The following is a 72089-nucleotide window of genomic DNA, read 5'->3' as shown; positions in this document are numbered from 1 at the left end:
ATCTACAAATGGGGACCATAACCCCTATAAATAACTGTAGCGGTGTACTCATCACTTTATGATTTATTGACTAAATCAAAAGCAAAACATACAAAGATAGAGTCGTCACCGCACTTTTATTTATCCAAAGGAATGGCTAAAAAGCGAACAAAAGCCTAAGAAGTTTTACACATAGAAAACTAATGAAAGGTCAGAGATCTGGGTAAGGGGGTAATTATGCAAAGGGAAGGTGTTAGGCACCCAATGCATCCTAGGTACTCCTAGGGAACCCTTTTAACACATTGTTGCAAAAGATATTATTTATGAAAATATTTATTGTGCAAACATTGGTTGGGAGGATGAGAAAAGAATATACAAATTTTATTATTTTTGTGTTTGGATGGATAACCATTGCCTACGTACCTTTACAGGATCAAAACCTCGTAGTTCGGCTAAAAGATTTCCAAAATATGAATGGATTGATTTTAAACAAAAGCCCTAAGGTCTTTCATTATCCACGGGAGAAAACTCAACCTATACAACCACAAGTCCACCATGTGAGAAAAGCTTCAACTTGCTAGTGAGGGACCATGCCCTATAATAAGCAAGGAAGTCTTACAATTCAATCACTAAGGACAAAAGGTGAGATTTACATCAACCACTAAGATAATTGAGATCTATGGCTAATGTATGAAAACTTATCAAGAATGGACAAAGCCACAAAACAATTGAATGAGTGAAATTAACCAATTAGGAGTTATTCACAAAAGAGGGTCAAAGTATGATTAGAATTCAATTCAAGAGAAGTATTATGAAAATGAAGTTTGAAAAATCAAAGGCTTAAGGCCTAGGTTTCTAGTTTGAAAAGAAGTGAAAATGTTTGCACAATATTTTTCTGGTCTGAGTTAACATGCAAATGGAGGTTTAAAGAAACAAAAGGTGAGAGGTTAAGGGATGCAAAACTTCTTAGATGTTCACCTCTTGAGATCATATGTAGATGATCCAAGTGATTCCTTTGGAAAAGGCAACAAGCAAATAACAGGTAAACAACATAAATGGATACCGGATGCCAATCAATGGCCTTACACCAATCTCACAAAACAAAGAGAACATGGATACTAGATGTCAATCAATGGACTTACACCAATCTCACAAAACAAAAAACATGGATACCAGATGCCAATCAATGGACTTACACTAGTCTCACAAAACAAAGAAAACAAATGCAATAAGCAAAAGGAAACAAGTTGCCAATAAATGGTCTTACACTCAACTCCAAGGAAATGGGATGCCAATCAATGGTCTTAGTCCCAACTCCTACCAGATCATAGGAAACAACTGCCAATAAATGGACTTACAATTGACTCCTCAATGGACAAAACAAAACAAGGAAACAGGTAACCAATCTATGGACTTACACCTGACTCCACAACAAATGATCATAGGAAACAGATAGCCAATCAACGGTTTTACATCTGACTCCTCACATACACAAACATGCTATGAAAAGCAAAAAGCAAGCACATGGAATGATGCAAGTAGATATGCAAAAGCAAACATGTAAGATGCACAATTAAGCAATCAAGCAATCAGTTAGCACACACTATACACAATCAAGAGGCTCAATCAAGGTTGGGCTTTAAACAAGCCAACTGGAATGGGGTGTTTTGAGCTCTTAACCCTAACATTGAGAGTTAGGGTGAAGCGGATGAAATGGAGATGAGGGGTGTGCCTCATAGCTCTTATCCCTGGCCTAGGAGAGCTTTAATCAATAGAAAGTGTGGGAGTTCAGAATGTAGGAACTCTTCTCCACATATGATTGACTCTATAAGATCTTGGGTTCTTATTCACAATGCATCAACACATGGTGTGAGCAAAGTGAATGACACAACTGAATAGCAGGGGATGGATTACACATCCCTTTTATCTGCCAATTGCCTCTTAAGAGGACTTAACCTGCTTGGCACAAAATTAAACAAACAAAAACATGGCCTCTTAAGGAGGGCTTCAGACAGGTGCCTACCAATAACAGTAGGTCTTCCAGACTACATGAAGATCAAGGGATTATACCTAAGTGGTATGCCAACCACAAGCAAAGCAAAGCAAAGTTCAAATGAACTTAAAGCAACTTAAGTACCTGTGGAAACAGCTAAACCAATCAGTACAATACTCAGACAAACAGACAACAGTCAATAACAAACAGACAATCCCAATGTACAAAGCATAAGCCATGAGGCAAACTCAAATGAGTTAAAATCGACCTACAAAACAGCAAATGTTAGCAATCAAAAGCAAATATCAACAATCAAATGGTGAAGCAACATTAACCATGGAATTTGGATGCTTGAACCTGAAATTCAAGGCTCACATGTAAGTCCAAACCACTAGGTCAAAGCCTAGGGTCAAAGGTGAAGAAAAAATTCAAAACAGGAACTGAAATTCAACACAATGCAACTTCAAACACATATTAACATGTCCTAAAAAGGACCAAATCAAAATCATCAAGCAAGGCCATGTATCAAGCAAGAGAAGTCAAAGACAATTTCAAAGCTCATATTTGATCATCATGAATGAAAATTCCAAAACAAAACAGAAATGATTCAAATAATTCTGGAAAAATTCATGAGCATTCAACATATCCAAAACATCCATCATACAAAAAATCAGAAGCATCCAAGATCATTTGGCATGGAAATTAAATTGCACAAGTTGATCATCAAATTGTGTGACACAAATTGTCACACCATGCAAACACAAGCATAAAACAGAATTGGCACATGAGAAAAATACCAAACCAAGCCTAAAACATCCATCAATATGTCTAGAATCATCATGTAAAATTTCATGTCCATTGGATTAAAATCAAGCATTTCACAATAGAAAGAGAAAGGCAAGGTCATAAATGCACATGTGTTCAATCATCCTAGAGTAAATAAAATTCCAGCCATGCACAACTTATTAAATTATCATCATAAAAAAACTAGACATCTCAAGGATCAATTAGCAAAAAACCAGGCATTTTTGGGATCATTTTTCCATTTGTTATGAATTTTAGAAGTTGGAAAAAAAATAAAAATCACATATGAACATGTAGCATGTAAAATGGAGGGAAAAGGAATAATGCTAAAGCAAATTTGAAAAATGCGCTCGCCATGGATCGAACCATGTTGATTTTTGAATTGTGAGCGCGCGCACCAAAACGGCACCATTTTGCCTGTAACCCTAGCCAAAACCAGAATCCGTCGCTAATCACATGAATCTTCATCTTCTTCATGAGGAAGATGATGAACAGTGCATGAACTTCATGCAATTTTCCAGAAATTTTTCCAGAAATCCACAAAAATTATACTAAACGAATCCTCATGCAATGTACATCAATAATCCATGATCAATTCATGCTAAAACAACATATATTATGCAAATCGATCACAAACATTTTTGCCATGAAAACTTCAATTATGCATAACTCAGTGAATAGTGCATCATTTCACACGATTTTTCTACCAGAATCACCAAGAAAGCAAGATCTACCAGAATATGTACATGAATTTCAAAATTAAGAGATTCGAAACTTGACCTCTTGAAGAGCAGAATCTTTGAATTGTACGATCCACAGCTTTGAAGTATCCAAATCCACTTTACAATGCTTGAAATGATGTTTGATGAAGAAAAGGAAGCTTGAACACGTGTAGATCTAGCTCAAAACAGAAATTCCATCTTCATCCTCATAAGCTTGCTATGCACAATTCTTGCACGAATTCAACAATCTAACACTTGATCTGCACTAAATCAAAGCTAGGGAACAAGAATATGAAGTAAAATTGCAATGCTGTTTGAAGAAAATTTGAATTATGAATGGAAGAAAATTTTGGAGGGAGAGAGAATTTTGGATCTAGAAATGTGAATTGTGATTAACCTCCTTCAATTCTGTTATGATTAGAGTATTTATATCCTTTCCTAATCACCTTGCTAATCCATGTTTAATTCGGTTAATGAAAATAAGGTGTTTTGCAAAATTTTGAAAATGCATGGTGCATGGGATAATTACACGTGAACAGTACCAATCCCTTGATCATTTTCACTTAAAATCATTTTTTAAACTCAATGGCAATGGTAGAAAGTCCATACAATGCACCATTTTTAAATTTTGCAATTTCCCTCCAAAAAAGGCATGGAATAGCAAGTGATTATGTGATGAGATTTTATGTAATGTGATGCATGATTTGGAAATTAGAGGTCAAGAGAAGAATATTGCAAAAAGAACCACTCAATTTGGAGTTATGGTTCAAAAGTTATGCTCATTTGAAGTTCCATGCACACTTGGCAATGATTTGATCATATCTCCTCAACCATTCATCAGATGCTCATGATCTTGGACTTTTTGGAAATGGGAGAGAGAGATCTTCAACTTTCATGTTGGACAAAATTTCATTTGAAGCTTATTTGATGTTGGAAAGTTGAGTTGAAGTTAGATCAAAAACTTGCCATTTTTGGAAAGTTGAAATTATAGGTCACTTTCCATTTTTGGAAACTTTTGACTTGACTTCAAATTTTTCAACCTTGATCTTTGAAATGATGAATAAGCATGATTTGGACATGAATGGGATGAAGAAACTCAATTTCCCAATTCAAAACCCACAGTTAACTTTTCAGTTGACTGCATAGGCCCTTAGATGACCTGAAATTGTTCTGATGAATTTGGGGCCTCAACCACCTGGGAACTTGCTCCAAAATGAACCTATAGCTCAAATAAGCTCAATGAAATGATCACATGATCCATATCTCAATGGAAACTTCATCTCTTGCACACAAGATTCACTTGAATTGCCTTGACTGTTGATTGCTTAAGCTGCAAGTAACAAAGGTTAATGACATATTTTTGTACATTTTGGTTAGTGATTAAAAGAAAAGCAATGATATACAAATGCAAGCAATGCTTGGTGATCAAGAACCACTCTCAAAGAGATCCCCACCCACAGGGAAGGAAGCAAGGTGTCCAATGATCCTTGAGGCAATGCAATGTTATGATATGATGCCATGAGGGATCTTAGGGACAAAATTGGGGTCTTACAATAACCTTAAGATTATTTCTTAGTTTTCAATATTCTAATTTGACTCCTCATCAAATTAGATATTGAATTATGATATATATACACATTAATCTTACCTTTCATGATATTTATGCTTTTAGCCACAAACTTATTATTAATTAGACCAATACAACTTTGACTAATTACATAATGGCCCTAACACATGTAATATTAAATTTGTGATCCAAAAATTCTAACAAGTCTTACATATCATAAACATGATTCTAAAAATTACTTTTAGCCACAAACTTATTATTAATTAGACCAGTAAAACTTTGGCTAATTACGTAATGACCCTAACACATGTAATATTACAATTGTGACAAAATTCTAACAAGTCATACATATCACAAACATGATTCTAAAAATTAAGTTTTTGAAATATTAAATAGTTTTAGTGAAATTGTTTTAAAAATATAACTAAAATACATTTAATAAATATATGTGACATACTATACTTGGTGAGAAGCCCTAACAATAAAATCAATAGGGAAATATTCTTTCCATCTTTAAAGGTGTCTTGTACCTTTAAAAATCCAAAAATATTTTTCGTGTGTCTTGAAAAATATCTCTGAACGCACTTAGATATACAAAGTTCAATAATTCATGAGTGAGCCACCTCATTTTCTCAAATTTAATCCAGATATGAATCTTTGGATATTTTTAGAAATGCGTAACATGGAAAAAAGATAGTAGTGGATGAATAAAATATAAAGTCAAAAGTCTTGCAAATTAACATGAAAAGAGAGAATTCATGGGTGAATAAAATACAAAGCCAAAAATGTTGACTTTACCATTTTGTTAAAACTTGTATTTAAATATGATTGAATGTTTGTTTAGTGATACCAAAGTATGACTCTGAGTACTGATGGTTGTTTAGTGATAATAAAGACATCATAAAATTGTATATTCAAAATATTTTGGAGATATATATATTCGAATTAAATTTGAGCAAAATATAAGTGGAATATAAGTGGTTCATATATTGGATGAGTGTAATTTAGGTGTGTCTAAAATGCATCTTTAAATTGACCAAAATATTGATACGAGATACATTACAAAGTTAAATTTTAACAAAAGGTGATTTATCAATTTGCATTTAAAAGTATATTTAAAAAAAGTTGTAGTTGAAACTTTTTAGGTGATCGAAAACATCTTTGAAAGTCATCACTGTTTAATTGTAATTTATTGGCTCGAAGCAGATTGCTCGACAGAAGTAAGGAAGTGGCGAACCACCTAGTGTGTTGAGTTGTGTTAGTATGTCGAAGTGTCGAAGCCTGTTGTTTCACACAGGATTTCGACTTAGGCCTATTTTGGTAGTGTTAGCTATTTTGGACTTTTATAGTTTTTGGTTTTGCCTTGAGGTCCAAGTTAACCTAAATCTATAAATAGGGGGAGTAACCCTTATTTTTGTAATGAAGTGAATAGAGTATTCATAACATTGTAATTCACAGTATTTTGTAGTTGTAAAGTAAATAAGAAGTTTTTCACAGTTTGTGGATAGAGAAAAACTCTGCAGAATTTTAATTCTTCTTCTCCTTCACCGTTCTTTACTTTATTTATTTCTCAATTTTTCTTTTATTTTATTGTTATTGTAGGGTGATAAAAACCTTGTTCATCAAGATTGATTGAAATTCTCCATAGTTTTTGGTGGATTTCCAACATCTGGTATCAAGAGCTCCGGTTGAAACGATTTGTAGGAAGAAAATCACCATGGCAACGAATCATCCAAACGGGCATTTTTCAGCAAATCTTCTAAGTCTCAAGAACAACAACTATGAGAATTGGTGCAAGCAGATAAAAGTTGTGTTCTGTTATCAAGATCTTTTGGATCCTGTGAAGGAAGGAGTAGCAACGCTTGTAGAAGCCGCGACGGATCAAGAAAAGGCTGCACTTAAAGAATTGAAGAAGAAAGATTATAAAGCTCTCTTTATAATCCATCAATGTGTTGATGTAGATAACTTTGAAAAGGTTAGTGATGTAGAGTCAACGAAATAAGCATGGGAAATTCTGGAGAAATCGTTTGGAGACGCGGAGAAGGTGAAAGGGGTGAGGTTACAAACTCACAAAAGGACGTACGAATTGCTTCAAATGGAGGACAATGAAAGCATAATTGATTTCTTCACCAAGGTTACGAAACTGGTGAATCAAATCAAAGTATATGGAGAAGTGTTAACATCAAGATTTGTTGTTGGAAAGATCTTGAGGTCGTTGACTCCAAAGTTCGACCATGTGGTATTAGCCATAGAAGAGTCGGAAGATTTTTAAAAATTGACAAAGGAAGAGCTTCAAGGGACACTTGAATCTCATGAACAAAGAATGGATGAAAGATCTGCAGGAAAGTCGAATAGTGATATGGCTTTGTAGGCTCAATCAACAAAAGAAAGAAAAGGCAAAGGAAGCTGGAATGGCAACAAAGGCAGAGGAGGTTACAATAATTCGACTGGTCGAAATCAGTAAGAAGGAAACTGGTCGAATCAGAGAAAATCCTGGAACCAAGGCAACCAAAGAGGTGGTGTTGCAGGTAAAGGAAGAGATGGTGGTCAAACTCCAGACAAGAGTCACATTCAATGTTACAATTGTCAGAAGTATGGTTATTTAAAAAAATTAATTAAAATTTTTAATTATATATATATATATATATATATATATATATATATATATATGTATATGTATATATATATATATATATATATATATATATATATATATATATATATATATATATATATATATATATATATTATATATATATTATATATATATTATATATATATATATATATATATATATATATATATATATATATATATATATATATATATATATATATATATATATATATGACTTGGGCCAAGAGAATCCTGATTAGCATTACCCTTATTTAAAAGCAACATGCTCCTTATAATAAGGTTTGTAACGAAGAATAGTATTGTTAGCGGGGTAGAAAAATGTTGTGAAAATTTCTAAATAAATCAGTAGCCCAATCGAATGAAAGATCCCGGCTTAAATCTTTTTATACCAGAGTCATCACCATCGATGTCTTTCTCTTTTCGGAATCAACACCAACAATGTTTTGGCACTCAATGGAATTCGGAGACTGAGACAAACTTTGGTGTTGACTTCTTCCCCTTAAATCTACTCTCATTGTCCATCTTCAATTCAACAAACTTAGTGATTGTCATATTCAAACAAGATCAATTTGTTTCTCATAAGCTTCAACAAATGTAACCAATACATGAACCCTTAATACACAAATCTATAACAACAGGTATAAGATATAAGATATGTAAAAAAAAAAACTATTAAGACACAAATCTAAATACTTATAAGTCATTCAAAACAAAGAAAATAGTGCATCTTTTGTGTCACACCATGCTTGGTGAATTTCATGATTTTATTTGATGTGCTTAGGGACATTGGATTGAGCTAATTTTTTGCATGTTTGAGCATATGGATGTTAAGAACACATGTGAATTTTTCTGGATTTATTGATGGCATTTCCTATTTGATTGGAATTTTCTCCTCTGTTTGGTCATTTGTTGATTTTTTGTGACACTTGTTGGTATTGGCTTTGTGAAATCCTTATGGTTTATTGGATGAATGTGAAATTTGACATGTGTATTCTAGACACATTATAGGTCATTGTGGTTTTGATCCCATTCATTTATCATGTTTTGTCACTGTTTTATGATTGATGGAAGTTGATGTTTGTTTTGATGCCTTGTGTTGGCTTGCTTGAATTTGTCTGGACTTTTTGATTTTCATTGACCTACTTCCCTTAATCCAAATGAGCTGAAATTTGATATGCTATTCATTGAATGTGTTCTGTTTGGACTTGAATTTTTGTGGAATTTATTGAAATTTTTTGATGTTGATTTGATTGAGATCATTTTGTTTGGTCTTTTGAGGTTCCAATTTGCATGTTTGATGCCTTTTCTTTCATGAAATGATAATGATGAATGATATGAGCATGGGACCAATTGGAGTTGTTTCTAAATTGTTTGATTGTGATTTTGGATAATTTTCACTTGCTGTTTTGGATTTTTCATCTCCTTTTGACCCTAGGCTTGTCCTAGTGGTCTTGTTTCTCAAATTTGAGTTTGGCTTTTCAGGTTGAGATGCAAATGCCTTAAGGAGATTGCTTCAAGTTAATTGAGTTTGATTTGGTCAATTGTTGTGGACTAACTTGTTTTGTTTTGTAGGATGCTTGGCTCACTTGAGTTGATTGTGCATTGCACATTGCATTGTTTGATTGTACAGATTAACTATTGACTTGTGTTGTTTAATGTTGGCTTTTGATTGGTATACTAATTGTATTTGATTGATTTCAGGTACATTAGTTGCTAATAGTTCCTTGAGAACTTGCTTGCTGTGCTTGGTTGTATAAACCAATTGAGGTAGACTCTCTTGTCTCCATGTAGTCTGGAAGACCTGGCATGTTACTTGGCCAGGCAACTGTCTGAAGTCCTCCTTAAGAGGCGATGTTTGTGATTGTTTAACTTTGTCCCCAAGCAGGTAAAGACCTTGATTAAGGCAATTGGCAGAACCCAAGGGATGTGCAATCCATCCCCTGCTATTCTTGTTGAGTCGTCCCTCTGCTCACACCACTGTGTTGATGCATTGGGACATTAACCCAAGATCTTGTACAGTTGTACAGTTGAGTCAGAGTCATGAGTGTAGAAGGGTTCCTCCTTTCTGAACCCACACTCCTTTGTCTGAAGCTCTCCCTGGCCAGGGATAAGAGCTGTGAAGTCTAATCTTCACTCTCCTTTCATCAGCTTCACCCTGACTCTCAATGTTAGGGTTAAGAGCTAACACCACCCTTGTACAGATGACTTGCTTTGGCAGTCTGACCCTTTGTTTGAGCCCACTTTGACTGGATATAGTGTGTGCTATTTGAAATGTTTGCTTTGCTTTGTTTATGCTTGCATGCTTTTCTTTTTCCTGGTTAGGATTAGCTTGCTGTTGTGCGAGTAGATAGTGAACCTTAACATAGGGCAATGATGCATGATAACATCTAGGCTCGAGTCCAGCTCCCTAGTAGTGTGTCTCCCTTTGTATCTGGTTAGTCTTTCTTCCCGTTCGGGGGAACTACGTCGCCCTGATCCTCATACCAGATGAGGTACGTAGGCAGGAGACCATGCGAGGTCTCTCCGGGCACTTTGTTTTCTTTTTGTGTGTGTGCTTGACAGTTATAGGCTCGAGTTCCCGACTCCCTATTAACTTGGTTGGTTGTTGTGTGCTTGGAAGCTGATATAAGTCCAGTGATTGGCATTCGGGTTCCAGTGTGGGTTTGTTTGGTTCGGAAGCCGATGTAAGTCCAGCGATTGGCGTTCGGGTTCCATGTTTGCCGGTGTTTGTGTGTGTCTTGTTTGGCGTGCGTGAGCCGAACTACGGCAGCTCTGATTCTCGTTCCAAACGAGATACGTAGGCATAGGACGCGATGTCCTAGCGAGCCCTCTTCCTCTTACCCCACCTGTGTTGTTTTCGGTGTGTGTGTGTGATGTGTTTGTTTTAGCAACCTTTTTCTGTCTTTGAGCGTGGATCCCGTCGAGTACGACGGACGTGAGGGGTGCTAATACCTTCCCCTTGCGTAACCGACTCCCGATCCCATCTCTTTGGTCGCGAGACCATGCTTTTTCCAGGTTTACTTCGAGCGTTTCCTTTCCCTCTTTTGGGATAAATAACGCACGGTGGCGGCTCTGTTTGTTTTTGTTTTAGCCCGCCGGTTGTTTTTCGCGGATGCGACACATCCCCTTCTCTCCTCTTCTGTCCCTGAATGAACGGCTTCTTCACTCCTGATGAGGATCCACCTCCACTCTGGCTTTTATAGGTCTTTAGGTAATTCTCCACCCTTTCTCCAGTAGAGACCACATCAACAAAGTTGGAAGCATTGCACCCCACCAGACACTCCAGATAAGGTCCAGGCAGCGTATTCATAAACATGTTGGCCATTACCTTTTCCAACATAGGAGGCTGAACACGGGAAGCTGTATCCCTCCAGCGTTGAGTGTATTCCCTGAAGCACTCATTGCTTTTAAGAGACAGATTTTGAAGTTGAGTTCTGTCCGGAGCCATGTCTGCATTATACTGATACTGCTTCACGAAAGCTTCTGCCAAATCCCTCCAGCAACGGATGTGGGCTCTGTCCAGCCTCATATACCATTCCAAGGATGCCCCAGCTAGGCTATCCTGGAAGAAGTACATAAGTAGCTTCTCGTCATCAGAGTATGCAACCATTTTACGGAAATAGGCTTGCACGTGAGTTTTGGGGCAAGAACTGCCATTGTATTTGTCAAATATCGGGACCTTGAATTTCGGTGGCACTCTCACACCTGGGACCAGCCCCAAGTCAGCAACATCTACTCCCAAAAGATTCTGTCCTTCCACTACTTTCAACCTCTCTTCCAATCTTCTAAACATGGGGTCCATGCCAAAGTCTTCCTGAAGCAAGGGGAACTGATCATCCTGACCATCCTGAATAGGTTGTTGATCTAGGTTGACATGCGGGATCGGGATAGGCCCCGGTCCATTGGGACCATTAGCCTCTCCAGCTGGAGGATCAGCTAACGTCTCCGGTTGAGTAATAGGAGGATCTCTCTGCACCAACAATCTAAGCTCCTGCTGTCCTTGAGCCACCCCTTGAACCAAATCCATGAACTGATTCATGCGAATCTTCATCTCGGCGAGCTCTGCTTGTAGGCTCTCCATCACTCTTTGTTGATTCCTTCGGGTACCGTATCGGTGAATGCCTGAGTCAGCTATCCTGCTAGTAGGACACCAAACAAACTGAGAACACTGTGGCGGTACCTGTTATGCAAGACATGCGGATGACTATGCAAATGCAATGACATGTTTATCAATTCCAAAAGTATTCTACCCCCTTGATTCCAGTCTCACATTTGATAAACAGTGTAAGAAGAAAACCCCGACTAGAATCAAGAAGAAGATTTAAACCCCCTTGAAAAGGATAAACATGTGTTAAGTGATGTGAATGCAAATAATGTGATGATGTGAATGCAATGCAGTGGCATGTCAATCAGGATTGCTGTATCTGCTTGAACATCTATCAGGTTGCACTGTCTGGAGAGAAATCAAGAGCACACCAAACAAAGGTCATGGGATGGGTCACGTTATCCTTAATATCAACCACCCATTTTGGTGGATTATGGTTTACACCTTATCAACACCCGAGTTTCATTGATATTAAGGATGCCTGATCGGATCAACCATGAATCAAGGGTTTGTCGCAAGTCACGAGCATGGAGTTTAGGTTAAGAACCACCCAAAAGGAGTGTACTAAGGTTTAAACCTGCCAAACATGTTCTACAAAAGGTTCCCATAGTCATAATCCCATCTTTCGGATATTATCAGAGGAACGACTACTCGTATTCCAACAATATTCTCAAGAAGAGACTCTTATGAGTGTAGTATCGCGTAACAATCGTATCAAATCTTACACTTGAACGACTTTTGCACTACGTCCTACAAATAGGCCAATATGGGTTTGGTAAACTAAGGTCCTTGGCTTCTTAGGTCTATATTGGAACAAGTAATGTCTAACCACAACTTACTTATGTGACATTATTGATCTCAACATGACCTCCACCAAGTGAATGGGCTTGCAAGTCAACTCGCTAAGGAATAACTCCACACAAGTTGACAGGACTATGCCATTCTCCTATCTTAAGTGCACTCGAGTTCGGGTATAGAACTCATCTCACAAAGATCACCAAGCAGCCATAGCCAGCCAACAGATACAGCAATGATATGTACACAATGCAATAAGGTGAAGCAGGTAAATAAATAACTGTACAAAAGCATGAACACCCAATAAACAAACAAACTACAAAAGCTAGGAGGGACTCGCTTAGGGAAGGTGGACCAGCAAGAGGTCAACTTCTTAGCGTCCCCAGTAGAGTCGCCAGCTGGCGCAACCTGAAAAATATAGTGCGCGAAAAAACAACCGGCGAAAGAAAAAGACAGAAGAGTCGCCACCGTGCGTTATTCATCCCGAAGGAGGGAAAGGAAACGCTCGAAGTAAACCTGAAAAAGGAAAGGACAAGACGGGGTCTCGCAACCAAATCTTGGGTTCGGGAGTCGGTTATGCGAAGGGAAGGTATTAGCACCCCTACGCATCCATAGTACTCTACGGGATCCACTTTTGTGGTTTTCGTCTAAAGGGTGTGGGTTTACCTAATGTGTTTATTTACTAAAAAGGTTAAGAGAAATGACTCGCGCGGATGTTGCATCCACTGCATACGTATCTCATCTGAATATGAGAATCAGAGTCTTCGTAGCTCGGCTGACCTATGGGTTGGGGGTAATTGTGCTCGCTAAGACATCGCGTCTTATGCCTACGTATCTCATCTGGAATGAGAATCAGAGCAAGCCGTAGTTCGGCTAACTACGGGGTTATGGATTGGGTTTTGGACGAACAACGTCACTACGCAATCTACCGGATGCTCGACCTTTGGAGACTTACTCGCCTGTAGTAGAAGGAGTAAACGTGTGTTATGGGTTTTAGGGTTTGGGATGCTCGAGGGCAAACAGGCAGTCCTTGACGAAGGAACCGCGCTACATGTGGGGATACGAATACAAAACACAAAACATGTATCTCAAAGTAAAATGCCACCAAGGGGCTCAAACATTGCCTCCTATCGAGGTCTTCAAGCTAAGAAAGCGATAAAGTACGAGAAAGGGAAAAAATTACCACACGTATAAAGATCCGAAGCTATAGCAGTTAAAGGAGCAAGAAACCCTGAAATCTCTCCAGCTGGACCGTCAAAGGAAATCAGTCAACACGAATAATCAGAATAAAACTTCAAGGGGTATCCCACAAATAAAGTGGGAAACCACGCGAGTGTCTCTGCAAAAGCCATATGAGCCCTCACAAAACTCGACAAAGGGTTAGACAAACAAGATGAGATCCAGGGAAAACAATGCCATGGCAACACAAAAACAGGTTAGAACAAAACAAAACAAAAAGCAGATACTGTCACGTTCGCGACTGCTTCGCCTAGCGAAGGCTTAGCGAAGCTTCGCTACAGGCTCGCCTAGCGAAGCGGCTAGCGAAGGCCTGCGGGTTTTGGATTCCTCCTTGATAACAGTTCGATCTCTATGATCCGAAACCCTGTGGTATCCATCTCATAAACGAAAATGATTAAAACATTCGAGGTATTGTTACACATATTTATACACAAACATAAACCCATGGGCAACACCTGATGTTACCTCATACATTCATAATATTCAAATTCGAGGCGTAAAGTAGTAGGAACAAAGGCATACCTGATGAGAGAGATCGATCGAACGGCGTGGCTGGATTTGTAAAGCTCTGTGAGGCGGAGGCAAAAGAGCGTGTGAATCGGAGTGAACTTCTCAGAGCTGCCTGAAGGTTGCTGCAGAGTAATTCCTAGGTCTCCTCCTCTCAAGATCTTTCTCCCGTGGTTCTCCCAGTGTAACTCCTCTACTGAAACTTCAGTATTTATAGACTGATTTCGTGGGTAATGGGCTTGGAATGAGGTCAACTAAGGCCCAAAGCTTCCTGATTTTTTCTGAAATGCGCGCCCTTCGCCTAGCGAGCATGACAGCTCAGCAGCAGATTCTTGCTTCTTCAAGTCTGGCAATTTGCACGGTGAATAGGCCCCAATTAGACCTGTTGGTAGTACCTCAAGTCTATTCCTTACGTTGACTGACCGTCTAAGTAGAACCCACAAAGTGTCCTGGATGATGTTCGAGCTTCTTGGAGCTAATTCTGATTGACGCGATGCAATATGGCATGAAATGCTAAATGACCTAAAAAGTGAATGCATGAATGAGGAGGGCAAATTTTGGGGTGTTACACGAAGGTCTGGTTCATTCGGAGAATCCATACTTATAATGAAGCTGCGGGGAATGTTGTTGCACCTAGGGTTGGATTTGGTTTGGGTTCGGAGTTGCGGCGCGCAGGGGTTTTCGTTAAAGTTGTAAAGGTCGGTGAGAAGGGGAATGCGGCGGAATTGTGGTTGAAGAGGGAGATGATGAGTGGAGAGGTTGGTTGGTTGGTTTTGGTTTCGGATGATCGGGAATTTGCGGATATGTTGAGGAAGGTTAGGGAAGTGAATTTGAAGACTGTTTTTGTTGGAGATTATTGGGATAGGGATTTGGGGAAGAATGCTGATTTGTGGCTTCCTTGGAATGTTGTTGAGAATGGAAAGCTTGAGAGAATGGGTTTAATGGGAAAAACAGAGGGTTTGGATGATGAACTGGAAGGAGATCAGGATTTGGACTATAGTGAATATGTAACAGAGGAAGAACTGTATGAAAGGTTTTAAATAATTGTCTGCATCGTGTTCTCTTTAAGACTCTCACGATTTTGGTCAGTAATGTGTTCTCTTTGAAGCTCTTGCGATTTTGGTCTGTACGGATTGTAAATATGTAGATGCACTATTTTCTTTGTTTTGAATGACTTATAAGTTTTTAGATTTGTGTCTTAATAGTTTTTTTTACATATCTTATATCTTATACCTGTTGCTATAGATTTGTGTATTAAGGGTTCATGTATTGGTTACATTTGTTGAAGCTTATGAGAAACAAATTGATCTTGTTTGAATATGACAATCACTAAGTTTGTTGAATTGAAGATGGACAATGAGAGTAGATTTAAGGGGAAGAAGTCAAGACCAAAGTTTGTCTCAGTCTTCGAATTCCATTGAGTGCCAAAACATTGTTGGTGTTGATTCCGAAAAGAGAAAGACATCGATGGTGATGACTCTGGTATAAAAAGATTTAAGCCGGGAACTTTTATTTGATTGGGCTACTGATTTATTTAGAAATTTTCACAATATTTTTCTACCCCGCTAACAATACTATTCTTCGTTACAAACCTTATTATAAGGAGCATGTTGCTTTTAAATAAGGGTAATGCTAATCAGGACTCTCTTGGCCCAAGTTATATATATATATATATATATATATATATATATATATATATATATATATATATATATATATATATATATATATATATATATATATATATATATATATATATATATATATATATATATATATATATATATATATATATATATATATATATATATATATATATATATATAAATTAAAAATTTTAATTAATTTTTTCAATACATAATTTTTATAAATGAATTTCTTAATTTGTGTCCGCATAAGGTAGGAGCAAAAGTGGTTTGAAAATCTTAATACATGACAAAAAAGAATACATCATATTCGACTACTACAAATAGTTGTTAAACTTTGTTAGTTAGGATACTTGATTGATATCAAATGAATATCGTTGATCATTGGTATGAAAATCAAATGGTTTGATTTTACAAAATATTTTAGTTTATGCTTCATAGTACATTTTCCATATTCGAAAAAATACTATACAATTTAACATATTTCTTCGTGCTGTTGTAGGATGGAAAAAGATGTTATGAACTTTAGTATTGTTTCAATGATGATGTTCAATGTTTTACAGTTTAATTTAAGAGATACTATTGGATAAGTTGACATGTTATCTTTTGAGTTTTATAATATCTACGTACTATTATATGTTTTATTTATGTTACTTTTCTTTTTATAAATGAATCACAATTGTAAGATTATATTAGTGTATGTTTGTAGTTCTCTATGTATTAACGGTCTTAAAATATAAATTCAAAGTTCGGGTTTGTTACAAGTATGTATAAAACGGTGTGCAAATAACCACTCCCTAGAAAAATTCCATACCATTGGGCCACAATCCACACGAGCAAGCCCAAATTATCATCTGTAACAAAAAAAAAAGCTCCTATCGCATTAAAAAAAAGCGATTCTTCTTTGTCGATACGAAGAGAAGCATGCATTCTCTGTTTTTCCACAACGCAAACTCTGTCAACTTAACTTCTTCACTTCTTTTCCCAAATAATCACAAACTCTGCTCAAAACCCCATTTCCAATCCTCCATCAAAATCAATACACCAATCCCTAAACACGTCCCTAACAAAAAGGTTATAATCCTCTGGGACCTCGATAACAAACCTCCACGTGGACCTCCATACGACGCCGCACTCTCTCTCAAAACCCTCGCCGAACGCTTCGGCGACGTCGTTTCAATCTCCGCTTACACAAAACGACACTCCTTCTTCAATCTCCCTCAATGGAATACCAACCAAAACCCTAACCCTAATTCGATTCCCTGTCGTGTCTGCGGTCACGAATGTAAATCAATTTTCGATCTCAAAATTCATTTCAAGAGAGTTCATCTGTACCAGCGTAAGAAGTTAAGGGAAAAATTGAAATCCATTAAGTTGAGTCGGTCGAAGGTCTGGTTCGTTCGGAGAATCCATACTTATAATGAAGCTGCGGGGAATGTTGTTGCACCTAGGGTTGGATTTGGTTTGGGTTCGGAGTTACAGCGCACAGGGGTTTTCGTTAAAGTTGTGAAGGTCGGTGAGAAGGGGAATGCGGCGGATTTGTGGTTGGAGAGGGAGATGATGAGTGGAGAGGTTGGTTGGTTGGTTATGGTTTCGGATGATCGGGAATTTGCAGAGATGTTGAGGAAGGTTAGGGAGGTCAATTTGAAGACTGTTGTTGTTGGAGATTATTGGGATAGGGATTTGGGGAAGAATGCTGATTTGTGGCTTCCTTGGAATGTTGTTGAGAATGGAAAGCTTGAGGGAATGGGTTTAATGGGAAGAACAGAGGGTTCGGATGATGAAGTGGAAGGAGATCAGGATTTGGACTATGGTGAATATGTAACAGAGGAAGAACTGTATGAAAGGTTTTAAATAATTGTCTGCATCGTGTTCTTTTTAAGACTCTCACGATTTTGGTCAGTAATGTGTTCTCTTAGAAGCTCTTGCGATTTTGGTCTATACGAATTGTAAATATGTAGACGCACTATTTTCTTTGTTTTGAATGACTTATAAGTTTTTAGATTTGTGTCTTCATAGTTTTTTTTTACATATCTTATATCTTATACATGTTATTATAGATTTGTGTATTAAGGGTTCATGTATTGGTTACATTTGTTGAAGCTTATGAGAAACAAATTGATCTTGTTTGAATATGACAATCACTAAGTTTGTTGAATTGAAGATGGACAACGAGAGTAGATTTAAGGGGAAGAAGTCAAGACCAAAGTTTGTCTCAGTCTCCGAATTCCATTGAGTGCCAAAACATTGTTGGTGTTGATTCCGAAAAGAGAAATACATCGATGGTGATGACTCTGGTATAAAAAGATTTAAGCCAGGAACTTTTATTCGATTGGGCTACTGATTTATTTAGAAATTTTCACAACATTTTTCTACCCCGCTAACAATACTATTCTTCGTTACAAACCTTATTATAAGGAGCATGTTGCTTTTAAATAAGGGTAATGCTAATCAGGATTCTCTTGGCCCAAGTTATATATATATATATATATATATATATATATATATATATATATATATATATATATATATATATATATATATATATATATATATATATATATATATATATATATATATATATATATATATATATATATATATATAAAATTTTTAATTAATTTTTTCAATACAATTTTTTATAAATGAATTTCTTAATTTGTGTCCGCATAAGGTAGGAGCAAAAGTGGTTTGAAAATCTTAATACATGACAAAAAAGAATACATCATATTCGACTACTACAAATAGTTGTTAAACTTTGTTAGTTAGGATACTTGATTGATATCAAATGAATATCGTTGATCATTGGTATGAAAATCAAATGGTTTGATTTTACAAAATATTTTAGTTTATGCTCCATAGTACATTTTGCATATTCGAAAAAATACTATACAATTTAACATATTTCTTCGTGCTGTTGTAGGAGGGAAAAAGATGTTATGAACTTTAGTATTGTTTCAATGATGATGTTCAATGTTTTACAGTTTAATTTAAGAGATACTATTGGATAAGTTGACATGTTATCTTTTGAGTTTTATAATAATTACGTACTATTATATGTTTTATTTATGTTACTTTTCTTTTTATAAATGAATCACAATTGTAAGATTATATTAGTGTATGTTTGTAGTTCTCTATGTATTAACGGTCTTAAAATATAAATTCAAAGTTCGGGTTTGTTACTAGTATGTATAAAACGGTGTGCAAATAACCACTCCCTAGAAAAATTCCATACCATTGGGCCACAATCCACACGAGCAAGCCCAAATTATCATCCGTAACAAAAAAAAATAACTCCTATCGCATTACAAAAAAAGCGACTCTTCTTCGTTGATACGAAGAGAAGCATGCATTCTCTGTTTTTCCACAGCGCAAACTCTGTCAACTTAACTTCTTCACTTCTTTTCCCAAATAATCACAAACTCTGCTAAAAACCCCGTTTCCAATCCTCCATCAAAATCAATACACCAATCCCCAAACACGTCCCTAACAAAAAGGTTATAATCCTCTGGGACCTCGACAACAAACCTCCACGTGGACCTCCATACGACGCCGCACTCTCTCTCAAAACCCTCGCCGAACGCTTCGGCGACGTCGTTTCAATCTCCGCTTACACAAAACGACACTCCTTTTTCAATCTCCCTCAATGGAATACCAACCAAAACCCTAACCCTAATTCGATTCCCTGCCGTGTCTGCGGTCACGAATGTAAATCAATTTTCGATCTCAAAATTCATTTCAAGAGAGTTCATCTGTACCAGCGTAAGAAGTTAAGGGAAAAATTGAAATCCATTAAGTTGAGCCGGTCGAAGGTCTGGTTCGTTCGGAGAATCCATACTTATAATGAAGCTGCGGGAAATATTGTTGCGCCTAGGGTTGGATTTGGTTTGGGTTCGGAGTTGCGGCGCACATGGGTTTTCGTTAAAGTTGTGAAGGTTGGTGAGAAGGGGAATGCGGCGGATTTGTGGTTGGAGAGGGAGATGATGAGTGGAGAGGTTGGTTGGTTGGTTTTGGTTTCGGATGATCGGGAATTTGCGGAAATGTTGAGGAAGGTTAGGGAAGCGAATTTGAAGACTGTTGTTGTTGGAGATTATTGGGATAGGGATTTGGGGAAGAATGCTGATTTGTGGCTTCCTTGGAATGTTGTTGCGAATGGAAAGGTTGAGGGAATGGGTTTAATGGGAAGAACAGAGGGTTCAGATGATAAATTGGAAGGAGATCAGAATCTGGGCTATGATGAATATGTAACAGAGGAAGAGCTATTAGATGATGAAAGGTTTTAAATAAGGGTCGCATTGTGTTATATTTAAGGCAATCGCGATTCTGGTCAGGTTGTAAATTTGTAGATGCAGTGTTTTCTTTGTTTTGAATGACTTATAAGTTTTTAGATTTGTGTCTTAATAGCTTTTTGTTTTTACATATCTTATACCTGTTGCTATAGATTTGTGTCTTAAGGATTCATGTATTGGTTACATTTGTTGAAGCTTATGAGAAACAAATTGATCTTGTTTGAATATGACAATCACTAAGTTTGTTGAATTGAAGATGGACAATGAGAGTAGATTTAAGGGGAAGAAGTCAAGACCAAAGTTTGTCTCAATCTCCGAATTCCATTGAGTGCCATGACATTGTTGGTGTTGATTCCGAAAAGAGAAAGACATCGATGGTGATGACTCTGGTATAAAAAGATTTAGGGTAATGATAACTTGTGCCCCAAGGGCATAAGTTAAGAGATGAATATAGAAATAAATTTTTGATAATTGGATATTGAATTTATTAGAATTTTATATTTAATAATTTTATTTATTTTTTCAATACAAATTTTCTATTTTTGATTTCTTAACATGTGCTCTTGGGGTACAAGTTAGCATTACCCAAAGATTTAATCCGGGAACTTTTATTCCATTGGGCTACTGTTTTATTTAGAAAATTTCACAAGACATTTTTCTACCCCGCCAACAATACTATTCTTCGTTACAAACCTTATTATAAGGAGCACGTTGCTTTTAAACGAGGGTAACGTTAATTAGTATCCTATCCTCTTGGCACAAGTTAAATATGTAATTAAAGTTTTTAATTAATTTTTTTAATATAAATTTTTATAAATGAATTTTTTAATTTGTGTTTCGGACACAAATTAGTATTATCCTTTAAATAAGAGGGAAACATATATGGTTCTATGTTTTGATAGTTAAAAGTTAAAATTAGTTAAAAGTTTAAATTTAATCGATAATTCCATCTACAATATTTGGAGTGGATAAAAAAATCGATAATTCAAATTAAAAGAAATAAAAAAATTGATTGTTTTTTGTTTGTTTTAAAAATCGAACTAAATCAAATAAAAATAAAAGTGGTTTGGTTCAATTCTTAATTTTAATTTTTAAAAAATTTCAAATCGTTAAACCGAAATAATAATTATAAATATTTACTTTTTATTTAATCCTCGGTAAAATTAACCTTCAAATATAAAAAATAAAAATTATAAGTTAGAGCTAAAATCAAACTTCAAATATAAAAAATAAAAATTATAAACTAGAGAAACTTTTCAACAAACTATTACTCGGGTTATCTTTGTTTCTCTCGACAATATCATTTTGTTTATAGATTATGGTTGTTTTATGTTCAAGTTTTTTTGATTAGTTTTTATTTTTTATATTTTTTTTCTTCATCAGCAATTTTGAATTTAGTTTGTTACACGATAGTTTTAATGTGTTTTTTAAAATGTGATACATGTTAATAATTCTCATATTAATCATATTAAGTGTCAACTTTTATATTCATTTGTTAATTTATTTCATGATACAGTCATGTTTCGTATGAATTATATATTATATGAAATGTCTTATTTGAAAAAATAATAATATAAAATACACCAAAAAATATAATAATAGAAAATACACATATAAATATAATATTTAAAAAAATATTCTAAAAAATTGATCAACCAAATCAAATTGATTATTTTATAAAAATATAAAAACTATCGATGGATATATTATCGGTTCTGACGATTAATTTAACCCGTTCAAATCGAAAAAGATAACACAATAAGTTAAAAATGAGATAAAGGTGAAATAATTCATTGCCCGACAAATGATGGATATTAGTATTACGGAGGTTGGACCTGTAAATACTGTGCAAATAATGGTAGATAATGTATCAGTTTGTAAGCAGAAATAGTCTCAATTGTAATCTTATTTTTAGCAGCTCACAGAATTGACCTCCATTTTAAAATTCTTTAGTTGTGATCTCTTTCGGTATATTTTGATTTTATTTAAAAAAGAGTGACGATATATGTTTTAATAATGTAACATAAGACCTCATGATGCATAATCATTCAAATAGATTATTTTCATTTGTCATCTAAATTATTAAAATGAATAATTTCCAAAGTTGAAAATAATTTTTTAAAGACTTGTTTGAAATTTAGGACTATTTATTTCAGTCTTTGTAAAATAATTTTGTGTTACATTTTTTTGTTTTAAAAAATTTTTAAATGATAAATTAGATTAAATAGTTTTTCTTAAAATATTACTCTAAGTATTTTATTCTTTTGCTTTAAAAAATTTTAAATTTTTTATAAATCATGTAAATTTGAATTTATTAAGAATATTTTTTTATAAAAGCTATTTATAAAATATATATTTTTAAAATAGTTTGTAATTTTCACTATGTTTTAATCTTTAATAATATAAAATTGATATTTTAATTTAAAATATGATTTTTTTAAAGAATTTTAAAATTATTTTAGAAAAATTATGGTCTTTTATGCTAAATTGATATGCTAAAACAAATCTCTTAATAAGTGTTAATAGTCCCATATCATTTTGTTATATGTTACGTTATGATAAATATATTAAATCGTTATTATAAATATATTAAACATTACCATTTAGTCTATGAACTTGAGAGTCAATTAAAAAAGAAAATTTTTTAATTTAAACATCATAACGTAATTATTTGTCATCCATCGATGGTATTTTTATGAACGGGCAAAAAATGGAAAGAAATTTAATCTCAATTATTAAATCATCTTTCTTGCAAACAGGTAGAATTTCTCAAAAGAAAAGAAGAGCAGATTTTAGTGTATAAATATCAAATTATTCAAAATATGTAATATATTTCAAAACTATATGCATTATATACCATTATGTGTTTTATTTATGTTACTTTTATTTTTTACTTTTATTTTTTGGATAAATGAATCACAATTGTAAGATTATATTAATGTATATGTTTGTAGTTCTCTACGTATTAACGGTCTTAAAATATAAATTCAAAGTTCGGGTTTGTTACTAGTATGTATAAAACGGTGTGCAAATAACCACTCCCTAGAAAAATTCCATACCATTGGGCCACAATCCACACGAGCAAGCCCAAATTATCATCCGTAACAAAAAAAAAAGCTCCTATCGCATTTAAAAAAAAGCATTCTTCTTCGTCGATACGAAGAGAAGCATGCATTCTCTGTTTTTCCACAGCGCAAACGTAACAACACTACACTCTCTCAACTTAACTTCTTCACTTCTTTTCCCAAATAATCACAAACTCTGCTCAAAACCCCGTTTCCAATCCTCCATCAAAATCAATACACCAATCCCCAAACACGTCCCTAACAAAAAGGTTATAATCCTCTGGGACCTCGACAACAAACCTCCACGTGGACCTCCATACGACGCCACACTCTCTCTCAAAACCCTCGCTGAACGCTTCGGCGACGTCGTTTCAACCTCCGCTTACACAAAACGACACTCCTTCTTCAATCTCCCTCAATGGAATACCAACCAAAACCCTAACCCTAATTCGATTCCCTGCCGTGTCTGCGGTCACGAATGTAAATCAATTTTCGATCTCAAAATTCATTTCAAGAGAGTTCATCTGTACCAGCGTAAGAAGTTAAGGGAAAAATTGAAATCCATTAAGTTGAGCCGGTCGAAGGTCTGGTTCGTTCGGAGAATCCATACTTATAATGAAGCTGCGGGGAATGTTGTTGCACCTAGGGTTGGATTTGGTTTGGGTTCGGAGTTGTGGCGCGCAGGGGTTTTCGTTAAAGTTGTGAAGGTCGGTGAGAAGGGGAATCCGGCGAATTTGTGGTTGGAGAGGGAGATGATGAGTGGAGAGGTTGGTTGGTTGGTTTTGGTTTCGGATGATCGGGAATTTGCGGAGATGTTGAGGAAGGTTAGGGAGGTCAATTTGAAGATCGTTGTTGTTGGAGATTATTGGGATAGGGATTTGGGGAAGAATGTTGATTTGTGCTTCCTTGGAATGTTGTTGAGAATGGAAAGGTTGAGGGAATGGGTTTAATGGGAAGAACAGAGGGTTCAGATGATAAATTGGAAGGAGATCAGAATCTGGGCTATGATGAATATGTAACAGAGGAAGAGCTATTAGATGATGAAAGGTTTTAAATAAGGGTCGCATTGTGTTATATTTAAGGCAATCGCGATTCTGGTCAGGTTGTAAATTTGTAGATGCAGTGTTTTCTTTGTTTTGAATGACTTATAAGTTTTTAGATTTGTGTCTTAATAGCTTTTTGTTTTTACATATCTTATACCTGTTGCTATAGATTTGTGTCTTAAGGATTCATGTATTGGTTACATTTGTTGAAGCTTATGAGAAACAAATTGATCTTGTTTGAATATGACAATCACTAAGTTTGTTGAATTGAAGATGGACAATGAGAGTAGATTTAAGGGGAAGAAGTCAAGACCAAAGTTTGTCTCAATCTCCGAATTCCATTGAGTGCCATGACATTGTTGGTGTTGATTCCGAAAAGAGAAAGACATCGATGGTGATGACTCTGGTATAAAAAGATTTAGGGTAATGATAACTTGTGCCCCAAGGGCATAAGTTAAGAGATGAATATAGAAATAAATTTTTGATAATTGGATATTGAATTTATTAGAATTTTATATTTAATAATTTTATTTATTTTTTCAATACAAATTTTCTATTTTTTGATTTCTTAACATGTGCTCTTGGGGTACAAGTTAGCATTACCCAAAGATTTAATCCGGGAACTTTTATTCCATTGGGCTACTGTTTTATTTAGAAAATTTCACAAGACATTTTTCTACTCCGCCAACAATACTATTCTTCGTTACAAACCTTATTATAAGGAGCACGTTGCTTTTAAACGAGGGTAACGTTAATTAGTATCCTATCCTCTTGGCACAAGTTAAATATGTAATTAAAGTTTTTAATTAATTTTTTTAATATAAATTTTTATAAATGAATTTTTTAATTTGTGTTTCGGACACAAATTAGTATTATCCTTTAAATAAGAGGGAAACATATATGGTTCTATGTTTTGATAGTTAAAAGTTAAAATTAGTTAAAAGTTTAAATTTAATCGATAATTCAATCTACAATATTTGGAGTGGATAAAAAAATCGATAATTCAAATTAAAAGAAATAAAAAAATTGATTGTTTTTTGTTTGTTTTAAAAATCGAACTAAATCAAATAAAAATAAAAGTGGTTTGGTTCAATTCTTAATTTTAATTTTTAAAAATTTTCAAATCGTTAAACCGAAATAATAATTATAAATATTTACTTTTTATTTAATCCTCGGTAAAATTAACCTTCAAATATAAAAAATAAAAATTATAAGTTAGAGCTAAAATCAAACTTCAAATATAAAAAATAAAAATTATAAACTAGAGAAACTTTTCAACAAACTATTACTCGGGTTATCTTTGTTTCTCTCGACAATATCATTTCTTTATAGATTATGGTTGTTTTATGTTCAAGTTTTTTTCATTAGTTTTTATTTTTTATATTTTTTTTCTTCATCAGCAATTTTGAATTTAGTTTGTTACACGATAGTTTTAATGTGTTTTTTAAAATGTGACACATGTTAATAATTCTCATATTAATCATATTAAGTGTCAACTTTTATATTCAATTGTTAATTTATTTCATGATACAGTCATGTTTCGTATGAATTATATATTATATGAAATGTCTTATTTGAAAAAATAATAATATAAAATACACCAAAAAATATAATAATAGAAAATACACATATAAATATAATATTTAAAAAAATATTCTAAAAAATTGATCAACCAAATCAAATTGATTATTTTATAAAAATATAAAAACTATCGATGGATATATTATCGGTTCTGACGATTAATTTAACCCGTTCAAATCGAAAAAGATAACACAATAAGTTAAAAATGAGATAAAGGTGAAATAATTCATTGCCCGACAAATGATGGATATTAGTATTACGGAGGTTGGACCTGTAAATATTGTGCAAATAATGGTAGATAATGTATCAGTTTGTAAGCAGAAATAGTCTCAATTGTAATCTTATTTTTAGCAGCTCACAGAATTGACCTCCATTTTAAAATTCTTTAGTTGTGATCCCTTTCGATATGTTTTGATTTTATTTAAAAAAGAGTGACGATATATGTTTTAATAATGTAACATAAGACCTCATGATGCATAATCATTCAAATAGATTATTTTCATTTGTCATCTAAATTATTAAAATGAATAATTTCCAAAGTTGAAAATAATTTTTTTAAAGACTTGTTTGAAATTTAGGACTATTTATTTCACTCTTTGTAAAATAATTTTGTGTTACATTTTTTTGTTTTAAAAATTTTTTAAATGATAAATTAGATTAAATAGTTTTTCTTAAAATATTACTCTAAGTATTTTATTCTTTTGCTTTAAAAAATTTTAAAATTTTTAAAAATCATGTAAATTTGAATTTATTAAGAATATTTTTGTATAAAAGCTATTTATAGAATATATATTTTTAAAATAGTTTGTAATTTTCACTATATTTTAATCTTTAATAATATAAAATTGATATTTTAATTTAAAATATGATTTTTTTAAAGAATTTTAAAGCATTCTTCTTCGTTGAGAGGAAGAGAAACATGCCTTCTCTGTTTTTCCACAGCGCAAACGTAACAACACTACAGTCTCTCAACTTAACTTCTTCACTTCTTTTCCCAAATAATCAGAAACTCTGCTCAAAACCCCGTTTCCAATCCTCCATCAAAATCAATACACCAATCCCCAAACACGTCCCTAACAAAAAGGTTATAATCCTCTGGGACCTCGACAACAAACCTCCACGTGGACCTCCATACGACGCCGCACTCTCTCTCAAAACCCTCGCCGAACGCTTCGGCGACGTCGTTTCAATCTCCGCTTACACAAAACGACACTCCTTCTTCAATCTCCCTCAATGGAATACCAACCAAAACCCTAACCCTAATTCGATTCCCTGCCGTGTCTGCGGTCACGAATGTAAATCAATTTTCGATCTCAAAATTCATTTCAAGAGAGTTCATCTGTACCAGCGTAAGAAGTTAAGGGAAAAATTGAAATCCATTAAGTTGAGCCGGTCGAAGGTCTGGTTCGTTCGGAGAATCCATACTTATAATGAAGCTGCGGGAAATGTTGTTGCGCCTAGGGTTGGATTTGGTTTGGGTTCGGAGTTGCGGCGCGCAGGGGTTTTCGTTAAAGTTGTGAAGGTTGGTGAGAAGGGGAATGCGGCGGATTTGTGGTTGGAGAGGGAGATGATGAGTGGAGAGGTTGGTTGGTTGGTTTTGGTTTCGGATGATCGGGAATTTGCGGAGATGTTGAGGAAGGTTAGGGAAGCGAATTTGAAGACTGTTGTTGTTGGAGATTATTGGGATAGGGATTTGGGGAAGAATGCTGATTTGTGGCTTCCTTGGAATGTTGTTGAGAATGGAAAGGTTGAGGGAATGGGTTTAATGGGAAGAACAGAGGGTTCGGATGATGAATTGGAAGGAGATCAGAATCTGGGCTATGATGAATATGTAACAGAGGAAGAACTATTAGATGATGAAAGGTTTTAAATAACTGATGCATTGTGTTATATTTAAGGCAATCGCGATTCTGGTCAGGTTGTAAATTTGTAGATGCACTGTTTTCTTTGTTTTGAATGACTTATAAGTTTTTAGATTTGTGTCTTAGTAGCTTTTTGTTTTTACATATCTTATACCTCTTGCTATAGATTTGTGTCTTAAGGATTCATGTATTGGTTACATTTGTTGCAGCTTATGAGAAACAAATTGATCTTGTTTGAATATGACAATCACTAAGTTTGTAGAATTGAAGATGGACAATGAGAGTAGATTTAAGGGGAAGAAGTCAAGACCAAAGTTTGTCTCAGTCTCCGAATTCCATTGAGTGCCATGACATTGTTGGTGTTGATTCCGAAAAGAGAAAGACATCGATGGTGATGACTCTGGTATAAAAAGATTTAGGGTAATGATAACGTTGTAAATTTTGCCTCAGCAAACTATCTTGGGCTTATAGGTCATCAGAAGTTACTTGTAAGGAAATATTCCCATAGAAATAAATTATTTCTTTTCCTTTTGGGCACTGATCTGATGCATTGACTCTATGTTTACTTTATCTCGCAGGACTCATGTTCATCTGCTTTAGAGAAATATGGCGTTGGTTCTTGTGGTCCCCGTGGGTTTTATGGAACAATTGGTAAGGTTCAGTCTTAAAGTTTGTTTTTGAGGAAAAGCATCTTCCCTTTCCCTTATGATACTTTTCCTTTGCCCAGATGTCCATCTTGATTGTGAAGCGAGAATAGCAAAATTTTTAGGAACACCTGATTCAATTCTGTACTCTTATGGACTTTCGACCATGTTCAGTGCTATTCCCGCATTCTCTAAAAAAGGAGATATAATTGTGGCGTAAGTATGCATAGCTTGTCTTTTAATATCTACTGTGCAATCTTGTTAAATTTTTCCTCAGCTTTTTTGTCCGATGACATTATATTGGCCAATGGGCATTGATAGCCAGATACCACATATAGAATTATTTGGATTGTTTTATAATATTGCTTTTACTTCTTTATTGAATAAACCATCAATTTAGTCCCTAAACTGTAACTCTATTCAATTTAGTCTATAAACTCTAACTCTATTCAATTTAGTCTTTAAACTAAAATATAATTAGTCCCAAAATAATATGAAATCCATCAATTTATCCCCGAACATCCTAATAGCAGAGATTAAATTGACGGACTTTATATACTTTAGGGGCTACTTATTATAATTATATAGTTTAGGGACTAAATTGGAGAGAAAGTGATAGTTTAGAGACTAAATTGATGATTTATCCCTTCTTTATTAGAATGATGCAAATAATGATCCGATTTCTTCTCCATCCACTTTATTTTTCTAGATGTATTAAAATATTGTCACTTAGCACATGTTGATCATCGAAGGCGTTGTTTATATAAGCCTGTTGTTTCAAAGGTTCAAGCTTCATACATAAGTTTATTCCTTTTAACAGAGACGAGGGAGTCCACTGGGGAATACAAAATGGCCTTTATCTTTCTAGAAGCACAGTCGTATATTTTAAGCACAATGACATGGATTCTTTAAGTAAAACTTTAGAGAACATTACTTCCAAATATAAGGGGACAAAAAATTTGAGGCGATATATTGTCGTTGAAGCTCTCTACCAGGTAGATCTCGTTTTTCATTTATGTTTTTTTGTTAGCTTTACATATCTATACCATGTTTCCAATGAACACTTATAACCTTTAGGTTTAAAAGCAATCAGCTTTACTAATTGCTTGCTTCTTCTTGCAACTTGCAGTATCGGTAAATTGTGCTATATGAACTACTATTTCTGTTAAGATAGTACAGTATTTAACAAATGAAATTTTAATATGTATATATATCTGGATTGAAATAAAACTTTGAGCCTGTTGGTGTCTATTACAGTTTGTTCCTTAAAAGACTATTGTTACTTACCCTGGTTTTCTCAACCATTGAGTTGTAATAGTTATTTTTTCTGTTGACATACTAACACCTTTTATGATCATATGCCTTACTTGCAAGCAAACAAAAATTGCTTGTCAGTAACTATTGACATATGTTTCCTTGAATTTTTTCAGAATTCTGGCCAAATAGCACCCTTAGATGAGATCATTAAATTGAAGGAAAAATATCGTTTTCGTATTTTATTGGATGAGGGCAACTCGTTTGGTGTACTTGGAAGTTCTGGAAGAGGTCTCACCGAACACTATGGAGTACCAGTATGTACTGAAAAATTCTGTTTGGGCGTGGGTATATATTCAAAACCGTAATGCTATTTATGATTTTTGGTTGTGTGCTGCAGGTTGAGAAATTAGATCTTATAACTGCTGCTATGGGACATGCATTGGCCACAGAAGGAGGATTCTGCACCGGAAGTGCAAGAGTTATTGATCATCAAGTATGGTAGTGTTATCTATGATACTTAATTATAACCATCTTGGATTTCCATGTATGCTGAAACATAAGAGAGGAAATGTTCTAAATGTGGAAACTAAGAATTTATTTCCTCTAGACTCAACAAGTAATAAAGATAAGTCGCCTTTGGTGGTTCATAATATAAGCAACTTATAATTAATGTACTATACTTAATGCTATTATTCAATTAAGCGTAGCATAGATAAAGATGTTGAGTTGGATATGTGGTAAGACTAGACATGATAGAATTATAAATGATAACATTAGAGAGAGAATTGAGATAACACCTATCACGGAAAAGATGATGGAAACAGACTTGGTGATTTTGATAAGTAGAGAGAAGACCTGAAGATTTTGTAGTAAGGAAGCTAAAACTGATGAGCAATAGTCAGAAATCACCAGAGGCATAGGAAGACTTAGAAAAACGATAAGAGAAACTATTGAGTTGGATAAAAACATGATATATGATAGAACATTATGGCGTTGTCTAATACTTTTAGCTTACCCTACTTTATGAGATAAGGCTAGGTTGTTGATTCAATTAATGTTTCAACAATGACAGCGGTTGAGTAGTTCTGGCTATGTCTTTTCTGCTTCTTTGCCTCCATATCTTGCAAGTGCTGCAATTACAGCTATTGATGTCCTTGATGAAAATCCCAATCTGTTAACAAAATTGAAGAACAACATTGCTGTGTTATGGAAAGGTAGGCTTTGATCTCACTGCTATTTTCGTGAACGGAACTGTATTGCAGTAGTGTCCATGAGTTCGCTTGTGCACAACAGTCTGAATTACTGTTTATTTATTGGCTACTGCAGGGCTGTCGAGAATACCAAGCTTCACAATCGCAAGTCATCCAGAGTCACCAATTGTTTATTTGAGATTAAAGCAGTCAACAGGTTCTTTGAAAGATGACCTACAACTGCTTGAAAATATTGCCGAGCGAGTAAGAAATGCAGTTCTTTTTTGATTGAACAATGTTCATTATTTTCAATTTTGTTGGTACTTAATATCGCGTATTCACAGACTTTGAAAGAAGATTCTGTATTTGTGGCGGCTTCAAGAAGATCAACATTGGACAAGTGTAAATTGCCTGTAGGAATTAGATTGTTTGTTTCTGCAGGGCATGAAGAGTCTGATCTTCACAAAGCATCTGAATCATTGGAAAGGGTTGCCGCAATAGTCCTTGGCGGTCGTAATTGAAAGTTGTACTGTACACCTCTCTTTCTTTTCATGTTCCAAAATGTCAATTCTATTCAACTCTTAGCCGAGAAATTTTGAAATCCAGGCAGATAAATGAAGTTCTGTAGTTGGTAATTTATGTAATATTTTCCGGGCTAGCTTAGGGTAACAATTTTTTTGGGAATGCTATTCTTTGATATGCGTTGAGTGGTGGAATAAGGATTTAAGTTTCTAATCATCATCTGGGAAATGCTTATAAATTATATTAGGCTTAATTTTCTTTTTGTGTTGACTCCTTGTATATCAATTTCAATGTTACATTATTATTTCACTGGTTAGTTGTTCATCAAGATTGCTGAAGGTTTAAATTATTGTGTGCAAACCTAGTCAACTTTCCCTAATATGTAAGTCAACTTTCCCTAATATGTAAGTCAACTTTCTCTTATTTTTATTTAATTGTATTTTTGGTCTCCTATTTTATCACACCGACTAAAATGATCTCATTAGAACTGAATATTTTGATTCTGCGGTTATCACATTTGTTGCAATTTTGGTCCAACCTGTATTTTTAACCCCTAAAATGGTGTTTTTTGATGCAAAACTTGTGGTTTAGTGTCTCAATCAATTGTAAATTTGAAGGGAAGAAGATACCTCTTTTAGTGCATAATAAAATCATCTTTGTTATGCTTAAAAAAATACTATTTAGGGAGGAAAATTATGGGTTAGTACCAAAATTGCAATAAATGTGATAATTAAGAGACAAAAAGTTCGAGAGACTATTTTCTTGTGTATGATGAAAATAGGGTTTGGTTGAACTTGTACGAATGATTAAATTTTTGGAAGACATTTTAGAAAATTTCACAAGACATTTTTCTACCCCGCCAACAATACTATTCTTCGTTACAAACCTTATTATAAGGAGCACGTTGCTTTTAATCGAGGGTAACGTTAATTAGTATCCTATCCTCTTGGCACAAGTTAAATATGTAATTAAAGTTTTTAATTAATTTTTTTAGTATAAATTTTTATAAATGAATTTTTTAATTTGTGTTTCAGACACAAATTAGTATTATCCTTTAAATAAGAGGGAAACATATATGGTTCTATGTTTTGATAGTTAAAAGTTAAAATTAGTTAAAAGTTTAAATTTAATCGATAATTCAATCTACAATATTTGGAGTGGATAAAAAAATCGATAATTCAAATTAAAAGAAATAAAAAAATTGATTGTTTTTTGTTTGTTTTAAAAATCGAACTAAATCAAATAAAAATAAAAGTGGTTTGGTTCAATTCTTAATTTTAATTTTTAAAAATTTTCAAATCGTTAAACCGAAATAATAATTATAAATATTTACTTTTTATTTAATCCTCGATAAAATTAACCTTCAAATATAAAAAATAAAAATTATAAGTTAGAGCTAAAATCAAACTTCAAATATAAAAATAAAAATTATAAATTAGAGAAATTTTTCAACAAACTATTACTCGGGTTATCTTTGTTTCTCTTGACAATATCATTTTTTATAGATTATGGTTGTTTTATGTTCAAGTTTTTTTCATTAGTTTTTATTTTTTATATTTTTTTTCTTCATCAACAATTTTGAATTTAGTTTGTTACACGATAGTTTTAATGTGTTTTTTAAAATGTGAAACATGTTAATAATTCTCATATTAATCATATTAAGTGTCAACTTTTATATTCAATTGTTAATTTATTTCATGATACAGTCATGTTTCGTATGGATTATATATTATATGAAATGTCTTATTTGAAAAAATAATAATATAAAATATACCAAAAAATATAATAATAGAAAATACACATATAATTTTCATCATTTATTTCGTGCACTTACAAGTAATTAATTTTACTATCACTATAATTTTATGTCGAACTTATGTCATGAAAATACATGTTTGAATTTTTAATCATAAATCTTACATTACAATTGATAGATGAATAACGTTTAATTTTTGAAAAAAATCATGGAAGCTGTCAACAATCAAAGAGGATGAATTTTTTTTTTACATGGTTATGGAGGGACAGGTAAAACTTTCATGTGGAGAACTTTGTCAAGTGCATTGCGTTCGTAGAAAAAAAATGTTATTAATGTTGTTTCAAGTGGGATATCTTCGTTATCATTTCTAGGTGGAAGGATAACTCATTCAAAATTTAAAATACCCGTGCCAACACTTGACAACTCTACTTGCAACATTGAGAAAGAAGATGAACATTCATAATTATTGGAAGCAAATGATTTGATAATATGGGATGAAACACCTATGTGTCATAAAAACTACTTTGAGACTTTGGATAAAACCCTTAAAAATGTCATGAGATGTGATGGTCTTGAGAATACAATATTTGGTGGCAAAATAGTTATTTTTGGAGGCGATTTTAGACAGATTCTACCTGTTGTTCCGAGAGGAGGTCGTTCTGATATTATCCATGCTTCAATTGGAAATTGTTGATAACACATATCCCAATCAGTTGGAAAATTACAAAAAGAAAGAATTCTTACAACACAAAGTTATTATTGCTTTAACCATTGAAGTAATGGATAAAATCAATCTTTATGTATTAGACTTGATTTTAGGTAAAATGCATTAACTTACATTAATTTATACATATTACAATACTATATATCAAATTATGTTATTAGTGTTTTAATATTTTAATTTTATACAATTTTTTAGGAGAAGAGAAAGAGTATATGAGTTCCGATTCAATTGATAGAACAGAAGCCAATTATAATCAAGCTTACGAAGTTCTAACTCCATAATTTCTTAGTTCTTTGAGAACATCAGGTCTACCAAATTATAGTATCAAATTGAAAGTTGGAACCCCTATTATGCTAATGAGAAATTTGAATTAGGCTGAGGGGTTGTGTAATGGAACAATAACAATTGTGACAAGGTTAACAAATCACGTCGTTGAGGCAAAAATTATGTCCGAAGAGAACATTGGTAACATAATTTACATTCCCTGAATGACTACGTCACCTTTTGATTCACCATGACATTCAAGTTGATTAAGAGAGAATTTTCGATCATTGTGTCATATACACAATGATAATAAATAAGTCTCAAGGTCAATCACTTACTAGTGTGACATTGTATTTTCCTACACTTGTTTTTAGTCATGGTCAATTGTATGTTGCAATTTCAAGAGTTAGGAGCAAAAGTGGTTTGAAAATCTTAATACATGACAAAAAAGAATACATCATATTCGACTACTACAAATAGTTGTTAAACTTTGTTAGTTAGGATACTTGATTGATATCAAATGAATATCGTTGATCATTGGTATGAAAATCAAATGGTTTGATTTTACAAAATATTTTAGTTTATGCTTCATAGTACATTTTGCATATTCGAAAAAATACTATACAATTTAACATATTTCTTCGTGCTGTTGTAGGATGGAAAAAGATGTTATGAACTTTAGTATTGTTTCAATGATGATGTTCAATGTTTTACAGTTTAATTTAAGATATACTATTGGATAAGTTGACATGTTATCTTTTGAATTTTATAATAATTACGTACTATTATATGTTTTATTTATGTTACTTTTCTTTTTATAAATGAATCACAATTGTAAGATTATATTAGTGTATGTTTGTAGTTCTCTATGTATTAACGGTCTTAAAATATAAATTCAAAGTTCGGGTTTGTTACTAGTATGTATAAAACGGTGTGCAAATAACCACTCCCTAGAAAAATTCCATACCATTGGGCCACAATCCACACGAGCAAGCCCAAATTATCATCCGTAACAAAAAAAAAAGCTCCTATCGCATTAAAAAAAAACGATTCTTCTTCGTCGATACGAAGAGAAGCATGCATTCTCTGTTTTTCCACAGCGCAAACTCTGTCAACTTAACTTCTTCACTTCTTTTCCCAAATAATCACAAACTCTGCTCAAAACCCCGTTTCCAATCCTCCATCAAAATCAATACACCAATCCCCAAACACGTCCCTAACAAAAAGGTTATAATCCTCTGGGACCTCGACAACAAACCTCCACGTGGACCTCCATACGACGCCGCACTCTCTCTCAAAACCCTCGCCGAACGCTTCGGCGACATTGTTTCAATCTCCGCTTACACAAAACGACACTCCTTCTTCAATCTCCCTCAATGGAATACCAACCAAAACCCTAACCCTAATTCGATTCCCTGCCGTGTCTGCGGTCACGAATGTAAATCAATTTTCGACCTCAAAATTCATTTCAAGAGAGTTCATCTGTACCAGTGTAAGAAGTTAAGGGAAAAATTGAAATCCATTAACTTGAGCCGGTCGAAGGTCTGGTTCGTTCGGAGAATCCATACTTATAATGAAGCTGCAGGGAATGTTGTTGCACCTAGGGTTGGATTTGGTTTGGGTTCGGAGTTGCGGCGCGCAGGGGTTTTCGTTAAAGTTGTGAAGGTCAGTAAGAAGGGGAATGCGACGGATTTGTGGTTGGAGAGGGAGATGATGAGTGGAGAGGTTGGTTGGTTGGTTATGGTTTCGGATGATCGGGAATTTGCAGAGATGTTGAGGAAGGTTAGGGAGGTCAATTTGAAGACTGTTGTTTTTGGAGATTATTGGGATAGGGATTTGGGGAAGAATGCTGATTTGTGGCTTCCTTGGAATGTTGTTGAGAATGGAAAGCTTGAGGGAATGGGTTTAATGGGAAGAACAGAGGGTTCGGATGATGAACTGGAAGGAGATCAGGATTTGGACTATGGTGAATATGTAATAGAGGAAGAACTGTATGAAAGGTTTTAAATAATTGTCTGCATCGTGTTCTCTTTAAGACTCTCACGATTTTGGTCAGTAATGTGTTCTCTTTGAAGCTCTTGCGATTTTGGTCTGTACGAATTGTAAATATGTAGATGCACTATTTTCTTTGTTTTGAATGACTTATAAGTTTTTAGATTTGTGTCTTAATAGTTTTTTTTTACATATCTTATATCTTATACCTGTTGCTATAGATTTGTGTATTAAGGGTTCATGTATTGGTTACATTTGTTGAAGCTTATGAGAAACAAATTGATCTTGTTTGAATATGACAATCACTAAGTTTGTTGAATTGAAGATGGACAATGAGAGTAGATTTAAGGGGAAGAAGTCAAGACCAAAGTTTGTCTCAGTCTCCGAATTCCATTGAGTGCCAAAACATTGTTGGTGTTGATTCCGAAAAGAGAAAGACATCGATGGTGATGACTCTGGTATAAAAAGATTTAAGCCGGGAACTTTTATTCGATTGGGCTACTGATTTATTTAGAAACTTTCACAAAAAATTTCTACCCCGCTAACAATACTATTCTTCGTTACAAACCTTATTATAAGGAGCATGTTGCTTTTAAATAAGGGTAATGCTAATCAGGATTCTCTTGGCCCAAGTTATATATATATATATATATATATATATATATATATATATATATATATATATATATATATATATATATATATATATATATATATATATATATATATATATAATTAAAATTTTGAATTAATTTTTTCAATACAAATTTTTTATAAATGAATTTCTTAATTTGTGTCCGCATAAGGTAGGAGCAAAAGTGGTTTGAAAATCTTAATACATGACAAAAAAGAATACATCATATTCGACTACTACAAATAGTTGTTAAACTTTGTTAGTTAGGATACTTGATTGATATCAAATGAATATCGTTGATCATTGGTATGAAAATCAAATGGTTTGATTTTACAAAATATTTTAGTTTATGCTTCATAGTATATTTTGCATATTCGAAAAAATACTATACAATTTAACATATTTCTTCGTGCTGTTGTAGGATGGAAAAAGATGTTATGAACTTTAGTATTGTTTCAATGATGATGTTCAATGTTTTACAGTTTAATTTAAGAGATACTATTGGATAAGTTGACATGTTATCTTTTGAGTTTTATAATAATTACGTACTCTTATGTGTTTTATTTATGTTACTTTTCTTTTTATAAATGAATCACAATTGTAAGATTATATTAGTGTATGTTTGTAGTTCTCTATGTATTAACGGTCTTAAAATATAAATTCAAAGTTCGGGTTTGTTACTAGTATGTATAAAACGGTGTGCAAATAACCACTCCCTAGAAAAATTCCATACCATTAGGCCACAATCCACACGAGCAAGCCCAAATTATCATCCGTAACAAAAAAAAAAGCTCCTATCGCATTAAAAAAAAGCGATTCTTCTTCGTCAATACGAAGAGAAGCATGCATTCTCTGTTTTTCCACAGCGCAAACTCTGTCAACTTAACTTCTTCACTTGTTTTCCCAAATAATCACAAACTCTGCTCAAAACCCCGTTTCCAATCCTCCATCAAAATCAATACACCAATCCCCAAACACGTCCCTAACAAAAAGGTTATAATCCTCTGGGACCTCGACAACAAACCTCCACGTGGACCTCCATATGACGCTGCACTCTCTCTCAAAACCCTCGCCGAACGCTTCGGCGACGTCGTTTCAATCTCCGCTTACACAAAACGACACTCCTTCTTCAATCTCCCTCAATGGAATACCAACCAAAACCCTAACCCTAATTCGATTCCCTGCCGTGTCTGCGGTCACGAATGTAAATCAATTTTCGATCTCAAAATTCATTTCAAGAGAGTTCATCTGTACCAACGTAAGAAGTTAAGGGAAAAATTGAAATCCATTAAGCTGAGCCGGTCGAAGGTCTGGTTCGTTCGGAGAATCCATACTTATAATGAAGCTGCGGGGAATGTTGTTGCACCTAGGGTTGGATTTGGTTTGGGTTCGAAGTTGCGGCGCGCAGGGGTTTTCGTTAAAGTTGTGAAGGTCGGTGGGAAGGGGAATGCGGCGAAATTATGGTTGAAGAGGGAGATGATGAGTGGAGAGGTTGGTTGGTTGGTTTTGGTTTCGGATGATCGGGAATTTGCGGAGATGTTGAGGAAGGTTAGGGAAGTGAATTTGAAGACTGTTGTTGTTGGAGATTATTGGGATAGGGATTTGGGGAAGAATGCTGATTTGTGGCTTCCTTGGAATGTTGTTGAGAATGGAAAGCTTGAGGGAATGGGTTTAATGGGAAAAACAGAGGGTTTGGATGATGAACTGGAAGGAGATCAGGATTTGGACTATGGTGAATATGTAACAGAGGAAGAATGTTAGATACCCAAAAGTGCTTATTTGAGCTATCAAATATGGGCATCTTTCACTCCATTTCCTTGCTAAAGTGTTCGAAACCACCTTTGTTTTTGATGAATTGCAATACAATGATACACGATCTTGGTACCTTTGATTTGTGTGTTATTTTGCAGCAATTAGGCCTGAAATAATAGAAAATGAAGGCACAAGAAAATGGCAAGGGACCAAGAAAAAGAATGCATTCATCAGCTTGCTCGCTTGGCGAGGGCTGTGGCGAAGAGCTCGCTAGGCGAGCGCCCAGCGAGTCCCCTGCGAAGAGCTCCAGTATTTTACAGTAGCAAACATCAACAAACTCGCTAGGCGAGCTGCCAGCGAAGGGTGTAGCGAACACGTCCAGACTTGGCCAAAAGCGCAGCCAGCACTCACTCGCTAGGCGAGCCATTAGCGAGCTTCCAGCGAGCAATTACAGTAGCAAAACCTCCTAAGCTCGCTGGAGCGAAGGGTGAAGCGTGGGCTTCGCCTAGCGAAGGTTTTGTTCGCCTAGCGAACATGCCAATCTGGCAAAGGTCATTTCTTTGGGCGCAGGTGCCACAGGTGCCTCATTTTGGGGCTCGCTAGGCGAGTCATTCTGCTCGCCTAGCGAGCATGACAGCTCAGTAGCAGCTCTATAAGTAGCAAGGGCTACTTTTTGGAGCCATACTTTTACACCTCCATACTTTTGTACTTTTTAGATATTTTCCAGCATTGCTCTAGAGATCTTTTGTGACCTAGGAATCATTTCTCTTCATCTCTTAACAATCTTTCATAAAAAGAAGGTGGATTCCCATCCAATCTCGATTATTCGACTCGGATGTTGATCAACCTTCTTCCAAAACTTGTTGACCAAGCTACCATGAAAATGAGTAGCTAAGTTCTTCATTTTGTCAAGGTTAGATGTAGATGATCATTAGCTTTGTGTGTAAATGGGATGATCTTCATTTGTAAACTCTTTAATGGTGAATATATGGTGAAAACTTTGTTCTTATTGAAAACTCTTTGTGTTGGTTTATGATCGAGAGATGTTTACCAACTCTTTACCTAGGTTTTCATCCAATCTTGTTTGTTAGCTAGAGATAGTAATGAATGATTTTGTTCACCATAAGGTTGAACCAAAAAGTTATCATTTTGATAGATTGTGTTAGAGATAAACAATGGATCAAAATGGGAAAACTCACAATGTGTGTTAGAGATAAACACATTGGGAGGACTTTGTGAAATAGTTTATCATCTAAAGGAGTTTATAAGTTTTGTTGATCGAACATATACATGCAAAGTGATTGTCGAACCCTAACTTTGGCAATATTTCTCAAATATTAAAACCAAATCTTTTACCGCATTTTATCACACTTTTATGCAAGATACCGTGACTAAAACCAAAAACCATTGTTACCTTAAGCTAAGAGTTAAAACAACTGTCGAAAGGCGGTGATATCTCACAATCCCTGTGGAGACGATAACAAAAACCCGACACTTAAAATTACACTCAACAAAATGGCGCTGTTGCCGGGGATTGTGAATTGATATTGCGAGCATCGCAATAGTTGCTTAATTTTTAGCTTTCGAATTTTTGACTTGTGCTTGTAATTTGTTTGGTTTAGTGTGCAGCTTTCGTTTTATGCGAGGGCAGATTCCTGTGGACGGACTTCTTTTTGATCCCTAGATCGAAAGAACCGCAAGGAGGCTAAATAGCAAAACGAGACGAAGGAGGCAACAGGCTAGACAACAACAAGAACAAGGAGAAAGTTCTTCTACCACACATCCACCACCGTTCATACCTATCATGGAACCACCACCACCGCCCATTTCCACTCCATGTGTAAACAGTCCAAGGAATACTGCTCAGTTTGCCAACCACACGGGAAGGCAAGCCGAGATGAAAACGGGAACTCTTAATTTACTATATGGAAGTCCATTCACCGGAATGGACCATGAAGATCCCTTTGCTTTTCTCACAAAATTTTACGAGATAGCATTGGCGGCCGGAGTGGATCAAGCTCAAGAGCTACCGTTGTTCAGAAGATTATTTCCCCACGCTTTGCTCGACAAAGCAAAAGATTGGTACTTAGATCAAACACCAGCCGTCATGACAAACTGGAACGTGTTGGAAGAGAAGTTCATCGAAAGATTTTTCTCCCATAACCGGTTCATGGAATCCAAGACGACCATCTCAGTGTTTTCACAAGGAACCAATGAATCATTAAATGAGGCGTGGGAAAGATTCAAATCCATGCTTCGGAAATGTAAAGGGCATGGTTTTGATGAATTGACTCAAATCCATATTTTCAAAAATGGACTTCAACCAAATTGCAAGACGTTGTTGGATGCTACCTCGGGTGGTTCTTTATTGTCTAAAAGCGCCGAAGAAGCTACAAATATCATAAATCGAATGGCTCTAAATGATCTTCAAAGTCAAAGTAGAGGCAACTCTTTGAAGAAGCCGGGAGTGCTTGAACTTGGGACGAACGATGCCATTCTTGCCCAAAACAAACTGATTTCACAACAAGTGGAACTCTTAACGCAGCAAATAAAAGAGTTGAGAGAACCTTCAAAAGCTAAGCAAATAGCTTGTTGTGAGCTTTGCAAAGGTGAGCATGACACCGGATTTTGTCCACCTCCCGGGTTCGAAGAAGTAAACTACATGGCAAACCAACGGGACTACCAACCGAGACAACAACAACAACAACAACCTTATCAACCACATCCTCAAAATCAACAACAACAACACTTCCAAGGGAATCAAGGGTTCCAACCTAGGAGTAACTATTACCATAACCAAGGTTATGGGGGTGGTTCTTCTAGCCGTCAAAACCCTCCCCAAAATCCTTATCAACCTCAACAACCGCCGATCGTAACGTCAAAATTAGAAGAGACATTGACACAATTTATGCAAATGTCAATGGCTAATCAAAAGAGCAACGATGCGGCAATTAAAAATCTCGAGACTCAAGTTGGACAACTTGCTAAGCAACTAGCGGAACAACAACCCGGTCCTTCTTTTTCGGCGAACACGCAAACAAATCCTAAGGAGCATTGTAAAGCGATCACGACAAGAAGTGGGAGGGAGTTGACTAGTGAGAATAAAAAAAGAGATGAGAGTCAACAAAGAGAGGAAAAAGAAGACAATGAGGAGGAAATATTGGAGGATAATATTGATGGTGAAGTGGGGGAGTGGAGTGGGGAGGAAAAAGTTGAAAAGAACGAAAAGAATGGTGAAGTTGAAAAGAAAGAAAGTGTGGAAATTGAGAAAAATAAAAGTGATGAAGTAATGGTGGAGGAAGTGAAAAAGAAAAGAGCAAGAAGTTCTAGAGTTGCTAAAGGAAAGGAGGTAGTGAGCGCTACTCCGATCCAAAACCTTCCTTATCCACATGCTCCATCCAAAAGGGAGAATGAACGACATTACGCCCGGTTCATGGATATTTTTAAACAATTGCAAATCAACATTCCGTTTGCCGAAGCCTTGGAGCAAATGCCCAAGTATGCCAAATTCATGAAGGACATACTTACAAAAAAGCGGAGGTATACGGAACCGGAGACCATTGTCCTAGATGCGAGCTGTAGTGCAATCATTCAAAGGACGCTTCCGAAAAAAGAGGTTGATCCGGGACGAGTTACTTTGCCGGTTAAAATTGGTGATATCTATGTCGGAAAGGGACTAATTCATTTGGGGTAAAGCATTAATCTTATACCATTGTCTATTGTAAAGAGGCTTGGCAACATTGAAATTAAGTCCATCCAGATGACGTTGCAATTGGCGGATAAGTCGACCACCCATCCTCATGGCGTAGCCCAAGATGTTTTGGTTAAAGTCGACAAATTCTTTTTCCCGGTCGATTTTATTGTTATTGATATGGAAGAAGATGATGATGCTCCGCTCATTCTGGGTCGACCGTTCATGAAAACCGCGCGCATGATGATAGACGTTGATGACAGTTTGATGAAGGTGAGAGTCCAAAATGAAGAAGTTACATTCGATCTATTCGAAGCAATGAAGCATTCAAAAGATAGAAGTGATAGCTTTCGCATCGATGTGATCGAAGAGGCAATTTTGGAGGTTTCTAAGCATATTCATGAGATATCTCCTATGGAGTTAGCTCTTGACGACTCATTTGAAGTTTTCACAGCTGAAGAAGAGCAAGCTCTTGATGAATGCTTAAGGGAACTTGATGGTTTAAACGAACTACAACTGTAGGAAGTTGAGGAGGAAGACTTGAAGAAGGAGGTTAATGACGAAAAAGCGCCCATTGAATTGAAAATGTTACCTTCTACTTTGAAGTATGTATTCCTAGATGAGACCGAAGCAAAGCCGGTCATCATAAGCAACCTTTTGTCAAATGATGAAGAAGCCCGTTTGATCAATGTGCTAAAAAAATCAAGAAGCCATGGGTTGGACTCTTTCCGATCTCAAAAGAATTAGTCCTTCCTATTGCATGCACAAGATCTTAATGGAAGAGGATTTTAAGCCGGTAGCTCAACCACAACGCCGCTTAAGTCCTACTATGAAGGAGGTTGCTAGAAAGGAAGTTGTCAAGTTGTTGGATGCGGGAATGATTTACCCGATTTCGGATAGTCCATGGGTTAGTCCTGTGCATGTGGTTCCGAAGAAAGGTGGAATTACCGTGATCCGAAATGACAAGGATGAGTTGATCCCTACTAAAGTTGCAACGGGGTGGCGAATGTGTATTGATTATAGGCGGTTGAATACCGCAACTCGAAAAGATCATTTTCCACTCCCGTTCATGGATCAAATGCTCGAAAGACTCTCGGGGCAACAATACTATTGTTTCTTGGATGGCTATTCCGGGTATAACCAAATTGCGGTTGACCCGGCCGATCATGAAAAGACGGCTTTCACATGTCTGTTTGGAGTTTTCGCATACCGAAAAATGCCCTTTGGGTTGTGCAATGCACCGGCGACTTTCCAAAGATGTGTGCAAGCCATTTTTGTCGACCTTATTGAGAAAACAATGGAAGTCTTCATGGATGACTTCTCGGTATTTGGTGGTTCCTTTAGTCTATGCTTGGCAAACTTGAAAACGGTGCTTGAAAGATGTGTGAAGACCAATCTTGTGCTTAATTGGGAGAAGTGCCACTTCATGGTGACCGAGGGGATAGTGCTTGGCCATAAAGTCTCTTCAAGAGGGCTTGAAGTTGATCGTGCTAAGGTTGAAGTGATTGAAAAGTTACCTCCTCCGGTGAATGTGAAGGGAATCCGAAGCTTTTTTGGGCACACCGGGTTCTATCGGCGCTTTATCAAAGACTTCTCAAAGGTAGCTAAGCCTTTGAGTAATTTGCTAGCTAAGGACCAGGTATTTCTCTTAATCGATGAATGTTTGCAAGCTTTTGAAACTTTGAAAGAAAATTGGTTACCGCTCCAATTATAGTCGCTCCAAATTGGAATTTAAATTTTGAGCTAATGTGTGATGCGAGCGACTATGCAATCGGAGCGGTATTAGGCCAAAGAAAAGAGAAAAAATTTCATGCGATACATTATGCAAGTAAAGTTCTTAATGAGGCTCAAATTAACTATGCCACCACTGAAAAAGAATTACTTGCGATAGTGTATGCGCTTGAAAAGTTTAGGTCTTATCTTATAGGGTCTAAAGTCGTAGTGTATACCGACCACTCGGCGATTAAATATTTGCTCACAAACCGGATTCGAAGCAAAGGCTCATCCATTGGATCCTCTTGTTGCAAGAATTTGATGTTGAAATCAAAGACAAGAAAGGATCGGAAAATTTGGTGGCGGATCATTTATCTCGCTTAGTTAATGTGGAGGTTACAGCTTCAGAGAAGGAAATCCGGGAAGAGTTTCCTGATGAAAAACTTTTCAAAATTCAAGTTAGGCCGTGGTTTGCAGACTTTGCGAACCACAAGGCTAGTGGTTTTGTGCCTCCCGACCTAACTTCGAACCAAAAAAGGAAGTTTCTTTCGGATGCCAAGTATTACGTATGGGATGACCCGTACTTGTTTAAGTTGGGTAGTGATAACCTTTTAAGGAGATACGTTACTGGCGATGAAGCACAGAGCATCCTTTGGCATTGTCACAACTCGCCTTACGGAGGACACTATAATGGGGTGAGAACGGCCACTAAAATCCTTCAGTCAGGATTTTATTGGCCCACTATTTTCAAAGACGCACATACCCATGCGCAAAGTTGTGATAGTTTCCAGAGAAGCGGTGGGATTGGTAAGAGAGACGAAATGCCTCTCCAAAACATCCAAGAGGTCGAAGTATTTGATTGTTGGGGCATCGATTTTGTAGGACCATTCCCACCCTCTTATGGTAACGAGTATATGCTTGTCGCAGTTGATTACATTTCTAAGTGGGTTGAGGCGATTGCCTCACCTCGGGCGGATGCGAAAACGGTAATAAATTTTTTGAAGAAAAACATATTTTCCCGTTTCGGAACCCCCCGAGTGTTGATAAGTGACGGAGGGTCACACTTTTGTAATGCACCGTTGGAAAGCATTTTAAAACATTACGGTGTATCACACAGAGTGGCAACTCCGTATCACCCACAGGCTAATGGGCAAGCCGAGGTCTCTAATCGTGAGATTAAGAGAATTCTCGAAAAAACTGTGTCAAATTCGAAAAAAGAGTGGTCACAAAAATTGGATGAAGCGTTATGGGCATACCGTACCGCCTTTAAAGCGCCAATTGGGCTCACTCCTTTTCAATTGGTGTTTGGTAAAACTTGCCATTTGCCGGTCGAATTGGAGCACAAAGCCTTGTGGGCTCTGAAATTTTTAAATTTTGAAAAGGATTTGGCAGGTGAGAAAAGGAAGGTGCAACTGCTTGAGTTGGAAGAGATGCGCAATGCCGCATATCACTCAAGTTGGTTGTACAAAGAGAAGGTAAAAAAATATCATGACAAAAAGCTTCGAAAGAAAGAATTTGTGCCCGAACAGTTGGTCCTATTGTTCAATTCCAGGTTGAAGTTATTCCCCGGAAAGTTGAAATCAAAATGGTCCGGGTCATTTCGGGTCAAAGAAGTGAAGGAGTACGGAGCTATTGTCATTGAGGACATGGAAAAGAAGGAGAGTTGGACCGTTAATGGCCAACGTTTGAAGGTTTATCTCGGCGGTCATGTGGATCGCGAGAGCTGTGCTATTTCGTTGGATGCTCCTCTGTGAGCATCGCACCGTCGAGCTTATCCAACGTTAAACAAGCGCTTGTTGGGAGGCACCCCAACATTGTAAGTATTTACAGTTTTTCTGTGGTGTCGTATTGGGATTCCAATTGTTAAACCTTGCTGAATGTACCAGGAATGCTATTTTTGAAAAAGCAAATGCTGTCATGCTCGCTAGATGCTCGCTAGGCGAAGCAGTAGCGAGCGGATTCGCTAGCTGCTCGCTAGGCAAAGCAGCAGCGAGCGCTGCGTGGCAGCACTCACTTAATTATCAGCAGGCCACTCTTTTGGGCCCAAATGCACTTTTCTTTTTACAACTCTGAACTGAAGCACTAACACAACTCTCACAAACACTCTGTCACTTTTCATCTCATTCACAAACAACTCTCACAAACACTCAAACCCTAAACTGAAGCATTGCAAACTTCACTGCACTTCAAATCCAATCAATCTCTTTCACTAAGGTTTGCCCTAATTCCATTTCTTTATGTTTGAACTTTGTAAATTTCTGATTTGCATGTCATTTAGGGTGAATTTGGGGGAATGGGGTATATTAGGTTTTGCATGTGGGTGTAGATTTGCATGTACATTATAACGATGCTTTTCTTGATAGATCATTGTGTTCTGAAATAGATACCATGAGAACTTGGGTTTTGCCAAAATTTCACTGTAAACATTGCAGAACCCAAAAACCCGTAAGATTCGCTAGCAACTCGCTAGGCGAATCAGTGGCGAGCTTTCGCTGCCACTTCGCTAGGCGAACCTGTAGCGAAGCTTCGCTAGGTTCTCGCTAGGCGAAGCAGCAGCGACCATAACAGTAGTTGGAATTCTGGTTTTGCTTTCTAATCTGTTTTGTGTTTGTGTTTTTTCCTCTCTATGTCTGTGCAGATGGAATCCAGATCCGGAGCTTCAAAAAAGAGAAAGGGCGGGAACACTTCTCGTACCGTACCAATACAATTCGACACCGACAAGTTTGTCGGGCCAAAGCAAGCCACAAGATATATTGCTTTGGAAAAGCGAAAGATTTTGCCGGAAAAGAGATTTTTAATCAACCCTGAAGGCACGAACCGAACATTCGCCGGGTTGATTAACAGCAAAAAATGGGACCGGTTAATTTCCCCTCTGGAGCATTACGATATCGCAACAGTGCGTGAGTTCTATGCGAACGCACTGCCGAACGATGACGAGCCATTCACATGGACGTCTAGAGTGTCCGGTCGTCCTGTTGCGTTCGATAGGGATGCAATTAACCGTGTCCTGGGTGAACCGCTCCATCTGGGAGCCGAGGAGAGAGACACCTACCACCAAGATTTAAGGCTTCACCGGGATACTTATGCGATCTCTGCTGCCCTGCTTCTGAGAGGGAAATCAGTTGAGCTGAACCCATCTGGGGTTCCCATGAGATACCATAGGGAGGACATGACTCCCTTGGCTCAACTGATTCTTTTGTTGGTTCTTACAAACATTGCACCCAAGTCTCATACTTCTACCGTGCCGATCCCAGTGGCACACTTGGTACACTGCATCCTCACGAACGTCCAGATTGATGTGGCGAGGATTATTGCTTTTGAGCTGAAGTCCGTGATTGAAAGCGGGCTAAAGTCGGGGGCACGAGTGAATTGTCCCCTGGCTTTCCCTTGCCTAATCATGGCTTTGTGCCTGCAAGCGAGGGTGAGGTTACCCTCTAGGGGTCAAGTAAGGATCCCGCCACCCATTGATGACCGGTACGTGGCCAAGTATTGCAAACCGAAGAATGTAAGAAGTAGTTCAGTTGCTGAGGTTACCGGGGCTTCTGATGGTCCTGGTACTTCTACCATAGGATCTGATCCTTTCCAGCAGGTGTCGCATCCGCGAAAAACAACCGGCGGGCTAAAACAAAACAACACAGAGCCGCCACCGTGCGTTATTTATCCCAAAAGAGGGAAAGGAAACGCTCGAAGTAAACCTGGGAAAAGCATGGTCTCGCGACCAAAGAGAACGGGATCGGGAGTCGGTTACGCGAGGGGAAGGTATTAGCACCCCTCACGTCCGTCGTACTCGACGGGATCCACGCTCAAAAGATAGAACAAGGTTGCTAAAACAAACATCACACACACACACTGAAGACAACACAGGTGGGGAAAGAGGGGAGAGCTCGATAAGATATCGCGTCCTATGCCTACGTATCTCGTCTGGAACGAGAATCAGAGCCACCGTAGTTCGGCCCACGCACGCCGAAACAAACACACGCACAAAAAGGCAAACATGGAACCCGAACGCCAATAGCTGGACTTACATTAGCTTCCAAACCAAACAAACCCACACTGGAAACCAGATGCCACTTGATGGACTTATACCGGACTCCAAGCACACAACAAGAGGATACGGAATGCCAATTGCTGGGCTTACATCCATCTCCTACACACACAAGAAGAAACAAGCAACAAGTTACTAAGGAGTCGGGAACTCGAGCCTAGCAACTGTCAAGCAAACACACACAAAAAAAAAGAAAGGGTTTGCCCGGAGAGATCTCGTGCGACCTCCTGCCTACGTACCTCATCTGGTATGAGGATCAGGGCGACGTAGTTCCCCTTAACAAGGGAGATACTTTCTCCTAACCAGAGACCGGGAAATGACCAACTAAAAGGGAGACTGACTCGAGCCTAATAGTTATCATGTATTCCACAATGGTCCTAGGTTGAGTTTTCTATCTACTTGCACAGGCTGCAAGCTAATCCTAACCAGGCAAAGCAAAGCATGCAAGCACAATCAAACAAAGCAAACATTCACAGGTAGCACACACTATATACAGACAGATGTGGCTCAATCAAGGGTTAGGCTGCAAAAGCAAGCCACTGTATCAGGGTGAGGTTAGCTCTTAACCCTGACATTGAGAGTCAGGGTGAAGCTGATGAAAGGTGAGTGAAGATTAGACTTCACAGCTCTTATCCCTGGCCAGGGAGAGCTTCAGACAATGAAGTGTGGGTTCAGAAAGTGGGAACCCTTCTACACTTATGACACTGACTCAACTGTACAACTGTACAAGGATCTTGGGTTTCTATCCTCAAGGCATCAACATGTAATGTGAGCCAAGGGATGACTCAACAGAAGAGCAGGAGATGGATTGCACATCTCTTGTGTCTGCCAATTGCCTTATTCAAGGACTTTTCCTGCTTGGGGACAAAGATAAACAAGCACAATCATTGCCTCTTAAGGAGGACTTCAGACAGGTGCCTGGCCAAGTAACAGGCCAGGTCTTCCAGACTACATGGAGAAAAGAAATTCTACCTCAATTGGTTAACACAACCAAGCAACAGCACAAGCAAGTTCAAAATGAACTAGAGCAACTAAGGTACCTGAAATCAATCTAGCATGATCAGTACACAGCTCAAACAGTTAAACAGACAAACTCAAAGTCAACAGTTAACTGTACACAAGCAATGCATCAAGCAAAGCATAAGCCAATGCTCAACACAAATGAATTAGAAACCACCTACAAAACAGAATTAATGTTAATCAACATCATTCAAATGAGCAACTCAAGCCAAGTGAATTAATTCCTCCATGCCATTTGCCTTTTGTCCTGAAAACACAACTCAACCATGAGAAGCAAACCCCTAGGACAAAGCCTAGGGTCCAATAGGGATCAAAAATTCAAAACAGAACATGAAAATTATCAAAAATCAAGTTCAATCAATTAAGAATCATGTCCAATTGGTCTCATGTTCATATCATCAACCATTATCATTTCATGAAGCAAATAGTGCAAAACATGTCATTTCAAAGCTCATTGGACCAAACAGAATGAATCAATTCAAACTCAATCCAAAACAATTCAATATATCACCAAAAAATTCACAGCTAAACAGCATTCATTACATGTCAATCACACCAAATTTCAAGCCAATTGGACAATTGGAAGCAAGTCAATTAAATTCATCAAGTCGAGTCATGCTCATACAAGTCCAAACAAAGCACAATTTCATGTATCAACTTCAAGCAAGCATAAAACAGTGTAGGAACATGATAAATGCACCAAACCAAAACCATGACAAACTTTAATGTGTCTATAATCACTCCACAAAATTTCAAGTCCATCCAATACATATCAAGAATTTCACAAAACATTTAAAAACATGACTCACAAAAGGTCCACATTTGGTCAAACAGAAAGGAAATTCTCAATCAAATCGGAAACACATCCAAAAATTCCAGAAAAATTTCACATGTGAACCTAACATCCAGAAGTATCAACATGCAAAATTTCAGCTCATTTCAAGTTCATATGGCATGGTAACAAAAATCATGAATTTGCACAAGAAATGGTGTGACACAAATTGTCACACCTCTAATGATTAGGTCATATCTCACAATCCAGGAACTCAAAAATCACAAACTCAAAGCTAAAATGTCCATTAAGGTCTCTAGAATAAGCATGCAAAATTTCAGGAATTTCCAATTAAGCATCATCATTTCATGATCAAAACACCAAGCAATGTGCAACAAATGACACATCCAAACAAACCCTAGGCCATTCCAAAATTTACACGTGCACAATTTTATTAAAAATTTTCAAAAAAAAGTAGAGATCACAAGGATCATTCCACAAAAAATCTCACATTATTTGGACAAAAATTGAATGAGATATGGATTTTCTAATGTTGAGAAAAAATAAAAAAATGTGAAATGGAGGCATGTGAATCATGTAAGCATGTGAAAATAAATGGAAAAGGCAAAATGAGAAATTGCTGTAGCACGGGATCGAAGCCTGTACAGGCTTGAAAACTAACGCGCGAACACCAATAATCATGTACAGTAAGCAAATTTTGGATCTAGCTCAAGTTTCTGGAAAATTTTAAAGTGTTCTTCATGTTCTTCATACACTCATAGGCTCAAGAACAAATCTCCACCAAATTGGACAAACCATATATCAATGGAAAGGTCTTTCCAAGCACATCATGAATCTCAAATTATTTTGTCCTAATTCTTCCTAAATTAAGAGAATCGAAGCCAAACATAATCATGCATGAAAGTTCAAATCAACATAACTCTCTCATTTCTCAACCAAATTTAGTGAAACGAATTGCAGAATTCTCTACTAAGAAAGACCTATCCAAATCATCAATCAATTTCAATAATCATTGAATTCGAAAAATCACCTTCAATTTGAAGACAGTTGTGAATTGCGTGTTTTAGGCTTTGAAATGTGAAAACAGAACTTCTATGATGCTTGTAGAAGTGAATGGAACAAAGATTGGATGTTGATTGTACACGAACTTGATGAAATCTCAAATTTCCATGGATGAACCTCACTTTAACAGTCCAAAATCCAGCTTGAATTCCAATGGTTCTTGCTCCAATTAGCTTCAATAATGATTGTAGATGATGAAACAATGAAGATCTAAGCAAGGTCTTTGAAGAAAATTGCAAAAAAGTGAAGATGAAAAGTTGAGAGAATTGTGCAATTTTGGATCTAGATCTGAAATTCTGTTATGATTATGGTGAAAACAGTTACAATTATCCTTTTATATGTGATGTTAATCATGATTCTAATCCTAATTAGTGCTAATGAAATGGATTAGTGAAAATGCATTTTCATGCTAAATGCCAATTTGGTCAATTCACCCACACATGTGCAATGCAATGTAACAGTGGAATTTTCTGGTTTGAGCAAGTTTCAAATGGCATTTGTGAGCTGTTGCAAAAGGAATGGAGTGAAAACAATGCTTATTTTGCAAAATGCACTTTTTCCCTCCCTTTTTCAAAATTGGTCCACTTGAAAAATGGACTTTTTGTGTGATGAGTTTTCATGAAATGTAATGATGGATCATGATAGCTCATGTCAAATGAATTTTTCTCAAAGAAACCTCACTCAATTTGGCCTTGTGAATCAAAAGTTATGCCACTTTGAAATTCAACTTTTTTGGACAATGATCAATCCATAACTTGCCAACCATAAATGAGAAATTCATGTTCTTGGACTTTTTGGAAAGGTGAGAGCAAGATCTACAACGTTCATGTTGGACAAAATTTCATTTGAAGCATTTTTGGACATGTAATTTTGTGGAGAAAAACTTTCCATTTTTGGCAGTTTTCAATTACAAGTCACTTTCTATTTTTGGAAAGTTTCCATCTGACTTTATTTTCTTCATTCTTGATGTTTGAAATGTCAAATGAAACTTGTTTAGACATGAACGAAGTGTCTCTAACCCTCTCCCACCTCCAAATCCATGAATTCAGGCACAGTTGACCACAATTGACTTTTCTGACTGATAGATGAATTTCAGCTTGACTGATCCACTTGAGCCTCAAATCCCTGATGAAATGGCTCAATGATGTAACCCTAGCTTCCATAAGCTCAAAATAATCATATGATGATCCCCATATCCATTGAAAACCTCATCTCCTTGCTAAGCCCTGATTGGCCCAATGCAGATGATTAGGGTTGACCAGAGGTCAAAACCCTAATCTCAAGGTATCTGATCAAGCATGATGAATCTCTTGGTGATGATAAAACCATGATGATGATGTATCATTTCAACCAAGATAAAGCTCAACCCTCCTTGAGGAACCATGAAACCCTAATTTGAATCACACATCCTCAGATGGTTAGTGATCAATTCAATTAAACCTTCAACTTGCATCTCAACCTCTTTATCTTCTGACCAAGATTTTGGAGAATGGCTTGCTTGTTGCCACATGATATGCAAATATGCAATGCCTAATGACCTAAGAAATGCAATGCAATATGCTAAGCTAATCCCAAGAGAGGAGGGCAAATTTTGAGGTGTTACAGCTGCCCCTATTCAATCCACTGTGAACTTGTCGATATGAATAGCCTCGGCTTTCAGATGATCAGGATGAAGAGTGATTGAATTCCAAGAACAGACGAACAATTTGCACTCTGATGGGAAATAATTAACAATGCCTGTCAGAATTGGCATAAGAACAACCTCTAAAGAAGAATTCGTCTGGTACGGATAAAGTCGGCCGGAATACCGAAACAGAAACGTCGACCTGGATACCAAAATAAATGGTAACGCAGGGATAACCATGGCCTGAACACCACATCCGCTGGGGATTATTCTCTTTTTATTGCTTTTCTTGAACCCCAAAATTTTCTCTTTTTCATTTTCTTTTTTTTTTTTCCGTTTTCTTGAACCCCGAAATTTTCCTTCGCGCCAGTGATCCCGGATCACTGCATTTGAACCCCGACGTCTCGTTTGCCAAAATAATGAACCCCATTCTCCATTTGAACCCCAGTCGCCTGACGATAACTTGTGATCGCCATTGTGAACCCCATTCTCCAGAAAACACCTCATGTCTCCTTTTCTCCATTTGGACCCCGTTCTCCAGAAAATGCCTCAACATTTCCCTTTCTCCGTTTGAACCCCGTTCTCCAATTTCTTGTGATAATTCCGCTGGCAACGTCGGAAGTAACACCAAAACGCCACTCCGATGGCGACATATCAGAAGACACTCGACCAGACATTGACTGATGACCGGGAGGAAACTCGACGTTTACTGGACATCGAACAATGATGTTTACTTGACACCAAAGAATACTCGACCAGACATTAACTGATGACTGGGAGGAAACTCGACGTTTACTGGACATCAAACAATGATGTTTACTTGACACCAAAGAATACTCGACCAGACATTAACTGATGACTGGGAGGAAACTCGACGTTTACTGGACATCGAACAATGATGTTTACTTGACACCAAAGAAAGCTCGACCAGACATTAACCGATGACTGGGAGGAAACTCGATGTTTACTGGACATCGAACAATGATGTTTACTGACACCAAAGAAAGCTCGACCAGACATTAACCAATGACTGGGAGGAAACTCGACGTTTACTGGACATCGAACAATGATGTTTACTTGACACCAAAGAAAACTCGACCAGACACTTACTGATGACTGGGAGGAAACTCGACGTTTACTGGACATCGAACAATGATGTTTACTTGACACCAAAGAAAACTCGACCAGACACTTACTGATGACTGGGAGGAAACTCGACGTTTACTGGACATCGAACAATGATGTTTACTTGACACCAAAGGAAGGATATTACAGGGATCGACATGACACTTACTGGTGTCGCAGGGATGACATCGACATATGTCAAAACCAGGCAGACGCTTGCCGGGGACTAACTGGGAAATACTGTTGCCCCAAAATCACGATGCTGAACTCCTCAGAGTGACACCTTCACCATCCAGCGAAACCAAATCTCAAGCGGTAACCACGGCTTGAATCGCGCTGATCGCGTAACATTTCCATCTCTGTCCGACGGAAAAGTCTCCTCCAGTATCGCACTGCTGGGGAACATTGGTTTTGACGTCATGATGTTAAACTCCTCAGAGTAACATCTTCCAACTCCTGTCTCGCACGACAGAAATCTCCTCCAGTATCGCACTACTGGGGAATATTGTTGATACAGTACCAAACTCCTCGGAGTAGCATCTTCACCTTTGGGCAAAACCACCTCTCAAACGATGACCACGGTTTGAGACTAGCTTATGCTTGCAATATGATGCATGATTTGATTTTTCCGCGTAATGCTCCATAATTATGGAAATGCTACGCGATTTATTATGCATTATGCTATGCTTATTTTTTCCATGATGAATGTATAAAAAGTATCCCCCTCAAGGGACTCTTCTGGGAAGCTCGAGACACTCTGCTGAGGAACTCGCCAATACTCCGATCTCCACCCTGTTGGGGAATAGCGCTGCTGCTGGGAAAAAGCAACCCCTGCTGGGAAAAACCTCCTTTGCCCCTGATCCGCTTGGGGATATCGCTGGGGATAAGAACCATCAACGCTCTCTGTGGGGAAACAACAGTCTTTGACTTGCTGGGGATATACATCCCGACTCTGCTTCGGGAAACCCTCACAGATACCTCCGCTGGGAAATAACAACCTCCAGCCCTAGCGACTGGGGAAGCATCAATCTGAAACCTGCTGGGGATATACATCCCGACTCTGCTAGGGAATCCACAGACCCTGGATCTGTTGGAGAATTAGTCCTTCCGACTCTGCTTGGGGAGGAGGACAGTCTGATACCGAACACCCATCGACTCGTCGACCCAATCGGTATTCATCATCCCAATCCACTGTCGGCTTTCCAACTTTGAGAACTCCCAGACTCGTCTGGACTTTTCTGCTCCATCATCTTGTATTCCCATCCGCTTCGAGCTCGACGGAGAGCGAACTCCTGGGATTTATACAAACTTTTCAATCTTCAGACTTTGAAGAGTCTTCTTGATTAATTCCAAGGATCGTCGTACGTCCATCGTCGTCATTTCACCGCTCTCCTATTCATTCGTCCCTGATCGGACTCCATGGGGATTTGTTTTGTCAACAACTTCCACATCACCACCTGCAAGTGAGTGAAAATATCTAACAGTTCCTGCAAAAGAGATCGTTAGATAAAACCGTGCCCCAGGCGTGTCAAGATTTCAACACTTGGGTCACTCAACCTTCCGAATAAGATTTCAAACTTTCAATCTTATAAGCATGCATTGGAAGGAACCTGTATGTCTTAAAATGCAAGATTCTTTATCAAAATAATCGGATGTTTTTGCAATCAAAGCGGTAATGAAAAACAAAAACAAAATTATTTGACTGAATATGCATTTTATTGATTGAAAAGTGTGTGGCTCAAATTGAGCAATACAAAGGAAGCAATTCCTGAAAAGAGGTAATTGCGCACAAAAGGAAAAATCTATCCTAATGGCAATGTGAAACCCGCGATCTCATCGAGTTCCAACTCGGTTACACCCCCTATGTCCTCAGACTCTCCGTGCTTTCTGCCTTCTGAACAAGACGCTTCCGACTGATCCCTACCGGGGATTATCCATGATGCTTTAACCAAAGCGCAAACGATCATGCCAGACGCAGTTATTCGTTTCAATCCCTCTTTTGCCTGGACCGCCCTTTCGGGTTTTCAGTCCACCAGGATACCCTTTTTTGCCCAAGTCGCCTTTTCAAGTTTTCGACTTGCCGGGTGTACAGTTTTTTTCTTTTTATCCCTAATTTTTGCCCGAACCTTTTCTTTATGTTTTTTGGTTCGCCGGGATGCCCATTTTTGCCTGGACTATTTTATTCTTTTCGTCCAGCGGGTCTCTTCATACGAAGTATTTTTTAACTGCGTCCGCATTCATAGGGGATGGAAAATCCTCGCCATCCATGGTCGTCAGCAACAAGGCTCTGTCGGAGAAAACCTTCTTGACCATGCTGGGGATTCATAACTATGTGTCCACTTGCCCCTACGATCGTTTTGAGGAGGAAGGATCCTTTTCAGCACCATATCACCGACGTGATACACCCGAGGTCGTACCTTTCTGTCAAAAGCACGCTTCATCCATTGCTGATGTAACTGCCCATCTCAAATGGCCGCCAGCCTCTTCTCTTCAATCAGGCTCAACTCCTCATACCGGGTCCTTACCCATTCAGCCTCTTGCAACTTCACGTCCTTCAGGACTCTCAAAGAGGGAATTTGAACCTCAACCAGTAGCACCGCTTCCATTCCATATACCAACGAGAAAGGCCTTGCCCCAGTAGGCGCACCGAAGTTCGATACCCAGGATACAAACTTCGTACTCAGTCATACCGTCGGTGCATTCAAACATTATCCGGGCAACAAAAGGAATGTGGGATCCTTTCAGTATAACCAAAGCAGCACTAACTCCTTCACATTATCCCCATCAGTCATCAGAATCCGTTCGGATTTGGGGTCAGGCCCCTCCTCCGGGATCGGTTACTCTCAATCTTTCGATTGGAGCACCTCGAGATGTCCTCATCAGGGAACTCAAACCTCATCGGTTGATAATTCTCCACGGGTTGCTGGGCGCTGTAATCAGACAATACACTCCCCTTGATTGCTTTCTGAGAAGTATACTGAATGTCGTATTCAATCAACATCATTGGCCCCCTCGCAACCCGTCCGGTCACTGCTGGCTTCTCAGATATGTACTTAATCAGATCCATCTTGAAATCCACAAGGTGGTATGAACCCGCATATACTGTCTCAGTCGGCGAGCAGCCTATGCCAAAGTACAGCAAGTTTTCTCGAACAATGAATGTATTGTTTCACAGTCGGTAAACGTTTTGCTAAGGTAAATTGCATGCTCTTTTCGACCAGACTCGTCATGCTGACCCACTTCACCTCGTAGACCCCTCGAGGGCTGTCAAGTACAGATTAACAGTCTCTTTCCATAGGGAGGCACCAGAATCAGAGGTTCCTGCAACTTATTCTTTTATTTTTTCAATGCCCCTTGGCAATCATTATTTCACCTGACTGTTTGATCTCTTTTTCAACAGCTTGAGTATAAGTTCATACGTGGCCGTTAGATGAGATATGAACCGTGAAATGTAGTTCAATCTACCTAATAGACCACGAACCTCTTTTTCTGTTCTTGGTTCAGGCACTTCTTGTTTTTCTTTCCATTTATTCTTTTTTTTTTTTTTAGCAGGATCAACCTCGATTCCTCTCTTACAATGAACCCCAACATCTTACCGGACCACACTCTGATAGTGCACTTATCTGAATTCAACCTCATTCTGAATTATCTCAACCGGTCAAACGACTTGCCCCGGTCTGCCAGATGCCCCTCTTCTATTTGGGACTTTGCTATCATGTCATCAACATAGCATTCGATTTCGTGATGAATCATATCATGAAACAAAGTCACCATGGCTCTCTGATACGTGGCACCGACACTCCGCTTCTCTAGAGGACAGTCTCCTCTCCATGGTAGCTTGTGCACAACGACACCGGTATCCGACCCTGGCATATCCTGACATGACCAGGCGAAGGTATCCACATGCTCTTTCAACAGGGCTACCATTCTGCTTTCGACTTGCCTCTGATGCGGCCCCAACTTTCTCTTTTCTGACCTAGGCGGTGCCTGGAATAACAATCTCAACTCGCTTCTCGTGCGGCTGAATCATCTTCTCCTCCTATTTCAACAACCTGGCTAATTCCAGCAGGTTACAATCTTCTTCGCCTTCTTCTTCGGCATGATAGATCAGATTGTCGAAGTCATACAGAGGTGTAACCAAATTGTTATCAATGAGATCCGGAGAATTATTTTTCGATGTCGGCACGAGACAAAACACAAGGAAAGAAAATGAAAACAAACACTGCCATTTTTATTTGTTTTTTAAACTGCAAAAATAAATGAAAAACAGGGAACACCGCCTTTAATTTGAAAAACATCCATTTATTTATGATGCAAAACGTTGCACAATGAAACATATGAGATGGCCCTTACAATGAACTGATACATGTCGGGCAACACGTATGGCTTTCATGCAAATAAAAACTGAAAACAGAAATATTACTCTTCCAAACGAGTGACAGTGATGATCTGTTAAGCCTTCCAGCTTCCTGGTACGCACGATCTTATCCATTGATCAATCTCCCAGTCACTGTCAGTTTCTTTACCCACCGCACCGGCGTGACCTGAATCTAGCATTCCAGCACTGATAAACGTGAATGGTGGACGACGACCTCTGTTTTGCTCAGACGAGTCTTGACCTTCCTGATAGCCAATCCCGAACATATCCGCCTTTACCGCAATGCCTATGATCTTTCCCCAGCCTGGGATCCCTCCATTTCTCACCACTTCCACGGCCTGTTTATAAGAAGAAATGGACGGCTTTTTCTCTTTCTCAACACCAATGGCACTTTTCACCTTGACAATTTCAGCTGCCAGACTGGGTGCTTTATATCTTGCATCGTCCATTTCTACTTTCATCATTCTCTGGATCGTTTCCCCAATCACAATACACCCCTTTGTGGCGACGGCCGCACAACAATTATCAACACGAGGGAATGCTCCACTTTTCGTCGGATGCTTCTGAACCACAGACATTGGAATTTTTAACTGATCATCCTCAGTCACCTTTATCCCTCTCTTGTCCTTCGACATCATTTTCACTTTTACAGGACCATGCCCTGGCACGAGGTTAGCACTATCATCTGTTGTTGGTGCAAAGTTGATCGCCCTAGAATCCACCAAGTCCTGGACCACATGCTTAAAAGCTTTGCAATCCTCAACATGATGTCCGGGTGCCCCAGCATGGAACTCGCACCTGACATTCTCATCATAACTGGCAACCCTCTGATCCGGTTTTCCTGGAATCAATGTCCTCGGCTGCACCAACCCAAGATCCTTCAACCTTTTGAACAGAGAGGCGTAAGTCACGGGCGGCCTATTGAAATGACGATCTGCCGTCCTCCTTCTCACTTGGCCCCTAGCTCTTTGTGTCCTCTGTTGAGGTGACTGTTGTCGCTGTGGTGCAGGTGAATCACCAACAGGAATGGTTACGGAGGCAGCATAAGGGTGGTAACGATCCTTACCGCATTCTCTTTTAGTCTGCACACCACCTGATTCAACCTTCTTCTTGAAATGGCCATTGTCAGAGGTCTTCTTTACTACGGACGGCGGAGCCTTTCCCTGAACTCTCTCCGCTAGCAGCCATTTCTCAATCTTCTCCACCTTTTCAGCAATTACCTTCTGCCCCAAGGCGAGCCCCTGCACGACTTTGAACAACTCCCCCACCATCTCTTTCAGCTCGAGAATGTCGGCGTTGGGAAGATTCGTCATTCCTCTGTCAATCAAACAGGTTAAAAACTGACACCTGCAAAATAGAAGACAAGTTATTATGCATATGCATGAATGGAACGTCTATCCATACGAGGAAGCTTCTGTCTTTTGATCCTGGCTTCATCGAGACAAATAATATTTTGACATCCACATTCTGAATTTCAAGATGTCTCTCAACCAGATTCTCAATCAATAATACTCCCCATATGGCTAGACATAGGTTCGATGCAGATGAATGCAAAATGAGAATGATGATGATGCATGAATGCAATGCACTGTGCCATCCTCCAAGTCATCTGATCATCTGTTGCACTGAGTTACGGCCTCTGAATTGATCACAACCATCTGAAGGAATATGTAACCACAAATCCAACTCAAGGGTCCGAAATAAACGGAACTGAAAGATACATCATCATCATCACCAAACAATCTCTGAGCAGATAACCATGACAATCTCTGAATCGGCCCGGGGAATCCTGAAATAAACGGATCCCCACTGATAAATAACACGGACAGCACTCCGGCGTCTCGGAAATAAGTCCATGAATCTGACTTATAAATAGGACTCTGATCAACGGAACCAATAGTCACCATCAAAGTCACCATCTGAACATGCATCTGTAAGAATCACCCTCCCCTCACAGGTAAATTCTAATCAGGTCATCCTAAGGCGGATAATGGTTTCGACAATCGGGCAAAGATACTCAATGGGTTTGCCCTTTCGGGTGTGCCATTGTAGCTCCCTTAAGATCGTCTAAACCAAAGATCTGGGAAATGATCGGTCACCAGAGTCAATAGTTCAGATGAAGTCACTCAACCAAAGTGGATACTTCACAAAGGAAAAGCTCCCTCAAAAGAACCTCGTCCGGCTTGTGGTACATCACACTGCCAAACACATGTTGACCTAACATGAAAGAGGCAACATGAGACCACACTAATCCTAGGTGTATACTCGGGCCTGGGTTTTAGCCCCACTCAGAACACCCACCCCAAAACAGAGGAACCACCTGTACATAGGACGGCAACATGATAGTATGATGCATGCAAATATTTATGCAAATATATACACAACAGAGTAATAATAAATGCAATAAATAGAGCAACACAAGCAACCTAAACTATCCTAGAACGCTAGGAGAGACTCGCTTAGGGAAAATGGACCAGCACAGGTCAACATCTTGATAATCCCCAGCAGAGTCGCCAGCTGTCGCATCCGCGAAAAACAACCGGCGGGCTAAAACAAAACAACACAGAGCCGCCACCGTGCGTTATTTATCCCAAAAGAGGGAAAGGAAACGCTCGAAGTAAACCTGGGAAAAGCATGGTCTCGCGACCAAAGAGAATGGGATCGGGAGTCGGTTACGCGAGGGGAAGGTATTAGCACCCCTCACGTCCGTCGTACTCGACGGGATCCACGCTCAAAAGATAGAACAAGGTTGCTAAAACAAACATCACACACACACACTGAAGACAACACAGGTGGGGAAAGAGGGGAGAGCTCGATAAGACATCGCGTCCTATGCCTACGTATCTCGTCTGGAACGAGAATCAGAGCCACCGTAGTTCGGCCCACACACGCCGAAACAAACACACGCACAAAAAGGCAAACATGGAACCCGAACGCCAATAGTTGGACTTACATCAGCTTCCGAACCAAACAAACCCACACTGGAAACCAGATGCCACTTGATGGACTTATACCGGACTCCAAGCACACAACAAGAGGATACGGAATGCCAATTGCTGGGCTTACATCCATCTCCTACACACACAAGAAGAAACAAGCAACAAGTTACTAAGGAGTCGGGAACTCGAGCCTAGCAACTGTCAAGCAAACACACAAAAAAAAAAGAAAGGGTTTGCCCGGAGAGATCTCGTGCGACCTCCTGCCTACGTACCTCATCTGGTATGAGGATCAGGGCGACGTAGTTCCCCTTAACAGGGGAGATACTTTCTCCTAACCAGAGACCGGGAAATGACCAACTAAAAGGGAGACTGACTCGAGCCTAATAGTTATCATGTATTCCACAATGGTCCTAGGTTGAGTTTTCTATCTACTTGCACAGGCTGCAAGCTAATCCTAACCAGGCAAAGCAAAGCATGCAAGCACAATCAAAACAAAGCAAACATTCACAGGTAGCACACACTATATACAGACAGATGTGGCTCAATCAAGGGTTAGGCTGCAAAAGCAAGCCACTGTATCAGGGTGAGGTTAGCTCTTAACCCTGACATTGAGAGTCAGGGTGAAGCTGATGAAAGGTGAGTGAAGATTAGACTTCACAGCTCTTATCCCTGGCCAGGGAGAGCTTCAGACAATGAAGTGTGGGTTCAGAAAGTGGGAACCCTTCTACACTTATGACACTGACTCAACTGTACAACTGTACAAGGATCTTGGGTTTCTATCCTCAAGGCATCAACATGTAATGTGAGCCAAGGGATGACTCAACAGAAGAGCAGGAGATGGATTGCACATCTCTTGTGTCTGCCAATTGCCTTATTCAAGGACTTTTCCTGCTTGGGGACAAAGATAAACAAGCACAATCATTGCCTCTTAAGGAGGACTTCAGACAGGTGCCTGGCCAAGTAACAGGCCAGGTCTTCCAGACTACATGGAGAAAAGAAATTCTACCTCAATTGGTTAACACAACCAAGCAACAGCACAAGCAAGTTCAAAATGAACTAGAGCAACTAAGGTACCTGAAATCAATCTAGCATGATCAGTACACAGCTCAAACAGTTAAACAGACAAACTCAAAGTCAACAGTTAACTGTACACAAGCAATGCATCAAGCAAAGCATAAGCCAATGCTCAACACAAATGAATTAGAAACCACCTACAAAACAGAATTAATGTTAATCAACATCATTCAAATGAGCAACTCAAGCCAAGTGAATTAATTCCTCCATGCCATTTGCCTTTTGTCCTGAAAACACAACTCAACCATGAGAAGCAAACCCCTAGGACAAAGCCTAGGGTCCAATAGGGATCAAAAATTCAAAACAGAACATGAAAATTATCAAAAATAAAGTTCAATCAATTAAGAATCATGTCCAATTGGTCTCATGTTCATATCATCAACCATTATCATTTCATGAAGCAAATAGTGCAAAACATGTCATTTCAAAGCTCATTGGACCAAACAGAATGAATCAATTCAAACTCAATCCAAAACAATTCAATAAATCTCCAAAAAATTCACAGCTAAACAGAATTCATTACATGTCAATCACACCAAATTTCAAGTCAATTGGACAATTGGAAGCAAGTCAATTAAATTCATCAAGTCAAGTCATGCTCATACAAGTCCAAACAAAGCACAATTTCATGTATCAACTTCAAGCAAGCATAAAACAGTGTAGGAACATGATAAATGCACCAAACCAAAACCATGACAAACTTTAATGTGTCTATAATCACTCCACAAAATTTCAAGTCCATCCAGTACATATCAAGAATTTCACAAAACATTTAAAAACATGACTCACAAAAGGTCCACATTTGGTCAAACAGAAAGGAAATTCTCAATCAAATCGGAAACACATCCAAAAATTCCAGAAAAATTTCACATGTGAACCTAACATCCAGAAGTATCAACATGCAAAATTTCAGCTCATTTCAAGTTCATATGGCATGGTAACAAAAATCATGAAGTTGCACAAGAAATGGTGTGACACAAATTGTCACACCTCTAATGATTAGGTCATATCTCACAATCCAGGAACTCAAAAATCACAAACTCAAAGCTAAAATGTCCATTAAGGTCTCTAGAATAAGCATGCAAAATTTCAGGAATTTCCAATTAAGCATCATCATTTCATGATCAAAACACCAAGCAATGTGCAACAAATGACACATCCAAACAAACCCTAGGCCATTCCAAAATTTACACGTGCACAATTTTATTAAAAATTTTCAAAAAAAAGTAGAGATCACAAGGATCATTCCACAAAAAATCTCACATTATTTGGACAAAAATTGAATGAGATATGGATTTTCTAATGTTGAGAAAAAATAAAAAAATGTGAAATGGAGGCATGTGAATCATGTAAGCATGTGAAAATAAATGGAAAAGGCAAAATGAGAAATTGCTGTAGCACGGGATCGAAGCCTGTACAGGCTTGAAAACTAACGCGCGAACACCAATAATCATGTACAGTAAGCAAATTTTGGATCTAGCTCAAGTTTCTGGAAAATTTTAAAGTGTTCTTCATGTTCTTCATACACTCATAGGCTCAAGAACAAATCTCCACCAAATTGGACAAACCATATATCAATGGAAAGGTCTTTCCAAGCACATCATGAATCTCAAATTATTTTGTCCTAATTCTTCCTAAATTAAGAGAATCGAAGCCAAACATAATCATGCATGAAAGTTCAAATCAACATAACTCTCTCATTTCTCAACCAAATTTAGTGAAACGAATTGCAGAATTCTCTACTAAGAAAGACCTATCCAAATCATCAATCAATTTCAATAATCATTGAATTCGAAAAATCACCTTCAATTTGAAGACAGTTGTGAATTGCGTGTTTTAGGCTTTGAAATGTGAAAACAGAACTTCTATGATGCTTGTAGAAGTGAATGGAACAAAGATTGGATGTTGATTGTACACGAACTTGATGAAATCTCAAATTTCCATGGATGAACCTCACTTTAACAGTCCAAAATCCAGCTTGAATTCCAATGGTTCTTGCTCCAATTAGCTTCAATAATGATTGTAGATGATGAAACAATGAAGATCTAAGCAAGGTCTTTGAAGAAAATTGCAAAAAAGTGAAGATGAAAAGTTGAGAGAATTGTGCAATTTTGGATCTAGATCTGAAATTCTGTTATGATTATGGTGAAAACAGTTACAATTATCCTTTTATATGTGATGTTAATCATGATTCTAATCCTAATTAGTGCTAATGAAATGGATTAGTGAAAATGCATTTTCATGCTAAATGCCAATTTGGTCAATTCACCCACACATGTGCAATGCAATGTAACAGTGGAATTTTCTGGTTTGAGCAAGTTTCAAATGGCATTTGTGAGCTGTTGCAAAAGGAATGGAGTGAAAACAATGCTTATTTTGCAAAATGCACTTTTTCCCTCCCTTTTTCAAAATTGGTCCACTTGAAAAATGGACTTTTTGTGTGATGAGTTTTCATGAAATGTAATGATGGATCATGATAGCTCATGTCAAATGAATTTTTCTCAAAGAAACCTCACTCAATTTGGCCTTGTGAATCAAAAGTTATGCCACTTTGAAATTCAACTTTTTTGGACAATGATCAATCCATAACTTGCCAACCATAAATGAGAAATTCATGTTCTTGGACTTTTTGGAAAGGTGAGAGCAAGATCTACAACGTTCATGTTGGACAAAATTTCATTTGAAGCATTTTTGGACATGTAATTTTGTGGAGAAAAACTTTCCATTTTTGGCAGTTTTCAATTACAAGTCACTTTCTATTTTTGGAAAGTTTCCATCTGACTTTATTTTCTTCATTCTTGATGTTTGAAATGTCAAATGAAACTTGTTTAGACATGAACGAAGTGTCTCTAACCCTCTCCCACCTCCAAATCCATGAATTCAGGCACAGTTGACCACAATTGACTTTTCTGACTGATAGATGAATTTCAGCTTGACTGATCCACTTGAGCCTCAAATCCCTGATGAAATGGCTCAATGATGTAACCCTAGCTTCCATAAGCTCAAAATAATCATATGATGATCCCCATATCCATTGAAAACCTCATCTCCTTGCTAAGCCCTGATTGGCCCAATGCAGATGATTAGGGTTGACCAGAGGTCAAAACCCTAATCTCAAGGTATCTGATCAAGCATGATGAATCTCTTGGTGATGATAAAACCATGATGATGATGATGTATCATTTCAACCAAGATAAAGCTCAACCCTCCTTGAGGAACCATGAAACCCTAATTTGAATCACACATCCTCAGATGGTTAGTGATCAATTCAATTAAACCTTCAGCTTGCATCTCAACCTCTTTATCTTCTGACTAAGATTTTGGAGAATGGCTTGCTTGTTGCCACATGATATGCAAATATGCAATGCCTAATGACCTAAGAAATGCAATGCAATATGCTAAGCTAATCCCAAGAGAGGAGGGCAAATTTTGAGGTGTTACAGCAGGCTGTCTGCAACTACAACTGGGACTGGATGGCGGCAACTCAGCGCGCCATGCTCGATATGCACGATTCTATGCAGCTGTTACAGCTGCAGATGCGCGACCCCTCCGGAGAGCATTCTATGATGACACGTGAGCAGTTTCTGCAGCACGCGAGCTAGCCTGTGGACAGGCCTGTGTTTGGAGAGGGGGCGGGTGCTGGTGCTGGTTCTTCTGGTGCTGCTGCTGATGGAGATGATGATGATGATGATGATGATGAGGCTACCGGTTCTGAAGCCGGTACTGATGAGGGTTATGAGTCCGTGGAGGGCTAAGTTATTTTATTTTTCATATTATGTTTTATTTCTATTGTATTTTCAGACTTGTGTATTTTGATGTTGGTTATGTACTTTTGGGGTGTTTTGTCCCCCATGAACAATTTTAATTTTTGAAGTAATGTATTATTTATGTTTTAAATTTCGTTTGTTTTAATAAATTTTTGGTTGGTTAAGTGTCAAACCTTCTAGATTGGTTGCTCCTCAAAGAAGTATCCAATGAAGGTGCATCCGAGCTTGGATGGCAATGATAAAAATAAACAAGTGAATAATGCTAAGGTACATGGTTACCTCCGGCTAGAATTTTAGAATGCATTAAGAACTTTACTCTTTTTTGTAATTGAATATTGTCTTTTTGCAACACAATTGAATGAATGTTTCATCTAGGACTTAAAACCACAAATTATGAGGAAACCTCCATTGTACACTTAAATGCTGGATTCTAATAAGCCTTGTTGATTCATTTGATTCATGCTTTGTCTTTTATTATTGTGAATATGTGGAAGCAATTAGAAATGATCAAGGCACTTGTTTTCTATCGAGCACAACCAGTTCCAAATACAACTTACCTGTGAGCAGAGAGAGTATTCGTTAACCCCTTTGAGCTTAAACAGTTGAATCTCAGCTTGAAATAAAGCGAGATTTCAAAAATCTTTTTTTACAACCCGGAAAATTTTGATAATTGTTCTTTTGCCGTAAAAAGTCAAGAGCATTCACTTAGGGTGAGTAAGAAATAAGTTGGGGAGAACGAAAATGAGAATCGGTAAGTGCCACAACTCTTGAAAAACCGAGCAAGCATAAAAAAAAAAAATATAAAATATAGAAAAGAGAAACATCTGTTTTATAAATAATGTGAAAGAAAAGAAAAAATAGAGAAAATGAAAATGAATGCTTGCTTGGAAGAAAAATAGTGAAAAACAAAAATTGAGTGGTGAAATAAGAGTTGTGAAGGTTTCAAATGAGAAATAAATGGAACGAAGTTGAGATGTGTGAATAATGTACAGTGAATGTCTCTTTTGCATCGGCAATTTCGTTTTCAATGGCCTTAAAAATGACCCTTGTTTGTTAACCTAACCAAGCTTCAACCGAAAAGTCCTTAGTGATCTTCGTGCTTCCACATTACCATTTATAATTGTTAGACATTGTATGAATTGAATTGATTTCTTCATTACTGTTGGAGAGTGAGATTATTCCCGCGGTTGCAAACGCGTAATTTCTTCAATCCTTATTCGAAGAGGAGAGATAGGATGATTCATTCAAGATAATATTGTTGTGGATAGATACATATTTCGCATTGCTACTAAGTTTAGTTCTTGTGTATTATTTTATTCTAACCGTTGGAAATTTGTATCTGCTGATTCGCTTGTGTTTGAGTCGTTTTATCCGATTTCGGAGAAACCTTTTTCTTAATGCAAATCCTCTTGTCCTTCAAGAGGCATACTTTGCTTGAGGACAAGCAAGAATCTAGTTGGGGAGAGTTGTTAGATACCCAAAAGTGCTTATTTGAGCTATCAAATATGGGCATCTTTCACTCCATTTCCTTGCTAAAGTGTTCGAAACCACCTTTGTTTTTTATGAATTGCAATACAATGATACACGATCTTGGTACCTTTGATTTGTGTGTTATTGTGCAGGAATTAGGCATGAAATAATAGAAAATGAAGGCACAAGAAAATGGCAAGGGACCAAGAAAAAGAATGCATTCATCAGCTTGCTCGCTAGGCGAGGGCTGTGGCGAAGAGCTCGCTAGGCGAGCGCCCAGCGAGTACCCAGCGAAGAGCTCCAGTATTTTACAGTAGCAAACATCAACAAACTCGCTAGGCGAGCTGCCAGCGAAGGGTGTAGCGAACACGTCCAGACTTGGCCAAAAGCGTAGCCAGCACTCACTCGCTAGGCGAGCCATTAGCGATCTCCCAGGGAGCAATTACAGTAGCAAAACCTCCTAAGCTCGCTGGAGCGAAAGGTGAAGCATGGGCTTCGCCTAGCGAAGGTTTTGTTCGCCTAGCGAACATGCCAATCTGGCAAAGGTCATTTCTTTGGGCGCAGGTGCCACAGGTGCCTCATTTTGGGGCTCGCTAGGCGAGTCATTCTGCTCGCCTAGCGAGCATGACAGCTCAGTAGCAGCTCTATAAGTAGCAAGGGCTACTTTTTGGAGCCATACTTTTACACCTCCATACTTTTGTACTTTTTAGATATTTTCCAGCATTGCTCTAGAGATCTTTTGTGACCTAGAAATCATTTCTCTTCATCTCTTAACAATCTTTCATAAAAAGAAGGTGGATTCCCATCCAATCTCGATTATTCGACTCGGATGTTGATCAACCTTCTTCCGAAACTTGTTGACCAAGCTACCATGAAAATGAGTAGCTAAGTTCTTCATTTTGTCAAGGTTAGATGTAGATGATCATTAGCTTTGTGTGTAAATGGGATGATCTTCATTTGTAAACTCTTTAATGGTGAATATATGGTGAAAACTTTGTTCTTATTGAAAACTCTTTGTGTTGGTTTATGATCGAGAGATGTTTACCAACTCTTTACCTAGGTTTTCATCCAATCTTGTTTGTTAGCTAGAGATAGTAATGAATGATTTTGTTCACCATAAGGTTGAACCAAAAAGTTGTCATTTTGATAGATTGTGTTAGAGATAAACAATGGATCAAAATGGGAAAACTCACAATGTGTGTTAGAGATAAACACATTGGGAGGACTTTGTGAAATAGTTTATCAACTAAAGGAGTTTATAAGTTTTGTTGATCGAACATATACATGCAAAGTGATTGTCGAACCCTAACTTTGGCAATATTTCTCAAATATTAAAACTAAATCTTTTACCGCATTTTATCACACTTTTATGCAAGATACTGTGACTAAAACCAAAAACCATTGTTACCTTAAGCTAAGAGTTAAAACAACTGTCGAAAGGCGGTGATATCTCACAATCCCTGTGGAGACGATAACAAAAACCCGACACTTAAAATTACACTCAACAAAGAACTGTATGAAAGGTTTTAAATAATCGTTTGCATCGTGTTCTCTTTAAGACTCTCACGATTTTGGTCAGTAATGTGTTCTCTTTGAAGCTCTTGCGATTTTGGTCTGTACGAATTGTAAATATGTAGATGCACTATTTTCTTTGTTTTGAATGACTTATAAGAATTTAGATTTGTGTCTTAATAGTTTTTTTTACATATCTTATATCTTATACCTGTTGCTATAGATTTGTGTATTAAGGGTTCATGTATTGGTTACATTTGTTGAAGCTTATGAGAAACAAATTAATCTTGTTTGAATATGACAATTACTAAGTTTGTTGAATTGAAGATGGACAATGAGAGTAGATTTAAGGGGAAGAAGTCAAGACCAAAGTTTGTCTCAGTCTCCGAATTCCATTGAGTGCCAAAACATTGTTGGTGTTTATTCCGAAAAGAGAAAGACATCGATGGTGATGACTCTGGTATAAAAAGATTTAAGCCGGGAACTTTTATTCGATTGGGCTATTGATTTATTTAGAAATTTTCACAACATTTTTCTTCCCCGCTAACAACACTATTCTTCGTTACAAACCTTATTATAAGGAGCATGTTGCTTTTAAATAAGGGTAATGCTAATCAGGATTCTCTTGGCCCAAGTTATATATATATATATATATATATATATATATATATATATATATATATATATATATATATATATATATATATATATATATATATATATATATATAATATAAAAAATTTAATTAATTTTTTCAATACAATTTTTTTATAAATGAATTTCTTAAATTGTGTCCGCATAAGGTAGGAGCAAAAGTGGTTTGAAAATCTTAATACATGACAAAAAAGAATACATCATATTCGACCACTACAAATAGTTGTTAAACTTTGTTAGTTAGGATACTTGATTGATATCAAATGAATATCGTTGATCATTGGTATGAAAATCAAATGGTTTGATTTTACAAAATATTTTAGTTTATGCTTCATAGTACATTTTGCATATTCGAAAAAATACTATACAATTTAACATATTTCTTCGTGCTGTTGTAGGATGGAAAAAGATGTTATGAACTTTAGTATTGTTTCAATGATGATGTTCAATGTTTTACAGTTTAATTTAAGAGATACTATTGGATAAGTTGACATGTTATCTTTTGAGTTTTATAATAATTACGTACTATTATATGTTTTATTTATGTTACTTTTCTTTTTATAAATGAATCACAATTGTAAGATTATATTAGTGTATGTTTGTAGTTCTCTATGTATTAACGGTCTTAAAATATAAATTCAAAGTTCGGGTTTGTTACAAGTATGTATAAAACGGTGTGCAAATAACCACTCCCTAGAAAAATTCCATACCATTGGGCCACAATCCACACGAGCAAGCCCAAATTATCATCCGTAACAAAAAAAAAGCTCCTATCGCATTAAAAAAAGCGATTCTTCTTCGTCGATACGAAGAGAAGCATGCATTCTCTGTTTTTCCACAGCGCAAACTCTGTCAACTTAACTTCTTCACTTCTTTTCCCAAATAATCACAAACTCTGCTCAAAACCCCGTTTCCAATCCTCCATCAAAATCAATACACCAATCCCCAAACACGTCCCTAACAAAAAGGTTATAATCCTCTGGGACCTCGACAACAAACCTCCACGTGGACCTCCATATGATGCCGCACTCTCTCTCAAAACCCTCGCCGAACGCTTCGACGACGTCGTTTCAATCTCCGCTTACACAAAACGACACTCCTTCTTCAATCTCCCTCAATGGAATACCAACCAAAACCCTAACCCTAATTCGATTCCCTGTCGTGTCTGCGGTCACGAATGTAAATCAATTTTCGATCTCAAAATTCATTTCAAGAGAGTTCATCTGTACCAGCGTAAGAAGTTAAGGGAAAATTGAAATCCATTAAGTTGAACCGGTCGAAGGTCTGGTTCGTTCGGAGAATCCATACTTATAATGAAGCTGCGGGGAATGTTGTTGCACCTAGGGTTGGATTTGGTTTGGGTTCGGAGTTGCGGCGCGCATGAGTTTTCGTTAAAGTTGAGAAGGTCGGTGAGAAAGGGAATGCGGTGGAATTGTGGTTGAAGAGGGAGATGATGAGTGGAGAGGTTGGTTGGTTGGTTTTGGTTTCGGATGATCGGGAATTTGCGGAGATGTTGAGGAAGGTTAGGGAAGTGAATTTGAATACTGTTGTTGTTGGAGATTATTGGGATAGGGATTTGGGGAAGAATGCTGATTTGTGGCTTCCTTGGAATGTTGTTGAGAATGGAAAGCTTAAGGGAATGGGTTTAATGGGAAAAACAGAGGGTTTGGATGATGAACTGGAAGGAGATCAGGATTTGGACTATGGTGAATATGTAACAGAGGAAGAACTGTATGAAAGGTTTTAAATAATTGTCTGCATCGTGTTCTCTTTAAGACTCTCACGATTTTGGTCAGTAATGTGTTCTCTTTGAAGCTCTTGCGATTTTGGTCTGTACGAATTGTAAATATGTAGATGCACTATTTTCTTTGTTTTTAATGACTTATAAGTTTTTAGATTTGTGTCTTAATAGTTTTTTTTTACATATCTTATATCTTATACCTGTTGCTATAGATTTGTGTATTAAGGGTTCATGTATTGGTTACATTTGTTGAAGCTTATGAGAAACAAATTGATCTTGTTTGAATATGACAATCACTAAGTTTGTTGAATTGAAGATGGACAATGAGAGTAGATTTAAGGGGAAGAAGTCAAGACCAAAGTTTGTCTCAGTCTCCGAATTCCATTAAGTGCCAAAACATTGTTGGTGTTGATTCCGAAAAGAGAAAGACATCGATGGTGATGACTCTGGTATAAAAAGATTTAAGCCGGGAACTTTTATTCGATTGGGCTACTGATTTATTTAGAAATTTTCACAACATTTTTCTACCCCGCTAACAATACTATTCTTCGTTACAAACCTTATTATAAGGAGCATGTTGCTTTTAAATAAGGGTAATGATAATCAGGATTCTCTTGGCCCAAGTTATATATATATAATTAAAAAATTTAATTAATTTTTTCAATACAAAATTTTTATAAATGAATTTCTTAATTTGTGTCCGCATAAGGTAGGAGCAAAAGTGGTTTGAAAATCTTAATACATTACAAAAAAGAATACATCATATTTGACTACTACAAATAGTTGTTAAACTTTGTTAGTTAGGATACTTGATTGATATCAAATGAATATCGTTGATCATTGGTATGAAATTCAAATGGTTTGATTTTACAAAATATTTTAGTTTATGCTTCATAGTACATTTTGCATATT

General features: G+C 37.2%; 5 protein-coding genes across 7 annotated transcripts; all 5 read left to right on the top strand.

Annotated features, from left to right (window-relative positions):
• The first annotated feature begins 14231 nt into the window (after positions 1 to 14231).
• Positions 14232 to 16584, top strand: LOC127102729 (uncharacterized). Its single transcript, XM_051040072.1, has 3 exons — positions 14232 to 14249; positions 14924 to 15381; positions 16497 to 16584. The coding sequence occupies exons 1-3, from the start codon at positions 14232 to 14234 to the stop codon at positions 16582 to 16584; spliced, it is 564 nt and encodes a 187-aa protein (XP_050896029.1).
• A 3714-nt stretch (positions 16585 to 20298) lies between these two features.
• Positions 20299 to 31756, top strand: LOC127101434 (long chain base biosynthesis protein 1). 3 transcript variants are annotated; one of them, XM_051038864.1, is made up of 10 exons: positions 20299 to 20325; positions 28044 to 28322; positions 28413 to 28485; positions 28562 to 28694; positions 29299 to 29473; positions 29909 to 30049; positions 30133 to 30228; positions 30808 to 30949; positions 31062 to 31189; positions 31270 to 31756. In XM_051038864.1, exons 4-10 carry the CDS (start codon positions 28645 to 28647, stop codon positions 31444 to 31446), a joined length of 909 nt encoding a protein of 302 aa, XP_050894821.1. In that variant the 5' UTR covers positions 20299 to 20325; positions 28044 to 28322; positions 28413 to 28485; positions 28562 to 28644; the 3' UTR covers positions 31447 to 31756. The 3 variants fall into 3 exon arrangements, with proteins under 3 accessions (XP_050894821.1, XP_050894820.1, XP_050894822.1); XM_051038863.1 differs by lacking the exon at positions 20299 to 20325 and adding an exon at positions 24423 to 24450; XM_051038865.1 differs by lacking the exons at positions 20299 to 20325; positions 28562 to 28694 and adding an exon at positions 24423 to 24450.
• Positions 24289 to 36498, top strand: LOC127102728 (uncharacterized). Its single transcript, XM_051040071.1, has 4 exons — positions 24289 to 24395; positions 24665 to 24797; positions 26853 to 27890; positions 36448 to 36498. Exons 1-3 carry the CDS (start codon positions 24289 to 24291, stop codon positions 27840 to 27842), a joined length of 1230 nt encoding a protein of 409 aa, XP_050896028.1. The 3' UTR covers positions 27843 to 27890; positions 36448 to 36498.
• On the top strand, positions 35269 to 37326 carry LOC127102727 (uncharacterized). The gene is made up of 2 exons (XM_051040069.1): positions 35269 to 36191; positions 37239 to 37326. The coding sequence occupies exons 1-2, from the start codon at positions 35269 to 35271 to the stop codon at positions 37324 to 37326; spliced, it is 1011 nt and encodes a 336-aa protein (XP_050896026.1).
• A 334-nt stretch (positions 37327 to 37660) lies between these two features.
• On the top strand, positions 37661 to 38578 carry LOC127102726 (uncharacterized). Its single transcript, XM_051040068.1, has one exon. It carries the CDS (start codon positions 37661 to 37663, stop codon positions 38576 to 38578), a length of 918 nt encoding a protein of 305 aa, XP_050896025.1.
• The last annotated feature ends 33511 nt before the right edge of the window (positions 38579 to 72089 follow it).

Source organism: Lathyrus oleraceus, chromosome 7 (assembly GCF_024323335.1).
Source record: "Lathyrus oleraceus cultivar Zhongwan6 chromosome 7, CAAS_Psat_ZW6_1.0, whole genome shotgun sequence".
Classification (NCBI taxonomy): domain Eukaryota; kingdom Viridiplantae; phylum Streptophyta; class Magnoliopsida; order Fabales; family Fabaceae; genus Lathyrus; species Lathyrus oleraceus.
Note: the sequence above shows the minus strand (reverse complement) of the source record. Positions and strands in the feature narration are given on the sequence as shown.

Bases quoted from the DNA above. Each gene is read 5' to 3' on its own strand.
- LOC127101434 (XM_051038864.1), top strand. From the start codon at position 28,645: ATGTTCAGTGCTATTCCCGCATTCTCTAAAAAAGGAGATATAATTGTG. The intron at 30,229-30,807 runs GTATGGTAGTGT...CAACAATGACAG, and splicing joins CAAGAGTTATTGATCATCAA to CGGTTGAGTAGTTCTGGCTA. The intron at 31,190-31,269 runs GTAAGAAATGCA...GCGTATTCACAG, and splicing joins TTGAAAATATTGCCGAGCGA to ACTTTGAAAGAAGATTCTGT.
- LOC127102728 (XM_051040071.1), top strand. From the start codon at position 24,289: ATGGGTTTAATGGGAAGAACAGAGGGTTCAGATGATAAATTGGAAGGA. The intron at 24,396-24,664 runs GTTTTAAATAAG...GTTGAATTGAAG, and splicing joins GAGCTATTAGATGATGAAAG to ATGGACAATGAGAGTAGATT. The intron at 24,798-26,852 runs GTATAAAAAGAT...ATTTTTTTAAAG, and splicing joins CATCGATGGTGATGACTCTG to AATTTTAAAGCATTCTTCTT.
- LOC127102727 (XM_051040069.1), top strand. From the start codon at position 35,269: ATGCATTCTCTGTTTTTCCACAGCGCAAACTCTGTCAACTTAACTTCT. The intron at 36,192-37,238 runs GTTTTAAATAAT...GTGCTGTTGTAG, and splicing joins GAGGAAGAACTGTATGAAAG to GATGGAAAAAGATGTTATGA.
- LOC127102726 (XM_051040068.1), top strand. From the start codon at position 37,661: ATGCATTCTCTGTTTTTCCACAGCGCAAACTCTGTCAACTTAACTTCT.
- LOC127102729 (XM_051040072.1), top strand. The intron at 15,382-16,496 runs GTTTTAAATAAT...GTGCTGTTGTAG, and splicing joins GAGGAAGAACTGTATGAAAG to GATGGAAAAAGATGTTATGA.